Source organism: Opisthorchis viverrini (genome assembly GCF_000715545.1).
Source record: "Opisthorchis viverrini unplaced genomic scaffold opera_v5_1, whole genome shotgun sequence".
Classification (NCBI taxonomy): Eukaryota; Metazoa; Platyhelminthes; class Trematoda; order Opisthorchiida; family Opisthorchiidae; genus Opisthorchis; species Opisthorchis viverrini.
In genome coordinates, this window is record NW_008751657.1 from 1,870,122 (window position 1) to 1,932,819 (window position 62,698).

General features: G+C 43.3%; 3 protein-coding genes across 3 annotated transcripts; 1 reads left to right on the forward strand and 2 right to left on the reverse strand.

The window, feature by feature from the left end:
- Positions 1–19,186: 19,186 nt before the first annotated feature.
- On the reverse strand, positions 19,187–23,626 carry T265_00024 (hypothetical protein; the record flags this gene model as incomplete). The annotated part of the gene is made up of 2 exons (XM_009163681.1): positions 19,187–19,613; positions 23,331–23,626. The coding sequence occupies 2 exons, from the start codon at positions 23,624–23,626 to the stop codon at positions 19,187–19,189; spliced, it is 723 nt and encodes a 240-aa protein (XP_009161945.1).
- A 6,394-nt stretch (positions 23,627–30,020) lies between these two features.
- On the forward strand, positions 30,021–48,205 carry T265_00025 (hypothetical protein; the record flags this gene model as incomplete). The annotated part of the gene is made up of 3 exons (XM_009163682.1): positions 30,021–31,387; positions 46,693–46,821; positions 47,815–48,205. The coding sequence occupies 3 exons, from the start codon at positions 30,123–30,125 to the stop codon at positions 47,882–47,884; spliced, it is 1,464 nt and encodes a 487-aa protein (XP_009161946.1).
- A 2,552-nt stretch (positions 48,206–50,757) lies between these two features.
- On the reverse strand, positions 50,758–59,499 carry T265_00026 (hypothetical protein; the record flags this gene model as incomplete). Its single annotated transcript, XM_009163683.1, has 5 exons — positions 50,758–51,015; positions 51,065–51,112; positions 51,164–51,445; positions 51,481–51,767; positions 59,445–59,499. The coding sequence occupies 5 exons, from the start codon at positions 59,473–59,475 to the stop codon at positions 50,758–50,760; spliced, it is 906 nt and encodes a 301-aa protein (XP_009161947.1).
- Between the last annotated feature and the right edge of the window lie 3,199 nt (positions 59,500–62,698).

Genomic DNA, 62,698 nt, shown 5'->3' on the forward strand with positions numbered 1-62,698 from the left:
CAGCAGACACCATCTATCTCCAGAAATACTAATTTTATTACTTAAGGGGAGGAATAATGATGACGGTGCCCTTTATCATTGGCCCAATTTCAAATCCGACTTTCACAATAAACGGCAGATGTTCCTAGACATTACCCGTTCTGTCTTATCGGTGCTTAAACGCAGTAGCGTTGCTAGACGTGCAACATGTTCACAGCAAGTAGTGTACTTAGTAGGCTAGACAATAAGATAAAGAGGCACACGACGTTGCTTTTGGAGCTTCTGATAACCTCCGTTTGTCGCACTCTTAGACTACATCTTCATGGCACAATTACTGTGGCTTCTGGTTCCTATTTTAGTCTAACTAACCAGCATAAGCGTTACTTATTCGATATAGATGAAAGGCTCGGGTAACAATCATGCAGGCACACCTTACCAATGCACCAGTATGTCCCAATGCCGTATGTTCGAGGTTATTGGGTTTTTGAACATAGGCCGAGATTGAAATGACCAATTTCATCACAAAGACAACCGGAAATCTTTCGTAAAGGACTCCTTCAATCAAGACGATAGTAACAGAATTTAACAGTGCCTTATTATGTCAGAAGACGTTTGCCATTAGCCTCTTCGAGGAACTACTCATTTTGCATATATTCTTGTACCTGAGAACCTAAGGCAAAAGCTTGGCAGTAGTAACTTCCCAGACAATATTGAAAGGTGTCTACACTGTGCACTCTATATGGCCCTTTCTCTGTGGAAGGATTATCGAAAAAGCTACTTTTCGTGTGATACTTCTTCCCTGCAGTGAAGTACTGTACAACTGTTTCATCCTTGTTGGTAATCTTCAGAAGTAGGCGTCTCGCAACCCACAGAGGAGTTTCGAACCTGATACATCCCGGCCAGTGGTTGGACAAATAATTGTTCGGCCCTGATCGTTTGAACTGCTTTGTGATTAGCTCTCACCTAAACAGGATATGGCGCCACTCTAAGTGAGAGTTAAACACACTGCTGTAGAGCCGCTCGTGACAGAACGGTTGTGTTTTCAACTACCATCAGGGAGGTCACGTCTTCGGAACTCTCCAAATTTCGTGAGGTGCGCATTGCTGATGATTCTAAATAAGAATGAAACAGCTACACGATGCTTCTCGGCTTACTGTAAGCAATACGTTGACGTAGGTCACTGGCATGTCAATCACACTTTTTTCTTACTTAACCAGTGATGTAATGCTACACTGTTTAATCGCGTCATCATTCAGTGAACCTACGAGGTTGGGCTATAAATAAATCCGAATCGATACTAACTTGTTTATTTCAGCACAATTATTTACTGAATAGACGCTGACTTTGTCACCAGCGATGCTAGTTTCGTGACTGACACAACGATAAACCCAAGTATCATTAACAACGGGCAGGAATGAGGCAATGGAACCATTCAAACGGTGTGGCATTTTATACAAAACGATTCCTAAAAGTACAAAAGGCTGGAATAAGTGAGAATTCTGCCACATATGACTAATAAAGAGTGTCATTAGACGTCTTCTGTCCTTTTTGGGGTACAGAATGACAGAGTAGAGGGACTTCTTTCCATACACATGAAACAACATGCACTGAGAAGTGTAGTGATGACTGCTTGTGTTTTGCGTCAATCTATCACGAAATCACATGATATTGTCCTATAGTTATTTAGAAGTGTCCCCAGGACAACTTCAACCTGCATCAAAGCAATTTTCAGTGTGTGTGGATTGAAATTTTATCGTCCCCGAATGTGAAGTTGAGGCATCCTGAGGAATGAAGTCCTCCCACTTTCGCGCAACAGCGTGAGAACCCGTTTTCGGGAATCTGAGCCTCTCGTTCAGTTATCGGGTCGTCCAGTGGGTGTGTCGCATACATATACACAGACATGCGTGCATGTGCGTGTCACTGGATGAAAGACGGTGTCACTCGCCACGGTGAGTACATATAGCCGAACAGCTTTTAAGTTTGGAGGACACTTAAAATCTACAGTCAGATTTGTCGACCTTGTGGAATTAAAATTCGACGACTTAAGGATATCAAACAGGATCTGTGCGGGAGTTCAGATGACGCTAGTCCACTCTTCTATCAGTACTTCGCCTCAAATTAAGTTTGCTGGATGTTGCTTGACTCCTCACCAGGATGGTTCTTATATACCCATACTCGGATGAGTGAAGCAGTAAGACCACACAGGCAGACCCGTCCGAAAAGGAGTCAGTTACGAATTTAACTCGTTTTGACCACACTGGCTATCTGCATACACACCATATTGGATGAAGCACAATGAACTCGGTGAACATTGTTTTCTTGGTTTACAGTCATAGAATAATATCAGGTGACATCGAATGCCCGTGAAATACTCAAGTCACAACTGAAGCTCTGAAGGTGGGCATGCGCAGCATGCTCGGATCACTTGTTTGAGAATCGCCCAATGGGAGGAATGGTCTACTGTGTAGGCCAGTGTGGATTTGTGTATCGTGGAGGTCAGATATCTTAGTGCTTTTGATAAAACCAATTGTACACAAGAAAGTAATGTCACACGATAACTCTTCATTCGTCAGGTTTCTTTCATGGGACACAATATTTTTCTAGGCTGACTGGGAGGAATCACCCCAACAAAGCCCTATTGATTAAGAGTCATTTGAAGCAATCAGGTAGAGCTCAACAGTTCACGTTTCACCAGGCCGAAAAGAAAGAAGCTGGACAATTAGTGTTTTTACTGCTTTGAAGGTATCCTCACTGCATTAGGTTTTGTTTTACCTGCCAGCTGGCTATTTGTTCTGGTCAGTTTGGGTAGGGATTACACTAGAATGTAACATGCTATTCTACCACCGTTTTTTCGGTTCATGTAGAGAGTTTCGCACAAAAAGGGAGAATAGTCATGTATACACTTTTTTGTTACTCAGACAGACCACCTGGTTGCAGTCGTAGTACCACTGATGGATTTTATCTCCCAGCGTCACTTACCGGCCAAACTGCCAAATTGTAAGAAGGCTATTTCAGTGTAGCCACCATTTTTTGAAAACTATTTTCCACTAGTGATCCCATACATGCTATTGCCTACATCGTAACAACTTTGCCAGTCTTCCACATAACTGTCAAAATGCAGACGATACAACTTCTGGTGTCATATCCTATATAGGTGTAGGTTACACTGTCGATCAGCTACTGGTGACCGAACTGCGTAATACGGAAGCTGAGGCCTAACACACTCTCTACGGGCTCTTGGGATGCGTAATTCCTATGAGAAAATAGTTCTACCGCGGCTTTTGTTGTCTCAGCATACACTGATTTCACTTGCAACATAAGACTTCGATTGAACTACAGACGAGCGAACTTCCTGTGCAAACACTATAGGCACACTTAGATTTCCTGATATTCCACAACGAATTCAAAAAATTTGAAAAAAATGGGTGGGCTAACTGTTGATTCAGCAAGACAAAATTGAAACACAATAGGTGGCAGGGATAGGTAGACATAGGCTTAGCTCAATCTTACGGCCCACCTTCAGTATAATATACATCTATTTGCTGTTCGTATTCGTCATAAAAGGAAACACGGCACACAGCTTCACCGCTGGCCTGCGACTGCGGAACTTATAACCAATAGCCTGTGAGACGGATTTTTTGGTCACCTGTTTTTGAACCGCACAGAAGCTTCTGAAACACTCAATCACTAACCCCTGGGTTACTGTCAGCCGGTAGCTGGCTGAACTGACAGCTAGTATTTTTCTTCCTTTATCCGACGAAAACTGTATGACTGGCCGGATTTTTCAGTTGCCCTCTTCGCTGTGAGCCTGCAATCAAACGTTGTTACTGGCAGTTCGCACAAGGTATCCGACCACACTGGAGTTACACTGGCTACAATAAGCCACTCAGTCGGCCACTCAGTCATCGAATGTTAAGCGAGAGATGCGCACATGTCTGTGTGTATCTATGACGCGCATCCACTGGGCGTCCGGATAACTGAATGAGCGGCTCGGATTCCCAAAGACGGGTTCACGGTGTTTCGCGAAAGCGAGGAGTCCAAATTTCTCAGGGTGCCCCAATTTCACATTGTCATCGGGATACTCTGAAAATGGCTTTGATACAAGTTGAAATTGCTTTGGAGCTACCTTTAAATACTCCTGGGATGACTTATCGTAACTAAAGATGAAAAGCTTTGTAAATTTCTTCCAAAGCGGTCATTTTTCGGGGATGGCAGTTACATGAACAAGAGATTATCTTACAAACAGATTAATCGTCTCTATCTAGCTAGTGTGATCATGCGCTCCCAGAGCTTCACCGAATAAATGAAATGTCATTTCTTCCCGGTGTGCATAAACATCCCAATAAACTGACACGAAAAAATCCCTTGGAGAGCTATTGTCTGTCGACTGATAGATTTTCATGCATCCCAGTCCGATCGGAAGTACACCCTACAGTGAACCAATCCGGATTACCTAATTCAACTTGGAAAGGCCAAAAACAGCCGGCCACCTCATTAGCAGCTTCTACAGACATCCTACTTGGTTCTGATGAAAACTTTCATCTAAACAGCGCTTAGAACCTGCGTCATACTGATTCAAACCGTAGCCATTACTGATTAGTCGTTTTCATCCGTATCGGTGCTGTTCAATGTGCTTTCCAATGAAACGGGATTTTTTTCGTGTTAGTGGTCGGACAACTTTGGCTCTCAGTCACAATCGCATTGTGCTGAGATGTAGTAACGTGCTTGATGCTCGACAGATTATCGCTTCACTAGTATCTAGAAGGTATATGCTAGACTATAGATGAAAACCGTTGTGTTTGTTAACCTATTCCCCTCTGGAAAATCCTCTCCGTATTAAAGACTACTTGCTTAAAGTTTAGTGCGCAGGCAGAATGACTCTGAGTGTAGATCATCGCGGTTATTAAACGACAGATGTTCTTATGTAAAAGTAAATACCCCTTACAAAGTGAGATGGTGTTGAACTGCGATTGAAATGAAAGTTTTTATATACTTCGAACTATGTAACCTCATACTTCAGCCGAAACACTATTCAAGATATTGGAGTATGTTCCCTGATGCGACGAGACATGTCACTGCCGTTTTTACTCACTTTTGGTCGCACCAGGTAGACTTATTTCCTAAATTTTCAGTATCTTTGTTTCGTACTTGGACATCAAATCGGATCATAGTTGCAAAGCCTTCATTTGCACTTAGCCTCACCGTGTCTTCTGTGTCTTCCGGAAATTCAGCTTCATTGCAAAACGCATGCTTGACGCAACCAACCCAAACCAGCAGTGGGACGGGTAATAATATCACTGAAACTTGAGAATGTTAAATTTGCTATTTGATTAAAGCATACCCCACATTGGCAACCAAGGGGGAAAAGACCATCGTTTATCCTGGCAAATAGCAGGACATTTTAGTGCAGATGCGTTTGCCTGTAGGCCTCATGCGTATACAGGCAGGTTGGATATGTAAACGGGACAACCCAGCTGGTGAAGGTGTTATACAAGATTCATTTTGAAAACGGAGGGGACGGGTGTCTGAAAAATGGGACTTGTGGGGTGCTTCACTAGTATCATGGGATTTATTGTATGCGATTGGTGATATGATCCTAAGAGTCCCTGGTTGATGGATTCTTTTTTAGTGTTTTCAGGGCTATTTGAAATAGTCGTGTAGTCCAAAAGCGTGACCTGGCCACAAACTCAAAGAATGTCCAATTCAGAGCTCACCGTAAAATTTCTGCGTTTACAGGGACCCTAACATTTTCACGTCTGTTTCCAAAAGTAAAGCAGGGTAGTCGGCCCTTTCTATAAGCATGGATTGAAGAGATGGCACATGGCTGGACCTCCATGAGAAGGGTGTCCTCTTTTCACACAGATATAAAGCTAACAGATCCCTCCCATGAATGGTCTGTATCCATCCACCTTATCAAAATAAGGGGTGGTGGTGTAAAAGCTCTCTGCAAATAACGTCTCATTGAGTGATATTTTTAGGCAAAAATAAAGTGGTGGTAGCAGCGGGAAGAGATGTCTGGAACGAAATAGAAACATTCTCATCGAGCTCATTGACAAGGACACGTGATCAGAGTTACTTTGGAATATCCCACATTGCTCCCCTGTTAGAATTACAGCGTCTGCTCCTTTAGCCCTACAGGTTAGCAATCCTCCATTACTATTTGATTCAAATCGGCGAACTGTGAACTGCCCGGCATAAACAAAAACCGCGTTGACCGAAAAGTTTGTGTAATCCAAATGAACCCCAATAATATTCAGCAGATCGTGTTACCACATATTTTTGACCTAGCTCTGGTTGCAAAAACGGTGTGCACCCATTGATTAACAGTATTCTAAAACCGCACACTTTGAACAGCTGGGTGCAAAAAGCGGAATGAGTTCTCAGTGTTATTTACGGTACAAATGGACGGATGCGACTAATAAGTCGCAAACTATACGATAATGGCTTACGAGGTAGTAATACATGCGTTTCCATCTACAATTGATTCTGTTAACGCTTGATGAGAAAGAATCAGGAGCCAGTACAATTGAATACGTGGGACTCATTGTTTTTACGTGGACTTTTTGGAACAAGTCTCACTAGGAATCCAGTTGCGGCCATGTGAAGTCCCTTTATATAATGACTACCCCTTGAGGTACGTTTTCTTCAATTCTACAATTTGTTCCCCCCACACATGTGGTCCGAATTCAAACAAAGACAGACCACTTTTGCAATAGGCCGTCTTCTTCCAAGAAAGTAAAGTAAATGGAGTGCTTGTCGCCTTATTTCAGACCATTAACATTTGATTCGTTTGAACTAACCTTCTCTGGGACTTATCACAAATGCACACCCTGTGGGGCTATATGTTAAGGGTAAAATCAGCTCAACACATCGTCTCTGTTCGCTGTACATCAAAGTCTGTGACAAAAGTATGGCTTGACGAAATGAAGGATACTAGTACGACGTTGACTACCCCTACAGGACGCTGTTATCGGAGAACAGAATGTGTTGGTTTACCTAGAGCACGACGGCTTGTATGCGGACGTTCAAACCAGCTGTGGAAGTTAGGTACCTCATATCCTGCATGAAAAAACATCCACCAAAAAGCCTATTTATAGCATTCTTGTTGCACTTTGTTTTAACTGTGGTATAGTAAGACCTGTACGTGCAATCACACGAGTGCCGAATTGGACTGAATACTGTACGAATCAGGACGATCTTTAGCCTGTGGTATTGAGTGATGGGAAGAGGGTATAAAGTAAGGCACAGAACAGAAGACTCAGGTAGTCCATTTACAAACGCCACCGTGTAAATCACTATATCGAGAAAAGCGATATGATTAAGTGGGTTTTATCAAAGGCTATAAAACGCTGACTCATTTTTAGTCCAACAATCTAAACATTTCTGCTGATGCATGTAAATGTTCTGTGCGGAAAATGAATCCGCTATTTATATGTAAATATCAGCCATAGTCAGCCGTCAGTATACCGTCTATTCCCATCAAAATAAGTCCAACTATCGATGAAATAAGTCTAGTTAAGAATATTTGGTAGTCCGTCACCGGTTTTATTCTTTTTAGAACCCATAGGGTAGTCTGGCCCAAGAAATTTCATCGATCTCATCAAACTGGACGTACATACTCGTCCGTAGTTTGCAGTGGCTCAACTCAGGCGGTCGTTCATAAAATATTTTCCAACTGAATGTGCTGCATAACCCCCCGTTTTACTTGAAATGCTATTCAAGTTGTCAAGGTGTGCTCTAAGTCAGGATACAAATCTGGTCATTTCAGAAGCCAGTGATAAAGATGTTTTGGCCGTTTCCAAGCTTGGCAAAAGTTTTCCTTCATAGTTGAAGTTGAATAGTCGTCATCTATGAAAGGATTTTGCTTGTTTTATTCACTGTTAGTTGATCCGTGTTGTCTGCAACGGCAGACACAACACCATGTCCACGTAGCGTCCTGCTGCTTCAGTAGAAAGTATGGCCAGCTCCCCTAGTCGACTATACGGGTTTCACTGATTGATGTGAAGTCTATCGGATAACGTTTGTGTTCTTTCGCAGCATGATCTCGGGTTTCAAGTCCATCCTCTCTATTGTTGTTGGGTAGAATCCACAAGCTCTAGGTTACTGTAAGAACCGCCAAAACATTGGTCATCAGTTTTATCCACTTCATACGTATATCCTCATCGCTACGCACACGGTCAACCTGAATGTGCCACGTACAGACAGACAATCACGATACACTCATAGGGCATCCAGTCAGATTGGCCAAGTCGTACCATTCTAATCCATCATATCTTTCTGTTTCCAATGAAAATCTCGTTCTGTAATGGAAGCCAGTGTATGCCGAAAAGCCTTTCAAAATTCCAAACTAAATTCTCACTGCAAACACATCCGATCTCATTGAATCATGATCTGGCTTGTCGTCACGTCATCGAGTGGAATTCGTCATCTAATCGACCTGGCTTCTCAAACGAGTGGTGTGCGGATTCGGATTCAACCACCCGAATTCATCAGCCTTGATCTTCACCTGTTTCTAATCAAAACAATCTTGGGTCCCGTTCCAACCTGTCATTGCTCGGATCAAGACTACTTGAGATACAGATCCTGGCAACTCCTGTGCGAATGAGCTTATTTCGCAAAATGATCAAGCCCCTGTTGCAAAACACCCACACTGTGATACTGTAGTTACTTAAACCTGAGTCGAAAGCAGACCCTAGGAGGTCAATTATTTTTTGCGTCTATCCTTGGAGGATCCCACGGAGGGGTAAATTTTCAGTACTCATCAATATCGATTTCAGTTTACGACACCGCTTGTGCTAAGACGAAAAATAGCTTGTTGCATATTCAGTCTAACCCTTAGCTGTGTTTCATAAATAGCACCTTTCTTTTTTTTGTGTGTGCCACTATGAACATGGGGAAAAACACCGACATTCCTGTGTCATTAATCATGCGGTCTTGAAAAACATTGTTTCCTGGCGTACGTTTTCTAGGTCTAGATTTCTTCATGTTTACGAACAACTTTCTTCAAAGACTCCTGTCAAAAACCTCCGAACAAGCGTAAGGTGAAACCATTTCCGATCCAGATTAGAAACAGTGGAATCAGTACATCTGAATGTGAATCCTTTTGATTGGTCAAGATAACGTTTATCTGAGAAAGTCAGGTAAAGCACGAAAATATAAACGGACAGTAGTCAAGTTATCATTCTTACTGGTTCTGTACAAAGGCCACCCATCTAATTGCTACTCCCAATGGCGGTCCAGGGGAGTCTTATTATGTGTTCTGCAGATATTTAGTCAAGGCTGCTTACAAAGGTGACCGAATAGGCCCAAACGCAATCCACTCGTTTTCTACTCTACTTACTGGTCTAACGGAATACTGGTAGCTACTAGAAATAATCAACTCTCTCTCATCCCCGTGTACAAGGATCAGGAAAGACACGAGTTCGGCTGGTACGGTGCTTGCATACTAGTTCAACTGAGAATGAAGGAGGAATATTAATTTGTAGAGGCTCGGCTCTTAACTTAAGAGATCATCAGCAGACATTGAAATTGATCCACTTCATACATAACCAGGAGTTAAAGGAAGTGGGAACTTCACAGTTCAGAACTGCAAAAGAAACCATACGAACGGTCCTTAGGAGAAGCACCGAAATCCGATTGAAACGGGGAGATCAATCCGGTTGGAGTAAATTCCCAACCGATAATTTAAAGGAAAAAATTAAGGGGGTTGAATCAACCGGTAGATACAAGGATACCAACTATTACAATAAGGTAAAAGGGATGGTGGTACCAACCAATCCGTGTTTAGAAAGTTAGATCACGAGGAAATGCGAATTGGGAACAAGTCAATAGAAATAAGGTAAGAAGATCAATAAAAACAGAGGGAATCACGATAACCAACCAAATAAAAGTAATGCATATCACAAAGCACCACAAATCACAAGTGGGCTGATGGACACACTCCTGATTGGCCAGCCAAGGCAAGAAGTATTAGATACTTTTTCCCATGCCACGTAAACGCGTAAGGAGGGTGTAGCTACCTGGCGATGATGGTTCCTTGATTGGTGACGAAATGCTCTAACTGTTATCCAAATATGGTGCATTCTATCTAATCTGATCCTAAATACAGATGAGGCAATGACCCATTAAAATGTCGAGCGGATGCTCGTCACCCATTATAATGTAAAATGCGCTACTCCGGGCTTTATGCTAACATTATTTTCCTTCTCATTAGCAAAGTAATTTGGTATTCACCGGAAGCGAGGGGCCAAAGTAAACCCCGGCTGAATCTATCGTTTATGATGCTCCTCCATCTTCATTACCTTTTAAACGCAAGAAGGAACAACCGCTAGCTCACCGCTACGCACAACTACCCTCCTTAATAACGCACTGATGATGTCACCTTGATTGGTAATGAAACGTTTGCAATCAAGTTACCCAGCTCAGTGAAAAAGCCAACGACCAGGAAGACGCATCTAACGCAGCCGTTTCTGAAACAAGAACTTCTTTGTTCTAACCATGTTCCTCAAACTGTTTTTCTATGGTAAAGTCTGACCCCCAAAACAAGTAGCTGGTGGGCTATTATCTGTAAAAGTATGAAGCATCAGCTGACATGACAGAGACCAGCTTCTTTATGTATTCTGCTTCACTGAATCCGAATTCCGCTCTTTTTATTTGAATGCGAATCGGTATCGCTTATTCTCTGTCTGCTTAGACTGTTCAAAGCGTTTGTATGATGGTTCGCATTTTGCGGACTGTGCGTCCAATTGCATTTGCTACCAGACAGAAGCTCTTGGCCAGATGATTATCGCCCTTAATTCTTTTGGTCAGTTAACTCCGTACCGTCGGTGCGACGACGATGCAGGCGTGCGCGGGTCGTGCGGTCTGTTCAGACCAGAACACATCACGTGTTAGCGAAATACACTCATTTGCAAACTAATTTGGTTTCCAAGAGACTCATCTGGAACCCAGCTGAATCGCTCGTTTGTGATGTTTCCAGGCAACTGAATGTGCTGCACCATACTGCTCCATGTTTCAGTCGCTACGATATTCGAGATATCACGATACATGTATATCTTTGCAATGCACTACTCATAAGGTTACTAAAGTTCGTCGACAGCCCACGACCAGTTTCGTTCTTCTTGGTGCTCATCAGGTAGACGCAGTCTTCGAGTTTCCGTTCACGGAGAACATAAGGTTGACGGAAACTCGGAGACTGCACCCACCTGATGAGTCCAAGAAGGGTGAAACCGGTAGTGGGCTGTCGGCGAATTTTCAGCGACTTTATGAGTAATACATCATGTGTTACTTTTGGTGCACTCCAGCATTTGGTGTTGAGTGAAGTTGACAAGGTCCCTGCTTGTTCGAATACCTAGAAGACAGCCGATGAGCTGATAAATGGAGTGGTCTTATTGCTGTAACTTGTACTAGGAAAAAGGTTTGTGCGTTCTGATTACTTTGAGATGAGAGCTAATCCTACATACTACAGACATTTTGCTTACAGCCCAACTGATTGATATGGTTCAGCCTTCAAATAGGTCCAAGTAGACAAAAACGAATTGATGGACACGCATCACTTACAAGTAGTCAGATTTGTCATCTTGGTTACTTCCCAATTATAACCTTGCCAATGAGTAGATTTTCAACTTTTGGAATTATACTTAGGCTACGAGAGGGAATGATTTAATGTCAGTAGAGACACCGTATCTAAAAGTACACTTCCAAGGATGTAAAAGAATGTCACCGTGTGCCTGCTGTGGGTGAAGATGAGAGAATTGGAATCAGTTATATTCAGTCGTGAAGGGGGGACAAAATTACTAAACGTGCCATTTATTGGAACATGAACTTTCGTCATGGAAAACTACAATTAAATAGGAATGAAATTGGAGTCGAGGTGAGGAGTAATGCGTTCTTCCGTCTCGGATGATATTGACCCGAAACACTAACAAACGTGGTGGGTTTTGCAGTGAAACTTATGGTCATTAAAACTGCCTAATTTATAAGTACTTTATAAGTACTTTTACCTGCCATCGAGGGTATCGGGAAATTTCGAACCACGTTTCATGAAGACTTGACCCTCAGGAGAAGTCGAAATCCCACACTACTTGTAGTGGTCTCTAGACCAATGTGCTGAATTCTGGTCAGTCCTTAAACGTCTGTGCACCTTTTCAGTTTGCTTTTCAATTTACAACCTCGGAATGATTTCAGAGAGCACACAATGTTCGGTTCATCTAGCCGATTAACCGATAAGATCGAGGGGCGAAAGTCCACCTCGATTCTGGCACATTTTATACTAGTGTCTGTTCGTGTCAGCGCTAAACGTGTGGACTTGTCCACAGCCATGTGACGCGAACACCGACCGTGTCCGGTTGTGGCGGCAAGCAAAATATGAATTCTCCGATGAGTTTCCCACTCGAAGAATCCTAACATCCAAAAAGCCATCTGTGTAGGTAAAATTCCTGCAGAACCTCCTCCAGCGAAAGAGAGGCGGCTTCTGAGAAGACTCCATGAAAATTAGTCACAATCATCGTTATACCTAGGACATCTGGCAACTTCTCTGCATTTCCGGTTCTTACCACCGCAGCTTCCTTCTAACACACTCATGGTCGACGCCTCTTTCAGTGCAGTCTATCACTTCCTCAATCGCACGAGTGATTTTCAGCAGTCGGTGAATGTTTACAGCAGGGGAAGTCAGGGTCATGGACGATAGTTCGTCAGAAATTTTGAGTAAAGTTAATTAGGTAAAAATAGAAAAAAAATGAGTAGAAGTGCAGTTATTCCATAACTCACATTACATATTCTTGGATTGTATGGGTACTTTATCCTGACTCCCGAAATGTGTCAGATTTAACTCTAATTTGATGTGCTTCTTGTTTAGTGTAGAAATCGATCTCTGTGTATGTGTATGCTCAAACGGATCAAACTGTCTTGCTGACACTAGAGCTCCGAGTCGATTTTTCCCGAACCTCTAGTTTCAACCACAAGAGCCCTCCGAACTTTGAGGATTTATTGTCCTAATGTTGCTGAGTTCCCTCGAAGCAAAGCTTCCTAAATTCCATTAGAAACCGTTCACCAGCTGACGCGCCAGTACGCCGCCACTCTAAGATTTTATGGAATGTGTGGGTGACTAGGTGCTGTAGTGTAAATTTCTTGAACTAAATACCCACGGGGTTCCTTGGCCACACAATGTTCCTACCTGCAAAACGTTTGGGAATGGAATAAAACACTAAGATCTTGCATTTTGTTTCATATATGCTCGAACCAGAAACCATTCTAATCTACGTTGATATTTTTATAGATCACCAAATTTGAATTTCCCTCCAAGCAAACATATCTCTGGTGGAAAAATTCCGGTGGAATACTTTCCATGCATCACTGGGACCCCGGAATGCTTTAATGGGGCTCAAAAGCTTGGACTGGTACTCTGAGCTCAACTCAGGAACACGTAATAGCTTTCGAAATTTCAATTCCATTGTGTAGGTGCTGTAGTGTAAATTCCTTGAACTAAATACCCACGGGGTTCCTTGGCCACACAGTGTTCCTACCTGAAAAACGTTTGGGAATGGAATAAAACACTAAGATCTTGCATTTTGTTTCATATATGCTCGAACCAGAAACCATTCTAATCTACGTTGATATTTTTATAGATCACCAAATTTGAATTTCCCTCCAAGCAAACATATCTCTGGTGGAAAAATTCCGGTGGAATACTTTCCATGCATCACTGGGACCCCGGAATGCTTTAATGGGGCTCAAAAGCTTGGACTGGTACTCTGAGCTCAACTCAGGAAACACGTAATGCTTTCGAAATTTCAATTCCATTGTGCAACTATTGATCACAGATTCCCGCAAATGTGTGCAGCAAACTACTTTTTCCCGCCATTTTGTTGGTCGGGCTACGAGCCACCAAGCGAATATGGTCGACACTAGACCTTTGTCCCTTTGATCGGCACCTAACATGCAGGGTGCTGTCAACTTGGTTCTGAAAGGGACAACGTATCATCAATCCTATACCCGCCCAGTAAGCCCATAGCGAAGCTCGTTCGTGAGGCTGCAAGCCTCTTCAGGGTTGGGTTTAGCATGGAAACTCCTGTGTTGCACGTCTGTGGACTAGGCCTAAAGGCACGTTGGTGCAGTTGATCGTCCACACGACACCCAGGTTGAAGGCACAGCTAAGGTGACCGGATGATCACCTTGCTGTGATCATGTCACTACTCTGTGTTAGCACTGTAAGAACGGTAACACTGATGTGAGGAGCTACTCACAGCCAATACCACAGGACTTCAAGTATTCAGTGGTTCCAGAACAGACAAGGACAATATCAACAGTGTTGAATACCAGTGCAGAGCCTGGGATCGATATAATGTCATCGTATGATTTGGTTGAACTCTTTCGTGTCATCTACAGACCCTACATCCATGCCTTTCCCGAATGCAAACTATGAAATGCAAATAGAAATAAGGACGTCCAATGAGAACACTTCACTTGCTACATCTGCGTATTCCGGAAAATCCTATTCAAAATACGAAAAAGATACTTTAACGAATATGTTTTACGTAAGGTCTTCTCAGGGCATGCAGTCTTAAGAGCTAAGACAACAGTATCCAACACAATTTACTGGGTACAGTGGACAGCAGAGAAAAAGCGACAGACAGGCGGTAAAACGCCTCAATAAGGGGGAGACAGTACCTAGGGATATTCCGTTTATCCTTCATTTGTGCCCTTGACGGGAGTTTCTCGCGGTACTGTACTCACGTAAAATTTGTCCGCGGTTTAGTCTTAGTGACGTGGGCCGGACGTGTATGTCTGAACACTTCACGAACCCGCCCAGTTAGATGAAACCGATTTTCAAGGCCACAGTACCAGACAGCATCCAATGTGTCATTCACTGCTGCTGACAATGCAGCATGCAGGTGTCGCATTTGTTTGTCTAATCCGACCGCACTATATGGAGAAATTCACGCCGTTGAAAAGTTCAACTAGATAGCAGGACAAGAAGGCCTATAGTAAGGTGCGTTGAAATAAACAATTTGAGCATTTCAAGAGCCGGAAGACCGTAATTTAGGAGTGCATACTGTATGCTTTGACAAGAGTGCAGCAGCTCTTCAGTGGAGAGATGTGTAAGCAATCGTGATGTAGAAAACTTCTTTCGTCATGGTCAGCATTAAAACAGATCGATAGAAATCTTTGTGCCCAGCTAGTCGTAATGAGCAAGACAAAGAAGGCAGCGGTCGCATACCTGTTGTTGTTCATAGCCTAATTATGATCAGATTATAAAGTTTTTCTTCATACTTCTTTGTTTTTTATAAAAAATGTGCACAGATTATTATCGTCCATGTGGCGACCGAACCCGGGTAGTCCGTAGTCTTGTTCACTCGGTTCTCCGGATCGATGATTTGTTGGCTATTCCAGAATCAGGTTCGAGGGTAATCTCTGCCTCCTCATGCCTGTGTACTCCTTTACAATTCATTTTCCATCCCTATTTATTGCAAATCACCCCAGATTCAGGGAGGACATGAACTGAAAGATATGCGGCCGCAACTGAAAAAGATCATCGAGTGAAATAGACCTCATTGCCAGAGCGTTAGAACGTGCAAGGTGATCGAGAAGTTACGTTCAAAACTGCCTCAACTTCTGATAGTAATACAGCGATACACTAAACCTAGTGTAATATTGTCGATACCATCCTTTACAACACCCACAGAATAACGAAACCCTCTTATAAAAATTCCTTTATCACCCATGGACATTGTTAGCGTGTTAAATTGATGGACCTACGCCAAGAAGTCTTCACTTTACAAACTTTAATAGTAATGGCACCATAGTTGTACACAAACTCACTTTGTGTTTCTACCCCACCTTTGGGGTCAGTCCAGTGGGAGATGGTTCTAGTAGTGAGCTGTCCAATCCCCAATTTGGTAGGTGATGGAATCGATGTGCATCAGGCTTTGTTCTAGTTTGGGGTTCTGTGGTATAGTGGTCTTCAGAGGTTAAAGTCTCTATCGTGAGCTTTTATTTGTCCATTTTCATGGAATTCAGTGGCCGTGGATTTTCTTTCAGAACAGTCCAGCTCGCAGAGACCGCCTTCTGTTGGTCCATTTGAAGTGGTCTTTCAAAATAGGGCAGGTGCACGGTTGTACTTTTAAAAACCACCCGCAACGGCTCACAAAAAAGTGACCGCTTTCGATAATCAGTTCCTTCCAGGTGTAAACTAACCACTTGAACAATCCTCGAAGAAGTCCCCACAAGTGGTATCAAACGAAAGACGCTTCTTGCAGACGGATAAACTGCGGTAGCTGTGCGCCACGCGGATAAAATTCATGTCATGGGCACCCGATCATCTGGTGGAGGTACCCAATTTGGGACTAACACTTAAACGTCACTTCGTTAAACACGTATCCTGGTCTTTGTGGAGGCGGTAGTTTGCGTCACGGGTACAGTGTGTGTATTTTTTGTTGGGACAACTGCAGGTTATCGAGAAATGCCAAATTCAGGATTCATCTCACAGGTCTCGACTTAGGGGAGGTCGGCTCCCATGGATATGACCAGCTTACTTCATAAAATTCAGGTTCGAGCTACCATCATCACAGCTTCATGATGGGAGTTACTATATATACCCTCGCTTATTGTATTCTGTGAATTTCGAAGTATGTAAACAAACAGTGGATGGTTTGGATTCCCCTGTGCTGTTATCCAGACACAGCTACTTTCCAATGGGTATTTAGTTTACAGTGAGCTATTATTCAGGTAAGTCACCCGTAGAAACCAAGTTTGTGTGCAAATGAGCGTGAAATTTCTACTCAAATAGAACATAGAGTTGACGGAAACTTGCGGACTGCACTACCTAACGAGCCCCAGAGCAAAAGTTGCAACCGGTTTTGAAGAGCTCTTAGGGGCAGTATGAGTAGTCGACACGGATATCATGTTGTTCCCGACAAACTGACTTCACGTTCCCCTCACCAAAAAACATTCATGTCGCTGAATGCGAGAAGACAACACCGTCGTGGCACCCAGAGGTGATCCATGGTGCTGGATGTCAGGAAATTGAGAAACTCGCCATGCTCAATGGAATTTCAGGAGTTGAATGGCAGTTAGACTGGCAGAAGCAAATCTACGGGAATCAGTGGACGAAGAAGGAACTAAAAGGAAAAGGCAAATGCATGAAATTGAGCTGAAGATGAAATATTAAATCCGCCAAAAGCGGCTGGTTTGATAAAAATAACTCTAATCACAATGAATACCATACAGCAGGTAGTAACCTCACCGAAAGATTTCGTAAGTGGAAGAATGGACGTTAGATAAAACGCGTTGAAGAAATCCAGTCGTTCTCAGATCGCCGTCTCCATGAAGAGTTCATTAGAGCACTGAAATGTGTTTGTGGATTCCAAACTCATGGAATCCTCACTGGTCAGTAGCCCACAAACCTGAGAATATTTTAGCTGTTTGAAGGCTGATATTTGATCAGTGACTGTTGATCTGTTCGCCGAGCTTGGCGATTGGTCTGCAAGCGTTTCGTCACCATTCGAGGAGACATCTTCAGTGCACTGTTGGGTAGGTATCCATTTCTTGGTGCTTGCATTTATACAGTTAACAAAGAGCAGCTTTTGAGATGTAACCTGGTTGGTCATTGACAATCATTGCACTCGGATCCTGGTTGGTACGATAATTATCTGTGTTGCGTTGTGGTTTGTATTTTCTTCTTGCTGAGGCCACGCTGCTGTTGAAAATGCTGTCCATTATTACCTCTTCCGGTTGCTCCGTTCGTGATCTGTGTTACGTCGTGTTCGGCTTCCCTGTTCTTCCACTGGTTGGTGGCGTACCTTCCATTTTAATAGTTTTTAGTTCTATTGATTTCTTCTTTGAATCCCTGTTCGGCTCCGGGTTTTATGGTTCTGGATTTCCTTTGTCCTCAGAGGTTGATAAACAGGATCAATCTCAATGCTACATCAGTAGAGCACCAAGGCTCCATGAACTCGCGTTCTTTCTTTGCTCTTCCTTGGCCCAGGATGCTGACGTCATTCCAATCGAATTTGTGTCCTTCCCCATCTTCGTGTGCAGAGATGAGCGAGGGTTGGTCGTGTTTCCTAGTGATGAGCTTGTTTTCGTTGACTCTTGTTGATAGTCCCCTCCCTGTTTGTCCCATGTAGCGTTTTTCACAATACTTGCATTTAATTTTGTAGATTACATTTGTCTTCTCCAGTGCGTTAAGTATCTCCTTTGGTTTTGATAGTCCTCTTCGCAGCGCGTCAGTCAGTATGTGGGCAACTCTTACGGCATGCTGTCGAATTATCCTTGCAGTCATCTCCGAAATGTTTTTGTGTATGGTAGTGTGGTTGCTTTGCTTGCGCTTCCAGTTGCCAAGTTGGTTAAATGGCATTCTCTCAGAGAGCTTCAGATGAAATTCCTCGGGTAACCATTACTTTGAAAGATTTTGTATAAGAGTTTCTCTTCTTTTGCCTTGGATTTTACTGTGGTGCAGTGTGTTTCAATTTGTTTGAATTGGTTCCGAAGGCAGTTTTGTTTGTGGCAGTTTGGATGGTTGCTAGGGTAGTTCAGAATTTGATCCGTGTGCGTAGCCTTTCTGTAGACTTTCGTTTGCATTTGTCCATTTGGCAACCTTGTGACGAGGACATCTAAAACCGCCAGCTTGTTGTTGTTTTCTTCTTACATCGTGAACATGGTGTCATGTTTGTTATTTGGATTGTTCGTTGTAGTTCGCTCTTTTTGATGCTGACAAAGGTATCGTTTACGTAATGTATCCACTGTTTTGAGTTGCTATCTGGTAACACAATCCTCTCCAGTTTTTGCGCTGTACTCTCGGCGATAAACACTGAAATTGGGGATCTCATTGGTGTTCCTTTTAGTTGTTCGTGGTATTTACCGTTGAATTCGAAGCACGTGATCAAACAGAGGCTGAGCGGTTCGCAGGTTTCTTGTTTTCTTAGAGACCCGCTGGGAGGTCCATGACTGTCCAGTAGTTCAGCGACTGTTGTCCTTGTGGAATGGAGATCCACTGATGTGAACAGTGAGCTGACATCAAATGAGACCATTGTTTTGTCCTCCTCTATTGGCACGTTCTTTAGCTTATCCCAGAATTGTTGTGCGTTTTTAACCGAGTGTTGCTATCCACTGATGAGATACTTGACCCATAGTTCATTTGCAAGGTTGTGCCTGGAAGTGCCACAGTTGGCTCTAGTGGTGTGTTCTCCTTGTAACGTGGGGCATTGGATTATATGGCTCTCATTCGCCAATATTCTTCAGTTGTGAGCTTTTGGGGGTCCTTCAGTCGCTTCGGGTTTTCATTGATTTCGTTCGCAACTTTTTTGGTTTGGTCGTCCTCCAGACGGCAATACGTGGTGGTGTCGTTGAGCAGAGCAGTTGCTTTGTCTACATAGTCCAATTTGTCCATGATACCGGTCATGCGTCCTTTGTCCGCAGGTGTGATGATGATGGTCTCATTTTCCCTCAAATTCTTCAATACTTCCTTTTCCTTGTTTGAGAGAAGGCTGAGAGCTCTGTTTCGTGTGATGGCCGGTACAACAGTTTGATGGAGTTGTTGTTGAACATTCTCATCTAGTTCGGCGGATTTCACTGCTGCCTCCAGGCTGGCCAAGAACTCCAGATTGGTGGCGTCTTCAAGATTCAAGTTTAGTCCCCTAACAAGAACATCCTATTCTTGAACAGTCAGTTGTTTACCAGAGAGATTCTCGATTGTTTGAAAGCTTCGTTTCTGCGCATCACTCGACAGCCCGTCGGAAAGATAATGGGACCAGCTGAATCATATACCGAAACGTACAGATAGGGACGATACAGATGAGCCTTAAAAGATAGAAGGATCATAAACAACAATTTCTTGAATATAAAACGGATAGATCTGTGGAGGTGACTGATTGCCCGCTGAACTGTTCAAACTTAGTGGACAAGATCTGTGACGTATACTTTCTCATCTAATCCGTTCGGGTGATGATCATGCAAGGGACCACATGTGTGCCACGGAAGGAGATGCAAACTGATAGAAAGCAGAAAATTAACGTGTAATCAGCCTGGCTGGTATTCTGGCGAATCGGACGATAGCAGACATTTAAGATGAGGGATCAGTGCGGATTACTTAAGGAAAGGGTAACATTAGTTTATTCTTTCAAGCGAGACAAATACAAGAGGGATACTGCGAACACAACCAGCTGCTGTATTTCCTATTCATCTCAAATAGGTCTTTGGTTTGGTGATCAGAGAAGCATTGTGGATCATTTTTGAAGATGCGCAGCTTGGACAAATTAAGCAACCTTATGAAATATTTTCAATCCATGATAAAGCCTTATGGAACAACGTATGCAGATTTTAACACCAACAAGTTTGCCTTAGTGCTGCCAACATTAATCAGCTTGCATCTTGCTACAGTATGCGCGGAGGCTTACTGAGGAGTGGGGTTATTGACCATTGGCCGCATGGTCATCTATTCAATTGAAAACACTTCCTAGTCTGAAGAATGTTAAATCAATCTAAGGTCCGGCTTTTTCCGACGAATTTGATCTAGGCTAAGATGACTTCATATTAAAGTGAGAGTGACAGTCATATAGGGGAAGCGGGTGACCCTTGAAAAGCACCCCACTACGCATCAATTCCCAGTTTTGACTAACCAGATGAATGTGACAGGATTTGATCGTTTAAGTTTTTAACGTCAACACTAGACGGTCGTCTACCTTTCGTGTGCGTACGACGTCAGTGAATTCAAGTTCCTTTGCTTCATCTTGCAAGCTTTCAACTTGGTTGTTATCACGTCTTGCTTAGAAATAATTCGGAGTGGGAAACAATTCTACTGGCTTTTGAAAAATTAGACTGCTTTATTGATATTTCGTTCCATTTCCTGTTAGTTCCTCCAGCCTCCGTGAGCTATTTTGGGGAGAATTCACCAATCAGTCAAGTATATTTTTATAAGGAACTAAGGCTGTCACATGACTGTTGTGTTGACTAGTGACAGTCGGTTTGGAAAATGGCACGGCGAACCATGAAATCAGGGACAAAAGTCGCGGAAAAAAGAACCATCGGTAGAGGCAAGTCAAATTTTGCTTGTTGTGCTGTGTTGCCGCGTTTGTTAGTTCGAGAGGCTCATAGTATAGCCAAAATGTCTCATTTGATACTACAAATAAAAGTGGAATTGAACTTCACTTGAACTTCCGCTTGCTACGGTTGACTCCGATGTCCCTAACTCCTGGACTAAGGGAAATGTGTATCTGTTGAGAAAAACAGAACGAATAATCGAGTGTTTGAACGTAATCCTTTGTTTCATGATGTCGCTTCCCGTATGGTGGGTAATTTAATCTCCGCGGCGTAGCTTGATGCATACGAGCTTAACAGCCACTTCGTTTATCAGGGACTACTTTTGTTGGTTGGAGCGGATTGCTATTTGGTGAACCGAGGTAGTTGCAGTTACCTCCCAGGTAGCCAGGCCATCCCTGACTGACAACCATCGCGGTGAATTAATGAACTTCTATGCCTCATCATGTTTCGTTCGTACTCTGTCAGTAAAACTAGTGTCGTTATCTTGGCAAAATAGTGTTTAAAAATGGGCCAGGACTTTAAGGTTATCATGGAGAGTAGAGTAGTGATCCTGAGGCTCAGGGAATGCTCCTGGGCTAGTATATCAGAAGTCCAGCGGTGCGGTTTTCAGTTTAGAAACGCTTTGGACCGTGATTGATACATCATCGGCGCCCCATTGTCATTGTTCTCATCAGTCTCATTCCTATGATCATTCCTATTGATCATCCCGTTTGATGTATACGATGACTGTGCTTGTGGTATTGGCTTCAGAATGCATCTCCAGGTGTGACTGCCTGGCAAAACCACCGTAAGATGTGATAATACACACTAACTTCGCAGCTCTAAAATCAGTTGAAATAAGCGTTCATGGTGAAGTGTTAATGGTGGTAACTGACCACCTCCACAGTTCTTTCGTAAACCGCCATCTCTTGGCACCCGTCACCCAGCACCCGTGTTTCTCAAACAAATTCTTTGGATGCACATTTGAATGCTAAGTTTGAAATAGACTAATGTCACCCTAATTATATGATCGGACTAATTTATCCAGTATCAACTGGTGGATATTCAGGTTGACGAATTGGTAAGAGAGCCAATAAAATCCTGATCGAAGTGCATTCGTGGTAGACCCTCACAAATCGGTGTTTCCGAACCAACTCTTGGCTGTCTGTAAGATGAAACAAGATGCTCCCATTCGCATTTCTGGTTGACTTCTTGTGCTCTGCAACCAGACAATTGCATTTGGGCTTTTCATCAGGATTTATGAGGTTGTGACAAACAGCTCAAATGACCCTTCAGCACTTGCCATAGGCGTGGTGTTTTGGATACTCTTCAGCCTAAAACAAATTAAGGCTTACGTACCGCCAGAATGTACCTCTAGAGTTATGTTAGTTTTTGGAAAACTGATAAAGAACATGGGTGAGAGTGTCGGGTTGCGAAGAGACGTTACATCATACAGACCTCCATTTCCTTGCCAAATTTCGCGGGCGTCGGCCGAAACTGCAGGGAGTAGGCGCGTTTCACTTGAATACACCTCAACAAAATGATCTTCATATCAATGCATTCAGCATCAATTTCGTCACAATCTTCCTTCAATATGCCAGCAGGATCGCAAGTCTTATACTCATTTGGCCTCAATTTCGGCTTGACAGTAGGTAGACGGTCCTAAAAACCCCTTTCAATGAAGATCCCCAAAGTGAATCCACTACAATGGAGGAAACAGCATATTTTCTTACCAGAAGTCTACAGAATTTGTTTTCTATAGAAAAGTCACTTTAAGGAGCGCCATGATTTTCTAGGTGTAGGGGAAGGGAACACTTCGAAAAATACAGAAACAACAAAACAAAAACTGAAACGACAGAAGTAACAACAAAGTAACTTCATGAGGCATTAGGAAGCATCGACAACTTCCGAGCCGTTCAAAACTAGCTGAAAAAAGCCATATTTAAATTGCAATCCCAACTTTGCTAACCGAGTTTGAGCTCACCCTTACATTGTGAAGGACAAGCTCTTTCTTTCCAATGCTACTGTTGCGGATCCCCAATCCGAAAAGCAGAAAGCCCATTTTAGATATGGTTATATGCATCATCAGCCAGGCGGTGAGTTGTGTGTTAGTGGAGGCAGAACCCCAATCACTAGCAGTGCACCAAAGTTAGACGTTAGTGCTTAGCTATCGTACAACACCAAGGGAATAACGCTTCATTAAGAAGTTGAATGAAGAGAAGAGTGTAAAAAAGACAAACGTCATCAGGGTAAACCAGAGGAGACAGTATTCCCACACATTCGAGCACATTTGGGCATTATGTCGACTCTCGTAACTACACTACAGTAGGATCAACCTAGCAGCCTTTACGAATTCATGCCGACACAATCCCGGTGCTCGGTGAAACTCTCTAGGCATGCTGTCCTTTCCACCACCGAGATTGGTTAAGTTCCATGTGCTGAAGCGTTTCAAATCGTTCGCGAGCAGAGTCACTTGGATTCCAGGCAGAAAGGCCCAAATGTCGCACAACACGGCGTAGCCGGTTTCATTTCGCTGTGCCGTGTTTGGGTCTGTTTCGGTGACATGTTCCACCGCGACCAGTTTCGAACAGAAGGCAACGCTCACTGCAGTAGAGGTCGGAATGGCATGCATGCTGCATAAGGAGTTTTACCTGCTTTCGGAGCTACTCTTACTCGTTGTCAACCACACAACTTCATTGCAAAATGTCTGCGGAAAACTACAGATTGCTGTGTCCTGCAGACACTGATGAATAAACGTTATAAGTCAGACCACAGTAAGTGGTCTTCGTTTTCAAAACAGATGTCAGTTGTATCCCATCTCGGCTACTGCACGGTCAAATTCCACTTAAAAAAAAGACATGGAGAATATAGTATTGGTTTCGTTGCAAGCTATCTACAGAATATCCCAGTAACTAAAGAAGCCAATGTCGAAAGTGGGTTTTCGAGTGGCGGATAATTTTGGAATGACTTTAGGTTTTTTGTCATCTGTCGATATCAATTTGGAATTATGATGTCACCTGTACTGGGAGTTATTTGGATATGAACGGCGATGATGACATGCGTGCGTAGAGGACAAAAACACGCAAGAAACCAAAGATGAAGTTCATATCATGAGTTCTGGCGTATTCCGTGTCTAAATGCCTGTAAATCCACTCCATTTTCTCTGAGTACTTCTGCTTTCGTTCATCAAAGTAATAAACCAGGCCGCAGCTAGTTAGTTTCATGTAGGGCTTAATGAACACAAGCTACGGTGCACAAGTTTCCCCAGGATGTACCGAATACCAGTAGAGCAACAGTAAAAACACTTTTTATTAAACGATAACATTTGCGTATGGTTTGGATAATGTTTCACTTTTGTGCGCTTTATAAAACATATTGTTCAAACGGTTGAAGTGTCTGCTCCACAGGATGAACTATCTTATTCTTCATGTTCGAAAGAATATGCCGCGGTATTGGCTTCACCTCGGATACGGTCATTTAATGTTTGCCAGGAGTTTTGTTTGTCATCTTACACCGCGATCGGACCTTGATCGTACAAGCTACCACAAAACGGACATTACAGTTCGTTGAATTTCCACTGATCAACTACCTGGTGTTGCTTTGAAAATGTCACAATCGGATCGACTACACTGGGTTTTTTCAGGTCTCCTAACTGTGACACCAGTTAATGTAATAATTCCTTCTTTTTGTCTTGCTTTACATTTTGTTTGTTTTTTTTATCAACGAGTTTTACTCGCTCTTCATATCTCGTGAACTAGGAAGATTTGAGCAACTGTCATAAATTCCATACTCATAATTCTGGTGTCAACCATACGAACATGTGCAAACTTTGGCAGCCTTCCTCTACTTCACTCAGACACTTTCCTATTGACACGATGACCCCCACATAAATGAGAAAAAGCAGTGGTAGCCAGGTTGGCCTGTTTGGTATCCAAGACAACTTTCGGCTCAACCCACTAATCCACCCGTCTGACTATTCCAAAGTTTTGTTTGTGTTGCGGACTTCACTAATTGCATTTGTGGAGTTATTGGTTTTCTGTCACAAAAAGCAACCCGTAATAAGTAGTATAAACGATTTTTTTGATAAAGCCCCGCAGAGGAGAATTACCATGACAAAGTGGTTTGCTGCAAGACAAGGAAGCTGTAAAAGCGCCAATGAACCCATACAAAAGCACAAGAAAATTTTGTCTAACTGTGAACCAGTTAATGTAATAATTCCTTCTTTTTGTCTTGCTTTACATTTTGTTTGTTTTTTTTATCAACGAGTTTTACTCGCTCTTCATATCTCGTGAACTAGGAAGATTTGAGCAACTGTCATAAATTCCATACTCATAATTCTGGTGTCAACCATACGAACATGTGCAAACTTTGGCAGCCTTCCTCTACTTCACTCAGACACTTTCCTATTGACACGATGACCCCCACATAAATGAGAAAAAGCAGTGGTAGCCAGGTTGGCCTGTTTGGTATCCAAGACAACTTTCGGCTCAACCCACTAATCCACCCGTCTGACTATTCCAAAGTTTTGTTTGTGTTGCGGACTTCACTAATTGCATTTGTGGAGTTATTGGTTTTCTGTCACAAAAAGCAACCCGTAATAAGTAGTATAAACGATTTTTTTGATAAAGCCCCGCAGAGGAGAATTACCATGACAAAGTGGTTTGCTGCAAGACAAGGAAGCTGTAAAAGCGCCAATGAACCCATACAAAAGCACAAGAAAATTTTGTTTAGATCAGATGCATGTGGTCAGCAAAGTTGACTTTGCTAATCCGCCAGTAAAGCAACTTTTACATGGCCGTTGTAACCAGGTCTTACTTAAAACATCTACACACCAGTGACAATGCTCACACAAGCAACTGCTGGCACCAACCCACTACGGCTACTGGAGCGTGCCAGTGCGTCTGGATTACCGGTAGAAAAGCGGGCGGGCCAGCGCAGGCACTGTAGTCAGTTATTTGCAAACAGAATTGTCCAGCATCGAAACACTGCCAATATGGAGGTCACACCGGTGTTCTGCAACAAATTCACTCAACCGAGCTATTGAAATTGGCCCAATCCAAGTGTGACTGCAAGATAGGGATCAACAATTGAGTCAGAATGGTTAGCTGGTAAAAAACATCAGATCGACCGACTAAGAGACAGGACTTATTGTAGGGACAGACAAAGGTCAGTCAGCATACCAGTGAGTGTGCATCCCCCGGGCCATCAGTTGTGAGAGAAACCATCAACCAGTGAGTAGACGTAGTATTCGTGCGTACGCACACCGTCGACGATTTGCCCAATGGTGGAATGTTTGCAACCTTAAACAGTAGCGCAGTGAAAGCGAATACAAACGAACTGACAACTTCAACGGGACTTCCAGAACCACCTTCCAACCAATGTTTTCAAAATTCACACTATCGTTTTCCTTCCAAACACTTGTACGCTGTCCATTATTGTGAGGCTGATAAAAGATTTCAGCGACCAGGAAGCACCGTGCGCACATGTTTAGCAATTTACTATATCCAGAAGGCACATTGAAAAGATCTGCGGTAGAAGTACCGCGGATAAACAAACGCAGCGTCGTAAACAACCCAATGTTCTGCGTTTGATCAACACACCCAACAGCACAGTAAATATTTAGACGATCACTAGGTTTGAGGTCAAGTTGCCGGCAAAGTTGAATGAACTGGGCGTCACATGCGAAAAGCATTAGCTGATCTACAGGGTTGCCGGCGTGTGCGTTCGGAGTTGCTTTGTTGAGGGTCAGGTGGTTTGCATGTTCAAGGAGAATGTTTCAGAGCGTGCAACGCAAAGGTCGCCTCGGAAAACTGCCAGTAACTAACCTGTTTTGTTAAATCGGAGCAGAATGGGTTATTCGACAACTCTATGTTACAAGCACCTGATGATCGAAAAGTGGAAGAATATTGTGGCTATCGGAACTTATTCGACTGACCATCGATAGTTGCATCCAGCCTTTTTCACCAGCTTTCTGTGCGTGTTCAGCGGGTTTTATTTTCTGGCCCTACCAGTTGCCAGTTTTTCACAATTCCCCCTTTAGAATCGATAACATTTTGCGGGAAATCAAAAGGGTAAAATAAGTTGAGGATAAGGTATTTCAGAAATCACCATGATATCTGTAGTCAAAGTTTTCGTTCGTTTGCAACTGAGGGCCGAGGAGACGAGGAACTTGAAGGAATTGTGCGGCTTGCTTATGTTCACCTAAGTCATTGGGACAGTTCATTGTCAGTAGGAGAGTTTTAATAAATTGATAGATGGTTAGAAGGGTTTCCACACCCAATCGAAAGGCGGCTTTTAATGGACAGGGACGCTAAGTAATGTGGTCTGTCAGGAATAGCTCCTTCGTTATGCACTGCGCCAATAGCTTAATGTGCTTGGCTCCCGAATAAGAACCGAGGACACAGCTGACTTGGTACGTGCATGGTCGTACGTCCATATCTGTGATTCTTTTGCCAAATTTTATTTTACATCCCCCATCCAAAGTAACGTGACGGCAATGTCAGAGAGGGACTATAATTGAACTTCTCGTTTATAACACTCCCCAACCGAAAGTGTTGCACAAGTGCCGCTTCACGTTTCAGTTGACATGACATTCGTGATATAGAAGTTTGATTTCTTGACACAATGCACTACTTACATGTTTGCTGAAAAAGCTTCGACAGCTTACAAATGGTGTTTAAGTAAAGCATAAGATCGAGGGAAGCTCGGAGTTTATACCTACTTGATGAGCCCCCAGAGAAATTTTATGAGTAGTGCATAAATTATTTTATCGAGATCGTACTTAATAGGAACAGTGGAAATGAGTTTTGCAACTGAATTCAGGCATATTCAACCACGTAGACTGGATGTCTCTAAGATTGTTCAGTAAAGTGAATGTCCCGGTGTAATGGTGTATGACACTGATGAAACTTACGAGTGGCATCTGGTCCGGTATCCAAGCTTCACCCCCGCATTCGATAGAAGGTGGACGCTACTACGGAAATTGTGTACCGCTCTGCAGTGTTCGTTTATTGGTGTTTAATATTCAAAGAAAGTCCGGAGAAGTTCTGTAGGACGCTTCAGAGTCTTTGCTTTCCAAAAACCCTGTGCAGATGAGGTATCGTGTCTAATGGATTGTAATCACATAGTTCGTGCTTACCAACGAACCAAGCGTTCCTCCTTGCACTGGTGGTAGCGTTGTTGAGCGCTAAAAGTAACTCAGCTATTTTGGGACGAAGCTGCATTTGGTCTTTTTTACTTCCTGATTCAGAATAACTAATTCCTCATCCTTACCGTTTGAAACAGCTGATTCGCAAACATAATTCTGGTGTCCTCACAAAAAATAATATGAGACCAACGTAAGTGAAGAATCTTGAGTAAAAGAGCCTGAATGTTGAACAGTGTTGTTAAACTGTGTATCTGTATTCATATGAGATTCCTCGTGGTTTTGCTCTGTATCTAGCTTTGATATTCTAACATACCGTTTCGCGAATGATAAAAATGATAACAATTTAAAGGACGCGCTTGCAGGCTGTTATTGTTATGGCTTTATGTATGGATATGTATGGATAAACCCTCCAGTCAAACGACTTGTTTTCGTGCGTCAGTAAAGGTGGGTTCAACCTGTTCAAATTAGGTAACTATAAACCAGTGTGGGCAAAAAGAAAATTTGACTGAAGCAGCCCGAAAACTTACTTGAGTTGACTAGCTAGCAAAAAAGTCGTCACAGTGCGGCTTCACTAGCGATAGCCCGCCGAATAGATACTTTGGTCTTCTTAGAATATTCTCCAGTTCGGCTAATGAGTAGCACAATGGTACTAATATCATTCGTTTTAACACGTGTGGTTATCTTGGAAGCCTTTCAGCGAAAAATCTTTGAGAACTACCTGGCAGTTCTCCACCAGGTTATCCTCCACTCTTTGTTATTAGAAAGATATCTCGTGCAACCTCATGAATACCGGTTACAGTATTTCACCGGCTGGTAGGACACACGGCTCCACAAGTAGGTAGCATTTTTGAATCCTTATCATTAAAGTTAAAAATGCACCTTCCGATTACTTTTTTTGGAAGGAGAGAGTGCATAATCTTTTTCCATTTGCCAAATAGTTTCGGCTGTTACGCACCGTGAAGTGGCTGCAAACCGAGGGTCACTCAGACATTTGTTTTTAAGGCGTATGCGCCGCCCTTTCGCACACATACACACGTGCATTCGAACGGAAGCACATACACACATTGTCTGTGGAGTCACAGTTCGCGCAATTCAGAAGAAGAATGTGGACTGAGGGTTAAAAAGATGAAAGTCACACGTCAAACGGAACCGCATACAATGTGGGTTCTACGGGTTTATTGTCTTGTTTTGTTGGTTACCAGTGAATCTACTTGGTGTGTAGCTGCTTAATACTTTCTGATGCATGTGTGTCCGTGTACAAGTAATGTCTCCGTGCACCTTAAGATTTCACGTTCTTGATCGTGTTTACGCTTCACACTGTCCATAGGCAGCAGTTTTGTACTGTGTGGCCGTTTGCTACGCAGTGGCTGAATTTCGTGCTTGCTCAGCGCACATTTATCTTATACTTTGAACACCCATGGTGGCATGGCACCCAGATTACGCTACACACAGACGAAGAACGAGGTAATGAATGGCCATGTGTGTACTACATCATTCTGGGAATTTTATTGACCAGGTCGAGGTAGCGAGAGTGCTTGGTATTAATGGTACAGGACCAACAAGATAAGCCACCCATTGGTTCACGCGCTAAACACATTTGTGTGTCCAAAATCCCAAACAAACCTTTGTTGTAAACAACACATTTGTTCACTTGTTTATTTGTTCTTTTTGACCTCAATTTTTCCGCCTACGACTCGTACGCAAAGTCCAGTTCACGTGAACCGTGGACGGCCGCGAAACTGTGGACCTATTGGTCGATTCTTTGTGGCTGGGATGTGCGGCTGATTGGTCAGCCGGTCATCAGGCTCACCTTGAACAGATTTATGCGGTGTAAAATTGAGATAAACAATGAAACTGATCACACATAGCATGTATGTCAGTCAGTTTTGTGACAGTCGGAAAATACAGTACGAAGTGGTAATGTAATCTGGGTGGATTTTCGGGTTATTCTTCATTCACTCGTTTTGTCATTTTACGAACAATGTTTCGGGTTGAATGTGCATTCTTACTTCTTGTAATGACTACGTATACCGCACACAGTTCACCCAGCGAAGACTCTCCAAACGTAACAGGTCAGGCTTCTAACAAGCGACTATTTCCCCGTTCAGTTGTTAGCTTTGACCAGTCAGTGGACGAATCTTTCGACGAGGCTCAACCGATGGAAAAGACTGAGAACAAACCAATCACATACGCATTTATTGAAAACATCGTAAAACGAACATTTGCCGAGTACATGCGCGTAATACAAACCCAGTCTGATTGGTTACAGCATCTGCTACAACTCGTCCGCGAAGAACGTAATATTCGGTCGCGATACAATTGCTCGACCGATGCTTGCATTTATAAAATCCAACTCTTCACACATCATCTACACCCACATATATTTCCCCATATCCGACCTTCCCACAAGAAGCGTGCTCGGCGCTCTGTTCAGGACTCTGAGCCAATTCTTGATTCAGGCAGGATGGATGGGGAAACGGAATCATCGAATCCACTCAGCGATGGGACCGGGGCGTCACCAGAAGAATTTACTCACACTGAGAGTAAGGGTGTGCCCACACGTGATTTATCAGTGCAGGATGATGCACTACGCCTCTCAGACGCTCTGTTAGTAAACACTGCTGACGCTGATGTTACCAACCTAGATCATGCAAGCTCTAAAAAAGACGAAGAAGGTAGTCATCCACAGTTCTCTAACTTTGGTGACACCAATAAATTCAACATGGAACGCGTCAGTCAAAAAGTGCTTTCAGAAGCTTTGTCCAGAAAAAACAAACCTCCACTGTCTTCGCGTGAAGGTAGTATGGTGGTGGAATCTGAAACGCGAGATGCGCCACATTCTCCGCAGCTAACTGACTCAAAACAACAGACAACTTCTGGTGTCCAAAGCGAAACTCATCCCCTTGAACTGTCCCCATCAGACCCAGTAGCCTCGATCGACAACTCCATGGCGACCACAATTCTTAGCACCTACGATTCTGTGACAGAAAGGACTAATGTGGAAACGGTCAGACTACAGGCCACAGCTCCAGTAAATGAGCAACATGCAGCACCTTCAGTATCTCCTCAAAAAGCCCCACACCTATCGCAGTTCCTGTCGATCGATCTGACCGTACCGGCAATACCATTTGGGATGAATAAATTCGGTGGAAACCCCTACGAAGACTGCAGTGGGCGTTTTGAAAACTACTGTTACAATGCGGACAAATGCGTTTACATCAGTGTACTGGAGACGGCTGCTTGCTAGTGAGTCAAAAACTCCACAGCTTATAGTAACCATTTTCCAAGCCTGATTTTAACCAGAATTTTTTTGGCCTTGTCCAAGGGAGAAGTAGAAATGTAGATATTTCTGTCCTCATCCTCTTACACTACAGACCTATAAAGGCACCAGGCTTCCTTGCGCAGAATTTCAGGTTCTTTTGGCATCACTTTTCATGCATATTGCAGGCCCTTTGAGGGAAGTATGAGGTGATGGATTGTGTACACTAGGCTGGTACATTTTCTTACGGTTAGCTGAGCGCCATTCAAATAGGGATGTGCAGAAACCTAATCCGCATCACTGGAAATAACTACAGGCGACATAAACCCAAACAATCTGGTGGGAAAAACTCGCATTCCTCGACTAACGCGCCAGGACTGATCGAAGTTGGCAGATGTGGACGACGGTTAACTTATACTTGTACAGTTTCGAGAGCACTGTCCGTATTTTCGCCGAATATTTTTTCTGAGAGTGACGTTATTTTCTCACTTGGGGTGTAATTGGTCGCAATTTCTATTTCGTTCAATTACGGAACATGAAAATTTGCTTTTGTCAACAAACAAACATCTAACACCACACGATGGTAAATTACTTGCGGTTGACAGTTCGTGTTGTGGAAACGGGCATCATTCAGCTGAGTGCTTTCAGGCTGAAATTTGCGTAACTCTCCTCTCCTGCTCCCAGGATTCAGGAGACTGGTAAACTTTCCGACTGGCAAGCATTCTGTCATTTTCTAGTTGTTTTTTGTGTTTTGGGTTTTGGTTATTGCTTGGAGACGGAGATCGTACAAGGCGCTACGTAGACTGTTTTCGTCGTCCTGGCTTCTTGCTGTAGTGTTAAACGGGGTGTAGTGGTGGTTGGGGGAATCGAATTTCGTCCTTCCTGCCAATCGCAACATGAAATTATGTGAATCTCACTTCGGCGCACCTTACTACCTGGCCACTAGCGAGTAGATGTTGTACGGTTAGATTACCCATTGACCAACAAACCTAGTCACAAAGATTCGGATAACTTGCCTAACTGCCTCGGCACGGATTGACTCAACTGAAAAACTTTCAGGATCCTGTAGCGCTGTTGAACTCACAGCGATTCGTCGTTCCATTGCTGGTGCTTCACTAGTTGCCGTCACAAATATAGGTGTTCTGTGGGATGTAAAATACCCTAGTTTATCAACAGGGGGAAGCCTGGACGATTTAGGTACTTTTTACCAAAATTCAAATGAATCTGTCTGCTTTTTAACAAAACTGACTGAACACATGTTCCCACAAACTCGAAGTCCGTAGGACATTTGTCTCCCAGTTAGTCACGGCTTTGGATCTCGTATAAACCTCGATGGCAGGAGTTCTCCTTATAGCTTTTCCGTCGGTCTTTTGAATCCAAGTGGGTCCAACAGATGACAGGTGTCACAAATCAACCTGAAGCTTTGTTTCAGCCTCGTAAACTTAATGGTACTCGTTGTCAAATTCTTACAAATTAACATGGTGTTGACAGGAATCTCAACTGAATCCCAGCTGTGGTCCTCGTTTGTGACATTTCTCTACTGAATTTACTGAACAAGGGTCAACTTTTGTTCCTCTTGGTACAATATTCCAAATATCACAATTCATCTCATTAGTAGAACACTAGTCATTGGGTTGCTTAAAGTACTTTGACAACCAACGACCAGCTTCGCTCTTCTTGGGGCTCTTCAGTTAGACATCGTTAAACTTGTGTTACACCTTAACACCAAATTGCACGAAAGTGTCAGATTACACACTGATTTGCTAATTAACTTGGTGTTGAAGAGTTCTCAGCAATCGTACGAGTGGTATTCTTTCAAGGAATCTATGGTATTTTTGTAAGGCGTTCTCTTCTCCACCGACTGTCTTCACTTTACAGCCCACAGGGGGATTATTTTGGGACATGATTATTGTGGAGTCTCTCGATATCTTGTTGCTGGCTTTTCTGTATGCATATTGATTACGTGTATCTTTAATAAAAAAAGAAATCGGTGATGAAAACTTCAGTGTTTCTCTCAATTCTCATCATCCATGAAACACGCTCAGTCTTTAGAACCATTAAATATATCTTCGTAAGAAACTGCTTCTCTTGGGGCTCAACAAGACTCTGAAGAATGCCGCATATGAATGACAGAGTTGTCTAAACGGGGTTTGAACCTGGGTGCTTAGTTTTGGTAGCCGTTGATGCTGAACTAATCCAGGTTGGCAGAGATTCCGACTCATTTTTCCACAATGGTTTCACGGAATGCAACATGCTAAACTCTTCCTTCCAATTTCATACCGTCTACCGGCCGTTGGGATTATTTGATCGCTATACTTCTAAAATGGTGTAAACAGTTTCAGTTCTTTTGAACTTTATTTGAACCGAACTTTCCCACCATTCGTATAGTTCACCAGAACGAATCAGAGGTTCCTCAGCTTAACGAGATTTTGTTGAAAACATACAAAAGCATCTTGAATTTATTACGTGTCATCTACTTGCGAATTAGGTCTACATCAACGCATCTCTCCAACGAGAAGTCAGTCGAATAAACCCCTGTTTGCTCGGATCCAAGAGTGGAATCGGAAAATCTATTATAACACTTCCTGTTTTCGATTCTGATGGAGTGTCGCTAAGATTTTTTGCATGGCGTTTGATCTGGCGTCAGCTTAAGTTTAGCTGTCAATGTTTCGACAGCTAACAGCGCATAAACATGTGACCCTAATATGCCAAGGTGATACACAGTTAACTATCAAGTAAACTGCGATTGTCACCTAGCACTGTCCAACTGTCCTGATGCGTGCACAACTCACATACAACGCTAGACTTCAACAATGTGCCCACAAACAGAGTGCTTCCAAAAAGTGAACGAGACTCATCTCATCATAAAGGAAACTACACACAAGGTTGCTGAAAACTCTTCGACAGCCCACGACCGGGTTTCCCCTTTCTTGGGGCTCATCAGGTAGGCGCAGTCCCCGAGTTTCCGTCAACCTTATGATCTACTTGAACCCGAATTGCACTGTTTTCGAGAAATACACTCATTTGTAAATCAATTTGGTCGTGGGCTGTCGAAGAGTTTTCAGGAACCTTGTGAGTAGTTTTCTTTATGAAAATATACTGCGATATCTCGAGTACCGTGCCAACTGAAACATGAGGCGGCCTGTGTGCAGCACTTTCAGTTGTAGAATATCCATAAACGAGGATTCAGTTGAGTCCCTCGTGAAAACCAAATTGATTTGAGTGTGTTTCTCGAAGACTCATCTCTAATATTATTTCCAAAACAAGGCACCGAAAAGTTCCCAAAAAAGCGCTTTCGTAAAGGGTAAAAAATCGTTTTTGTTTATGCTGAGCCATGTTGGTGATCCCTGGAAAGCCCATTCAGGTAAATGAACTGATTTCATGAAGGCGTGTATGAATGGTGCTATTTCTAAAGTCCATCTAAAAAAGATAGAAATTTACTCGTTGGAGGCACTTGCGAATACTTCGGCATATACATTTGAGTGGACGAAAGCTATTCAATGTAGTCTATGTACTGTTTTTCGCAATCATCATGGGGAGTGCGTTCAACTAACATAGCAGATGATTCCTTTGAAGAGCAAAGCAAAACGATGCATTATTCCACTGAAAGAAGACGATCACAACAACTTTTCCTTCATGGAATGGTGGTTCTTATACATACACCTCGTTCTGGTTATAATCCGGAAGGTGGCGTGGATCGTCTAGGCACACTTCTTTGAAAGTTAGGTTTAGAAGTTATAATCAAACTCGTTTTAGCTTAGGTTGAAGGTGTTCTACAATTTTTCACCATAGCACCGCCTTTCTGATATGTAAGCACCGCAGTCGTTGGNTTGCTGGGAGGCCTGTGGCAATTCGTTCCTCGTGCCACCCAGTATTCGGTCTGGGTTCATCGAGCGTTATGCAATTGCACGGCATGGAGTTTATGCCTCCTAAAAGATAACGTCCCCAGCCTGGACAGTTACTAGGTCGTCCATCTGCGTTCTGAGCGGATACCTTGGTCATGTACAGACATTTTCTGGCCGTGATAATACAGGTGAATTGAGTATTGCTTGTGGGGTGGCAGTAACGTCCTTACCTCACATATGGGACACCTGAAGTCCAGATTCTGGTACGATCAGCGGTATGCGCCAGCGATACGCTCTCCAACCACAGTGCTTTTCCCTGAGTGTAGACTGATTAGCATAGTTGAAGGATAGTGAACGATATGGATAATGGCTTCGTCATACGTGAAATTAGGTTGTGGGCGTAACACCATCTGACTTTGACTAAAACTGCTGAGTAACTAAGCTCAAAAACATCCAGTAGTATTTTCTTCCACCGACAATGGTCACGACAGTAGATCATGCCCACGATTTGTGTTTCTTGCACAATCGTGGACCGGTCAGTTGAGAGGAGGGATTTCTCCTGTTATTCTGGAGAAAGTGGTGTTCTTGGGTTAATACAACTGTTCCACGTGCTCGAGTGAAATGTCATCTCCATCTTAAGCAGTCCAGCTTACTCTAAGGCAGGAAGTTCTTGAAGTCTAAAGTTCCTGATGTAGTCGGGCAGTACTTATCCCGAAGTATTTCATGTCTGGGACCGTTTCTTAACCGGTTTCCTATTTATTATTTCAACACACTTGTTCGGACCAATGGGCTAAATTCTACTCAACAGTATCTTCAGTACGAATTTCATGGTTTGACTTTTTTTTCTGGCAAATAAGGCAGGTAGGTGAGCTCAGGTTTTCTGCGGACAGATGAGCTTCCTCTGCATTACTGTGAGTGAAGGGATGAGAATGAATTTAGCGAAATATTAAATCTATACTAGAAGACGCTGAGGAGTGTAAATGAAGCCGTTTTAAAGCAGTAAAAGGCACTTAATTTTGCAGGATAGGAGCCGATAAATTCTTGTGAATAGTCTTTTTTCAAGGAAGGGTTCCTAACAAGGGCTGTTTCTCTTTATATATTTAGGCTACCACGCTCATCACCGTAACACACTCATAACGGTAATAGCAGCTTTCATACGATAAGCGTTTGATAAGATGTTTATTTTCGGTTTTGGACTAAAAAATTTGAGTACTTGAACCAAATCTGACACATCATTTTAGGTCAATGTCTCTCTACTTTATGCCCTTTGCTTTCAGCAACAAAATGTTGAATACTATTGAGTATCTGGCCGATCTGAGTTGTTTCATTCGTACAGGATATCTAGACTGAGTGATCTTCATATCCAATAATTCCTCTTTCCTAAGAAACTTGACCCCATCCATCCCGAACCGTATTCCAATCGTTGTAAGTTTCCAGGCCTTACCGGCAATACAGAATACAAACTAATCAGTCAGGTGCCCAGCACAAGTCGAAGAATTGTCTTAAAACCTGTCTTGACACCAGGACCACGGAGAGAAGAGACAGGGTAAAGTTAGTCCATACAAATACAAATTCCCTCATCGACCAGCATTTTGACCGCATTTAATTAGCCTATTAAGTATACTTGTTTTCACTGAAAATATAGAGTTCAACCAGTGTAAATGTTTCCGGTAAGCTTTTGAGGGTCGGAAGTTCAGAGTCGGAAATTATGTACCTGGAAGAGTGAATACTGGTCGTATGGTAAGCATGGCACTGGTCCTTGGCTGGGTTGATCGATGACCAGTTCAGTCAAGTTGACTGTGTTCATCGCTTCGGCGCACATAAACCTGAACTTGATGGCGATCGATTCGGTAGTGTTCAGCGTCAATTGTAGACTTATTTTGGACAGCTCGCTTGGAATCCGACAAGTGATTATGATGCGGTTAACTTGGTGACCACTATTCAATAGAGGACCCAGGATTGTGCTGTAGCCTAACTTCCTGATCACTATTCCGAGGTACTTGAGACAGGCACCGGGCCTCACAACCGGCATAGTTTGAGGAGCGTGAGGGAAAAGTTGATAGGCTGAGTGAGTCGAGGATGCGACACCCATCAAGGCTGTCATTATGGTAAGATTCAAGGAACGCGTGTTTGAGTACATCATAAACGAGAGACTCACCTGGGTTCCAGGTGAGTCCTGTCAAAACCAAATTGATACGCAAATGAGTGTTTATTATCGCTTTTATTTTACGGCCTCTCAAGCAGAGGTACTAATGATTCATCAGATAAGATTTAAACTGACATAGCCAGTCTTCTGAAAAAGACTCACCTGGGTCCAGGTGAGTCCTGTCAAAACCAAATTGATACGCAAATGAGTGTTTATTATCGCTTTTATTTTACGGCCTCTCAAGCAGAGGTACTAATGATTCATCAGATAAGATTTAAACTGACATAGCCAGTCTTCTGAAAAAGACAACCCTAGTAGTTGAACTAATTACTCTTACGGCTGACAATCTGTGATTATGCATTCCAACGGAGACTTCGTCTTGTACATAAAGTTAAGCTATGCTGGAAAGGTGGGAAGTACTATACAGCTCTTCTAACGTAATCTGGAATCGCCATCAGTGCGTATCAGATGAATCTCCAGGAAGGTGAGGCGTACCATATCATTTCTACGTGCTGATCAGCCATTTATAGCCGGGAGGTCACGAGTTCGAATCCTCCTGAAGTTTCCCCATATCCACACCAATAATCATCTTCAATAGGGATGAAACAGCTCTATACCAGTTCCCGGCGTTTCAGCACAGATCGGCTTTAATTACAGGACGAAATCTCCATTGAAACATCCTAGGTCTCCTCACACTGGCAGTGGACCAATTTCCACCCTGCATTGACAAACCATGGTAAAATTGTTTTTTTGGCGACCGAGTGATCTTTTCGAATCTGACAAGCTTGTGTTTTCACTTACGCACATGGTGGGCGCCAGACGCCTTGAAAAAAACAAGTACACAGGCGTTTGTGGTATGCGGTTTTCACACATTCATTGTGGTTACGTTAATCTATCTCCAAGAGTGCTGGGTTATTTTCGGCCACTGGAATGTGCGTCGCCCGTCAGCGAATATTTGCCAAGCCCACAGGTGCGGAAGCCATGGTTAGCAATACGGAATGTCTTACAACCACCGCTTGTAAACGCTAGTCATGAGACAAAGTTGTCTGACTGGAATTTTCGGCCTTGTGCCAGTTCTCTTTGAAAATGTCACAGCTGTGAAAATTTTCACCCAGAGTTGTGTGAATTCCGTAAATCAAACTGAAACAGAACGCTTTGTTGGCGGTCTCATTGTTTAGCTGACAAGCTTCTCGGAAAATTCGGCTTCGTATTACTACAACAGTGTCAGTTTTCCACTTCAATTTAAGAAGGGGAATGAAAAATGAATGAATTTTGAGAAAATGTGAAGCAGGTTTCTTCAAGACAATCACATCTCTGTTTTTTAGCCGTTGGTAGATGTGCGAAGCTACAACAGGTGAGCACCTCACTAGTCCGAATTCAGCTCCCAAACCTGTATCCACCCGGTGCTGAAGAACTAAGAATCACCACTTGGGTAGTTTATCGCCACAGAGAGTACGTGAGGGCATGTATAATTTCAGCCTCACATCGGTTTTGAACCTTAAGAACTCCATTGAAGATGGCGAACTGTCTCTGTACAATACAATGTTGCAGTTAACAAGTGACTGCAAGTTCAAAATGCAACAAAATAGAAAGCGATGTGGCTGCTTGAGAAAAATGAGGCACAAAAATCGCATGTAAATTTGTGATTTGATACCGTGCGGTCGGTGGTCAAACTGCAGCGTATCTGGTGGGATAGCCGTAGGCAGGATCATTCTGTTCGAATTTCGTCTTTTCTCCTCATTTATTGGCGCTCTTCGACATTGTGTCAGTTTACATCAACGCATCTTGAGTACCTGAAAATACTTTCGATGTGTTTAGGAAATCGCTTACCAGTGGTAACGACAGTCTCAGCTGGAAAGGCAAGTGTGCGTGGACGTGCCATAGGGCGTAGTTTTCATTAGGACACAACTGTTTGCGAGTTTATTGAGCTCACTATTTCGGGTAATTCAGACAGAAAATCGACGGAGCCTCAAGGCACCTCACAAAACAACTCTGGCATTGATTTCGATGGCAAATGTCCAACTGACCAATTGATGTCTGTGCCACTGATGTTTAAGCCTCGCGGTATTTCAAGAAAAACCCACGGAAACGACAAAACTCAGGCTTATTGTAGCTTGAAGAGGCTGCGTAATTTTCAATCGAGATTTCATTCTGTAAGTAAAGCCAGCCTATGTTGAAAGGCTGAGAAGCACTGCAAGGCTGTTTCTTTCTTATTGGGGATCATCCACAGTGTGCGTCTAATGAAAATCAATACAGAATCGAACAGTCCCTCTTGCGTTTTCAGCACAGACTGGCTTCAATTACGCGATGACAGCTCAATTCAACTACTATTCAACAGGTTTTCTCTTTAGAAAGGATCGATGCTAAGGAAAATCCGGATCCACGCGAGTGGGTAAACAACATTCACTGAGACAAAACGAGTTTACAGCCAAAGCTGTTTCGAATCATACTGACATTCAAGTGATGCGAAATTACGGTGTAACAGAACACTGTTTTTTTTAATTTGTCAAGATAGAATGGAGGGTACTAATATAAAGGCAGCTCAGTTTTCGAGAAATACACTCATTTGCAAATCAATTTGGTTTTCACGGGAGACTCAATTGAATCTCTCGTTTATGATGTCCTCCAGCTGAATGTGCTGCACACAGACCGCCTCATGTTTCAGTTGGCACGATATTCGAGATATCGCAGTATATTTTCACAAAGAAAACTACTCACAAGGTTGCTGAAATCTCTTCGACAGCCCACGACCGGTTTCGACCTTCCAATGCGGGCTCATCAGGTAGGCGCAGTCCCCGGGTTTCCATCAACCTTATGATCTACTTGAACCCAAATTGCACTGTTCTGATAACTGTTTTGAGCACAATTTTCATCAACTCTCTCTCTCTCTGGGGCGAGATGGGCGCTAATTTACTGATCGGTTGGTTCGTGGTTCGAACCCAACTTCTGCCTCTCGACTTCCCCTGTCTAAGCTTGGGCAACCTGGCAGTATCCCAGCCTTCGTGCTTCCTCCGGTAGCATGTCAGCTAGGCACCGAAAGGGTGTTACAGCTGAACGCTTACCTTACCTTGCATCAGCTCCCTGATCTATGTATGTCCCTTACCTTGCATCAGCTCCCTGATCTATGTCCACACAAGGTCAGGCGGAAATGGTGTTGGCTGCTAGATGAAACCTGAGTCTGAAGTGGCTGCTCCTCATTCAATTGAAAATCAAGATATACATAACCCGTATCACCCACTTCCGGGCAACTTAGGTGAAGAAGGACCAATCAATACTGTGGGGTTTTTTTGTCAGGTGATTTTCAGTCAAACGTTCTTTCATGCGAGATGTGCTATGTTCAAATGGTTTCCAATGAATAACTGACGAGTGTTTTCTGGTGCTAGCAGTCCTCTTGAAAAAGAAAGGAAAAATTACTGCTTCATCAAATTGCGGCATGGAGAATTCGCATTTAAAGACGGATTTTTAAGTTTTTTTCAGTCACGTGGGCAAACGTTCAAGCTTGATTTGTTTCTTGAACTGTTATTTTATGATTACGGGTGGATAGTTACAGTATCTGGAGACACAGAACTTCAAAATCGAGGCCCAAAAACGTCGCAGTTCCAGTCGTGGAACGTCATGAACAGGAACTTGTGTCCGAACAGTAAGACAGACCTCAGAAGAGGAAGTAAACCTCAATCAACTATCTCTGATGAACAGTCGAAATACAGAATTCACAAGTTGTCCTAAACAGCCATTAGACCGAAGTACCCTTATCAAGAGGACTCTGAAGACATGGGTCACCAAAGTGACAGCATAGCTAGAATTAGCGACTGCATACTACAGAGAAGCCTGCACCCGAGTGGTGTAGGTAACACTGGACATAGTTGCTGTACCAATGGCACAGCCTCACTTGCATTCTAGAGTTATCTTTTGTGTGATTTGGTGGGGCATTGAGAACATGCATATACAGGTTGCGGTTGAGGTAACACCAAATTTCAGGTTCTGAATATTCCATCTAGATGAAGTTCTGAGGAAACAGATTCGGCAAGAGTATATGACAAAACGTGGTCTTTCCTGCTGGTTATTCTTGAATTGATGATCCCAGTTTATCCAAAGTTTTGCGGTAGATTCATCTTTACTCCTGTTTATTGGCCTAATTTAATGACTCCCAAAAATGTCGGTAAACACAAAAACCTTTGGGCTTAGCTTGTTTCAATGTGAGATATGGCTGACTTGACTAAATCACTGATCTATAGACCCGAAGCAAAATATTACCGAGGTGTCATTATGTCGGTGCCCTAGTAGTCGTACAAACCACTGGTTTCACGTGACCGGAAAACATGCGGTTTATGGTCAATTTTAAGCGTAACGTTACATGCCGGTGCGCGTAAGTCAACAACTGGCCTGTTGTGCATACCTGATAAAATGAACATGGCCATTGGTATGCTTGTCATCCTGTTTTGGGGTTTTGTTGAGGTTCTAATTGGAATCCAAGAGCCACGCTTTCACTTTCCAAACAGATACCACCTGTACCGGCTTTAAAAAAAAAACAAAGAAAGAGCTCTTCGAGTGTTCCTTCAATTACCACCAGGTGAGCAGTGCAACTCTAACAACAAATGACCTTCTGACTTCCTCTTGGACGAGGTTGCCATTTAACTTATTGTGTCAACAGCAAACAGGTCGATTAGTATTGATTTTCGAAGGTATGCGGGGTGTTTCTATTCCACAAGGGCGTGAGCGGCTTCAGACAAGCCTGATAATTACAAGGTCCCTTGTGAGGATGAACAGTCTGATTATTCACGAGTATCCAAATTACTCTAGTCAGCAGACGGTCAGAACAAAGTACGTTTTTCGGATAGGTGCAGGATGTTTACGAATGTTTATGTTTACGAATGACAGGATATGAACAGTTTTCCTTCAATTTAGTTATGAACCGTGGATATTCAGTTGTGGTTTCAAGAAACCGGTGATCAAACTGATGTGTCGCTTTCCCACCTAACTCCAGAAGAGTGGCTGTTCCTTTGCCCTCTTCGGCGATAAGGTTTTTGTCCCGGTTTGTCTTCCTGTTTGTGTGACAAATTTCGATAGATATCTAGTTGAGTTGCTAGTGCGAATCTTTCTCTCGTGGAACAGTTTTAGTTTGCGTTCTGGTCCTCTGACTTTAAGTGACAGTTTTCCACGTTAATCTACTCATGTCGGCTTACAAGATGCTTCGTGCGATCTGGGCGGTGAACCGCTACACCGTCAATCAAGTGGTGACGAAGCGAAGCATTCTTAAAAGTGTTACATCCACTACTGCCATAAACTGACTTCAGATAAGTCATACTGTTTGAAAATGACAGTGTTTTATTGATAAAAATCAGGCCTAATATCTTCCCCTATAACTTACGAGCTACAACGGCTTGTGAAGTCAGTCAGATGGTGGTTAATCGCGCTTGCTAAATGTCACACATGTTGTGTCCGACGACGGACACGAGCAAAACCACAGTACAGAGCGAACTACTGAAAAATTGTGGTATCCCATGCATTTGAGCATTTTAAATAAGTTTTTGGGATCAGAGTGTCTTCTGGTTGGTTAACACTTAGACAGGACGTCAGGACAGGATGGTGAACTAGACAGATTGGTGAGCTTGGTGACTGTCTTGCAAACTTCCAAGAATCTAACACAAACATCGGTATATCGCGAGACAAGTTTGTTGCTACTTACTGCCACCAGCACTCATGAGCTGACGTTTAACAAGGCGATGCACCTCTATTAGTTTCACTGTAGATAACCAGGTGGTGTGTAAACTGTTTGGAGACCTGTGTCATATACTGGCATCCCAAGCATATAAGTGTGGAACGGTCAATTTCTCTCCATACCCGGTAGCTGTTCTGGAAAGGAATTAGGGCAACAACAATCAAGAGGTCATTCAGGCGCGCATTCTAACTATGTCAACATGCTCCGGGCGAAATGGCTGCAATAACTCTAGCTTAGCGGAATACACTCATTTTCAAACCAATTTAGTTTTTCTGAGACTCACCTGGAACCCAACTGAACCTCCAGTTTGTGTTTTTTAAGGAGAATTTTCAGCAACCTTATGAGTAGTGTATTAACTCCAGCTTACTTGTCTCCACTGGAGAGATGAAACAATCATTATTACACCGTTTTCATGCGTTTTGTTGTTTATATGCCGTTTAGTGCGACATCATTCGTTCTGTACTTTTTGCTTGGTTTTTGAAACCTGGAGAACAAATTTTTGCCGGATTTTATTCACTTTGACTGGACATCTTGTGGAACATTGAGTGATCCAATGACGATTTTTGGATTTTTGTTGTTTGTTAAGATTAACTGTGAAACCTTCCCCCTATTTTTTCCGTAGAGGTGACATTTATGGTCTCCAGACTGCCGTTAGTTTCCCGAATTCACCACTTACCACAGAACAGAAAAGTCAAACAGAGTCAGCATAGGTAGCACAACTAGCGAACTTGGTGGGAGAATCTCGGGCTTTACCGCTCACACCTCAACGAAATCAGCACACCACTCGGGGTGAAAACAAAAAAACGAGGTCATTGCTGTGAAGTGTTGCTTCTTAGAACATGTGCCCGAAGCTTATCGGCAAGAGCCGCTGTTTTCTGCGCATCGCGAAATTTGGTGGACTTTGTCGAAAGAAACACGGATTTTCAGAAAAAAACTCACGGAAACTGCAGCTATATGGCTGGATTTTCGGGGAGTTGTCGGCTACCTTGTATTTCATCATCCAGGCATGGAAATGCGAAACGAAATACGAAGCACACGAAGCATATCGGTCTCCCTCGCAAACGTCCCTCTCAATGATAACTTGTCCAAACCTAAAAGGACCTTGTTTACCTGAACGTTGGAGACCTTTGGAAAAAAAACCGTCGACTCTCAACAACACCCCTCTAAAATTTCCCTCCCGACCGAAACCAGGATGCACAATTCACGCACTGGATGTATTAACAGAATGATTCTTACTTGACTAGGAGGGTGTATCAAACGATCGTCTGTGCACTCCTTTGGTACGAATAATGCTTTACTGAAAATAACCTAGATGGTACGCTGGAATCAGACATTTTTGCTCTTTCGCAATAAACTTTAAAGGCACGGAAGTAGGAACAGTTGCGACAAGGTGTTAAGTGGTTTTAGAGGAGTAATCAATGATTTTTGGAGATCTCCAAAGTTAAAAAGATACAAATTGGTTATGGTGAAACCGAAAGCGGAACAGAGAATTGATAGGAAGGCTTTAATGGGCCACTCGATAGACGTTAATGTTCTCATGCAATTTGTCATGACCAGTTATATAATGGGTTTAGATTAACAAAGTTATCAGACTGAGCATATGTCACTGCGGGAACAATAGAGGTACATGAAATCTGATGGCACAAAAAACAAACATTTTTAGAGTGGGAGGGGGGGGGGAATCCAACAGGACGATTTTGTTCGTTCCTATAAACCTTCACACACGTTCACTCAACTTATTGTTTAACCAGTTTTGTCTTTCCGTGTATAAGAAAGTGGTATTTTTAAATTATTCGCTATATGTGATGGATATATCTGAGGCGACGATTGCACGTCGATGCGGGGTATAGGTGACTCTCCGTCTCAAGTACGACCATCTTAGTGGTGCGTCTCTTTTCTGAAATACTTTCGGCGTCATAGGAGAGACTCACCAACACACCGGATAGTTTTATCGATGAACGACATATTCTTAATGACCCCGTCTCTGTGGCGAGATACCGGCGTGCGCGTATGTTATGTTAGTGTTGGAACGTAGAGTATCATAATCAAGAAAATCCGGCTAAGGTTGGAAACATTTGAGAGTGAGCTCAACTGTTTTTTTCGAAGTCGTGTGTATAGCCCAATCAGATGAGCTCTGAGAGCTGGCACACTACAGGGTTATTAGTGAATCGGACGAAACTGAATCATCAGACCGACGATCGCGCCTTACTGGTGTTCAATCTGAGTTCTGAGATGCCGCAGTACGCGAAATTTCTATAAGACAATTCTTTACTTTGTGGGTGGATGCGCCTAATGTAGTGTTCACATTCGCTTCACTCCCGCATGTCAGATATCCGGAGTTCAAACACAAGTACAGCCATAGGATATACATCCCTAACGAGCTCTAATAAGAGCAATACTCGAAACCAGTGCTTCCCCCTTTGGTGTGGACTTACCACAATAATTAGGCCAGCAAAGGAGGACGTCTGTTCAAACGAGAGTGATATGAATGTGAGCTCTATTTCTCGGATTTTTCTTCTCTTTGTTCTTAAAGGGAACATACAAACCATAATGATGAACGATGGCCTGTGCCTCCTGCCAGTACGACCTATTAGGGAATTTCCAAGAGAATATATAATGACGGTGACAATCATAGTAAACTAACTTTCGAGGCGAACATATCCCATGTTTATGCAAGTATTTCTTTGCCACTTTACATCTTATCAGTAGAATGAACCAAGGCAACTCAGATTTATCGCCCGCCTGAACCAAAGGAAACCAACCGAACTAAAGGCAAGCATTATCCACCACTCGCAGGTGCACCGTCGAGACGTTTTTCGTTTGACCATCTGCCACTTGTTATCAGATCAACTCCCACGTCCTATCAAAATGACCCGTTCGCTCCAGACATCCACCTCCAGTATTGTCCGATTCGGAGCCCCGTTGTTTAAACTTGTAGCCTTCCGATTGTCCTACCAAAACTTACAGCAGTCACGCTTTTATCGGTTGATTAGATGCAACATAAATGACTTACTCAGAGTTACGACCCAGAGCTTCAAATTCCGTGTGCCCAAAAGGTGACGTTTAACACGAGTTTGGCTCTTCGTGACCTGTCAGGACAAACTTATTTTGTACGATCATATTTGCGCTCGAATTTGGTCACTTTCCGCTATCTGATGACGCAGATTCAAATTTCCTGCAGAGTTTTGCTGTCAGTAGAAAGATTCGATTGTGAACGAATACTGAGTTTAGGTCAGACAAGCCTGAACTCAGCAGGTAGAGACAAAAACAGTGCGAGCAAAAAACAGAAAAAGCAAGTTGGTGAGTCTAAAAACGGATAGGGAGCCACGAAATCACACTGCGCCACTACCCGACCTATCGATCAGCGTTCGAACTACCGTATTCGGCGATCATGAAGATGACAAGACTGAGTAATACCTGTTACGGTGATGCGGAAAGCCACAAAATTCCTAAAACCTTTTGAGTTCGTTTAACGTTGCCAGAATTTATCGTTTTATTTGTTTTTCTCAGGTCCGCTCTGGCCGAAACCCCACATTTTTTAGTTTAATGTGATTTCTATCTTTTCTCATTCCTACCCCTCAGTTGCCGAACTGGCTACACGGGAGTCCGGTGTGATATGTACAACTTACCACAGTCATTGGATATCCTTAAGTCATTTACGGACGGAGTGATTGACACGGATATGCTGAGCAATGTGGTGGAAGCAACAGCGTAAGTCCTTACGAAATAGTCTCGTTGGTCACTACCCTATCAGCCAGAAGACCTCCACTGAGCTTGGGTTGTTCACCGCCCGAGGTAGCTGACTTCGAATTGCTTACATTTTGACTACTGATTGCTGTCAGTAGCTCATAGCAAGGGCAAAAAGTACAAGGCGGAATGGAGAGCGGTACTGCCTAGAGGATGGTGGCTCAGCAATGACACTTGATTCATACTTCCCAGAAGTCCGTAGTAGTCCAGTTATATCTCATCTTTAGGAGTATTGGGTATACACTTACACTACGTTTTCCGTTACCGCATGGCTGAACACTTCGATCGGGCAACTCATAAGAGTCGGGTTATATTGCCTCATGTTTTATGAGCTTACCAAGTGAGAGATAGGCAGCATGTCATTACAAAGGTTCCGTGAACCACGGAACAGTGTCTTCATAGTTGGCAGTCTATACAAGAAAGAAATTATGGACCTACTTAGCTTGCCGTCAAGTCCACTGAGCACACTACTGTCCTAAAAGGTGGTGGCTTCGTAAGAGGAAGTGTTCACTAGGTGATCTTTAGATCAGCCGTATAAATATGACTGTGAATAGCCAGTATGCCGAGGTTAGCGACACTGTCACCTGTGGTACGGGAAAATGGGGGAAGAATACCTTAGTGGGTTCGCTGCCATGTCCACTGAAGTGTCTAATCTATTTTCCAAAAGATTGTGGAGCTAAGGACGTATATTTCACGATAGGTAAACCATTTTGGCTGGCTCTGCGTTTTTACCATGTGATTTCGTTATGCTCCTCTTTGGATAACGATAAGTAAAATGAGGGAACAGTGCGCAATATCGGATTCAAACGTTTAGTTTGCAAGCAATGTATCCAGTGACTTCCCGTAGGGGTCTTTTGTATTGCAAATTTCCTTGTTCCTATCCTAAACTAATGAGCGTCGGTCGTCAGGAAGAAACTTTATTCTTCATTCACATATTATCGCTTTTTTCGCCCACAGACGTTACACAGTGAACGCCGCGCTGGAAGAAGATGTGCTGGCGCATTGGCCTATGGAAGACGTGCCGTGAATGAGCCTCGCTCGTCACAACGTAACCGACGGATCTCCTGACCGTGTCGAACTTATAACGAATAAACTTTTGTAGATACGCCTAGTAGATAGGTTTTCCTCATTTTTACTCTCCACCCACTTGTCTATCGGGGTTCTTCCTTCACCAGTCTCCGCTTTTTAACCTCTGTCGTTGGTCCGCACACATTACCAAGTCTATCTACCCTAAATAGCTATTTGGAGAAGTCCGGTATCACGTGTTACTGCATTTCGCCGGAATTTCTATTTTATTCTCGTCTTCATTTTCTCTCCCCGTCTCCCAAAAGGGGGGAACTACGAGTATTTTATCAGAATCACATTGTAAAATTGCGACATACGATAAACATACGGGTACCAGCGGTTAGTTTTAGCAAAGCAAGCAGACGGCTAAACGGGAGTTATGGTCAACAGAGACACTTGGTAAACAGGGCGGTTTTGTTGACAGATCAAAGTTATGGTCTTCAAACTATTCAGTGAAATTGTTTGAAATAACTTCGTTAGGCTGGATCTAGTTTGTACCAAGTGGAGACCACGTTGCTCAATGTGAAAACAAGAACAGCGAGTGATTGTAGAATCCTGTAAATGAGGGAGATTGGTTGTTGGGGACAAAACAGCGTGGCCTTCAAACCACTAAGTGACCGTGTCGAGCTCACAACAGACAACTCTATGAATGAGTTTAAGTACTACTAAACACTAAGCTAGCTAAAGTATTCGCGCATCTTCTGTGCCAGCCGCCAGTCAGCACATGGAACTGGCGCGAGCAGGGACACAGGGACCAAAGGGTATAGACCAATGAAACAAGGCTGAGCAAGAATGTTGCGTTCAGCTACCACGATCTTATCGTTATCTGTTTATACGGAACCAGACGTCTCCGATGGGGTCAGTTATCATAGTAATCTTGCTTCACCCACACAGAATCTAACGAGATGTTTGCCCGTGGAGGCCGCATCAAAGCAAAGGACTCAAATTAATGATGATAGTAGCTTGGCGTGGTACTAAAAAGCCCATATTGTATGTATAGGCTTTTACACATGTGTTAGACCTTCACGGACTGCTTGTCGAGGTAATCTGTGTTGAAAATTGCAAACAAGCCTTGAAACTGTGATCGCATTTATCGTACAGCGAAACAAAGAAAGGTTGTTTGAAATTGGTTTGGGAATCAGATAGAAACACAGCTGTCTTTTCAGGGAGAGTGGACCTCTTCAATACAGACCATTCATGTTTGATCTCCATTAACTTGTAGACTCTTGTTCTTTAGTTCTTCTAGATTGTTGTCTAGCCATAAAAGATGCCAGCTCTATTTGAGGAGCAGAATGACTATTTGGAACCAGACGTATCATGAATCACAAGTTTAAACAGTTGTGCACTTGAATCTGTAATCGGGATTTCATTTTGCAACTGAGGTCAGTCTATGCCGAGAAAATGAGAGGCTTTGTACAGCTGTTTCAGTCTTGTTGGGAATCGTCCGCAGTTCCCACATCCCGAACCTATATGGAGATATGAACTCGTGACCTGAAGACTAGTGCCGTCTGGCCACGAGTGGCTGATTAGCAGTGCAATTCAGTTGCACTTAGGATCACAGTAGAGATCTGAGAGCTGCGCATTGCTGTGCAACGTTTCTCAACTTTCCAGCAGAGATCGACTCAACCTGAAAGGCAAAACCCAGACTGAGATTTCAAAATCGTCGCTTACTGCTATCACATTAAACCGTCTGTTCAGAAAAAACACCTCATGCGTTGCAAGGGCCTTCCATCTGAGAAGCCGCTACTCAATAAACCCGTTAGCAAGCGACCAATAACGGAGATCGCTTGTGAGAATCGCGAAAAGAGCTGATCAGTCAATTGTGGCCGAATGGTGTGGTCTTCAAAGACCAGCTGGGAGGTCGCAATCTACGGTAAATTGGAAGGGCGTTTTTTTCAGAGTCCCTCTGGCATTTCAACGTAACGAAGAGACTGAACGCTACCATGGTATGCCTTTCTGTGTGCCTCCGTGACCCATGGAGGTATATTGTGGGGTGCCCGTACGACACTTCCACTGGTTGGCCAGTGGTTAGAGGTCTGACCAACAATCTTCTAACACCCCAGGTTGGGGATCAGAACACTTGCAGCGGTTCGCTCTTCAAAAACGTAATTCACTGGCATTTACCGCCAAGCGCCGCCGTCTCGCGTGGAGGCTATTGGATCAGAGCGTTTGGTCGGAGCCCCCAATCGCCTTCCTGTATAAATATGGGCAACCTGTCCATGAAGCAGTCTCACACACGGGAAATTAATTGTCTGCTTGGTTTATCCGCTTGCGCTGTTGTAGGATTACGGCTTCGCGCGATACAGTGCATCTTGCTGTTTCAGAATTGGTTTTAATCAGTTTCCAAAACGATTGGAATGTAAAATCGATTGTGCCCGAATGTACACTCTTGGAGTTAAAAGCCAGATTTGGGCTTAACGTGAAAGACACATTTGCTGTGAATTATGCAGCCTGTTTTACTAACGAACAAAAGATTAGATAGCTGGTGTGATCCAATCGATAAAAGTAGCAAAATTATAGTCAAATCAAAAAGTCTAATCATTCCGGTTTAGCGAAGTCAAAGTCCATCGCTGGGTGCAACAGATATTTGAACCAATATAAGACAGTACTGAGGATGGTTGGAGGAACGAAAGGGTAGACGAAGCAAGGACCATACACGTGATGTGAAGTGAGAGATGAGGAAATCAAGCAAAGCAAGAACAGTGGAAGTCTACGTAGGAACGAACAGGTGAAGTGCGAGTAGGAAGCACTCAGGGAAAGAGCGAGGCAAACACGGATTAAATGCATATTGTTTTCGAGTAGAAGTAGACTTCCCTAGCATGGCGAGGCGATGGACTACAAACGATTATGTGCGTTCAAAGCAAATGACTGTATGACAGCGCGCCTGGCTTCTAAAAACTGTAACTCCCTCCGGTCCAATTCGGCCTGGTGTTGAAGTTCCAAAGTGGCCCCAAGCGGTTTGTTCAAGTGTTTCGGCGGAGGTGTTTCAACAAGTGGACATATAAACTGAGAGCCAAATTGTACAACACGTTCGGGAAAGAGCCATCTGGATTGTATGGAAAGCAGATTCCTCTCGTACAGTAGGCCCGTAAACTAATAGGTGAAAGGAGTAATATAAATTGTTGATGCGGAGAGGACTTACCAGTCCACAAACACAAAGAAACAAGGATTCAGGAGAAGTGGTAGCCATCTAAAGGAAGACACCAACGGTTAGGAAAAACTGGAGAAGTTCAAGACCCACCTGTAGTCCAAATAGATAGGGGAAGGATTTTCCAGTGATCGGAATGCCTATGACATGGGCAATAGGGAACCAAGGGATATCGAGAAAATAAGGTATAAAAAAGGGGAAAATCACATTGTATCTATGGGAAAAGAACAGATTATGGCGCCAAGGATGAAGCGACGTACGGGCCTGACGGGAGAATGTGAAATTCAAAGTGCCATCTCCGAAGCGCCGCTGCCAGCGACAGTTCACAGACCGTGGTTGTCGTTGCACAATAAAACAGGTAGGACTATGACGAAACTGGTTAGAAAGCAACCATGAACAACAGAATCTACCAGGAATTTTCGTGGACCATAGCGACGCTCAAAGATGCGAAAGTAATAGAGTAGCAGTCCGCCACAGATGAGATCTTTGGTATTCAAAAAAGCCAGTTTGCAAAGGAACAACCGCCAAAGCTGAAAGGTAGTTGACTGAGTGGAAAACTTTAGGCTTACGGAGCCATTTTCAAATATATCATCCAGATTGTAGACAAACCAATCCCGATACTTTGCGAACGGCATACGCAGGACGAGGGAAGCGAGTACACTGAAGGCTAGAAAGCATTTGGTGATGGTCGTTTTATCTGGAAGAAGAGCGTGTGAAGTAAATTAAAAACACCTGCGATTTCGTGACGATAAGACTACCGATATCACACTCAAACTAGGGCCGAGTCACGAAATGAGGGTGATTAATTCTGTGTAAGAATATCTAGACATACTGAACGACGTCAGTCTCAACAGAATGAGCCGACAACAACGGATATGTGATCAGCTACGTGATTAACAGATGTACTTCTATTGCAAAGCTCTTGTGGAGCCGTCACACAAGTTCCTTACATTGCGTCGATACAGGAATCCTTTAGAGACCAGCTCACGTGGTTAGCTGACATGAAGTTAAACTCTTAGTTACAGAGAGAATGTACAGGATTTTCCCAAAGATATCGTTTATAGCTGCAACCAAAAACAATTTTTACGCACATATTGCTACCAAACAATTAAAGTTTACAGTAAATCTTGGTTTTCATAGATTCGAAAGTCATGGACTTCATTCTTATCAGGAGTCAACCGTGCCGTGCACTTTGTAAATCTAAGGATAATTTCAAACCCGAAGCCATCCGGAGAGGAGTTGAACACTTAATGGAAATAAGACCAATTTGCACTGACTTGAGTTGCTGAATTGATAATAGTTTATTTCAGCCTACCGAAAAAATACTTCTTTTGAACTCTGGGGTTTACTGACTATATCAAATAAACTGCCTGTTTTGGAAATGAAAATTAGAGGCTGGCTGCTGACCGGATAAACGGAAAACCCACCAGCAAAGCTCAAACACCAGAAGACTACAGTCAAATACTCCAAATTCAGAGTCCAAAGACTTCATTAATTCTAGTGGCAATCCCATTAGTTGACGTGCAACAAAACGACTTACTGTGCAAAAACTGCATAGAAAAAACGATGAGATGCACACTTTGCAAAACAATTTTGTTCAGAAGTACACACCAGCAGTCTTCCGTATTGTAAACTAAGCTACTCGTAAACTGGTGATTTGCAGCAAATTGGCCAAAAAACCATAGACCTTAATCTGTATTGGACTAGCCGGTCACCACTATCTAGGTTCCAACGTAACACTGAGGTCATCGGCCATACATAATCTCTGCTATTCTTATGGCTTGGTTTTGACGTTTATTCGTGTCACTGCTGAGCTCTTCAGATCCAGGACTAGTGATATGGGCAAAGCAACCCGAGTGCATTCGGTGAGCAGTATGGTGGCCGATGGCGTGAGGACGGCAGGCGATTGAGTAAATGACACTTAAGTGGGAAGGGCAACCAACGCGCCACTCACCACTGACCTGACCAACCTGAAATGGTGAACTGCATCCGTACTTTGGACGTAATCGCATCGATTCGGTAACGTATTCACTCCATGTAGAGCATCCATGCACCGATACTGGTGCTAGTAGACCTCAGCCAATCAAAACAAATAGGATACATGAACAGCAGAGCTCTAAGTCACAAAATATGGGGTACACCTATCGAAGCTCCTCTATAAGCTTTCACCATCATCATCATTAACAACATGAGGTAAGCGTTCAACCCTGATGCTTCCCTGCGGTACACCCATGATTTATTTGAAAGCCTTAGTGTGAAGAAAATAATGAAGATGGAGAGGGAAGGGACTTAGTGTTATCTTAATGCAATCATTCCGAGGTGCCTACACTTCCAGACACTCAGGCAATCTGGATAGAAACTGACAACAAGAACGCCATTGGCATCGATTAGCAGATATATCTTGCAGCGTCTCCAACCAGGCGCAATGGAGATCACGCGTCCCCCATCCTGGAAGGCAAGTCGCGCCGACAGCACCCAAACGTTTCGTAATCTATTTTACATCCCTCTGCCAGGTTAAGGGTTGGCCATCTCTATGAAGTTCGGAGGCTCTGTAAATATTTCGCACCCATAACGAAAATGTATCAAATGATCAAAAATGGTCTACCAGGGGCAAAGTGCAAACAGAGGAGTTAGGATAAACCGACGACTGGGAGAACCAAGGACAGTGCCCAGTTATACTACGTACTTCAATTCGGCTGTCACTGGCGTTTTGTTGTCAACCGTGGTCGTAGTCGTCAGCACCAACTAAAGAGGTGGCCTCACTGGGATGTAGTACATTAGGTTGGCATTCTAACAAGTTCTATTTTAAGCTCTAGAAAATGAACGTGGGAAACCACAATGGCAGTAGTTTTTAAGAGAAAATACATTTCTTGGAACATTCCATTGCTGGAGTTGACTTTACTAGTGGCGCAAAAATGTTATAAGATAAAATCTCACGACAAAGTGGTAAAGATGCTGTTCTAGTGATCGGTGGGAAATTAATATTGACAATAACATTAGTAATAATAATAATCGTTCAGCAGTAACACCCTTTATGTGCCTAGCTGCAATGCCACCCAAAAGAAACACGAGGGTTGAGATACTACCGAGGTGCCTAAGGCTAGACAGCAGCAGTCGAGAAGCTGAGGTTGGGTTCGAATCACGGACCATCCGGCCAGTAAATTCGGACCTAGACTACTGAGCTACTTAGAAGAGTCTGTTTGGGAGTAGGTCCACTACATTATGCTCCTATACGCAACGCTGCCACCCACCCGAACAACATGAAGGGCTTGGCTTTCCGGAAGAGCCTTTAACAAAGCAAACGGGACATTCCAGAACCATCGGTGCCGTTGGCTAAAGAGCCTAATTGGTAGGGTGATGGAGTAGCGCGAAAAATCAAAGATCGGTCGTGTGTTACTGGGCACCGGTAGCCGAGACTACAGTCAATGAGCCTTTGGTCATATTAAGCATATCGGGTGACCTTGTTTCCTCCGGTCACCTGTGAATATCAAATCGTTTGGGTTGGAAACGCCTTCATACACGCTTCCTCGTTTGTCCATGATCCCTTACATCCCTAATTTTCAGCCGTTTTGGACCACATTTAAATCCTCCCGATTCAGCAACTATTTTCAGTTTTTATCGATTGCACACCCCTTCTTTTTTATTCAGCCGGTCAATTGTGAACATATACTTCAGTGCAATCACCGTGCGGACGTTTACATTCTCGCCAACTTCACATTCTACCATGTTTTTTTCTTCGCGAGCATCCTGCAGACCGTTGAACGGAGTTCCTTTCTCTCGACAACTCCTAAACTTAGCTTGTCCAACCGGAGTCCCTGGCCCATGAGGTGATATTCCAGACACTCGATCCATTTCTGACACGTCGTCAGTCATGTCTGTCCCTTTAGGCTCCTCAGATCGTCTTACTAATTCTTGTCACCCACTTTTGACTCGGAAGACCTCTAGCTACACATCGTGACAATACTCTGACGCTGACTGAGGTGATGTGTGCTAATTTTCTAACAAACACTCATGTGTATCGCCTTTCGGAAAACACTTGTATTTGCTGGGAAATTCGCGAGTGTTTCCTCTGAGCCAATCCGCCAGGGGAGCGGGCAAGCCCAAAAAGGCTAATAAGATATGCCCGCTGGTGATAACGAAAGACATTTTGCAACGTCAGCGGATACCCCACACGCGCTGGCCATACTGTCGCACATTATAACTGTCAGTCTGTGACATATTAAAGCAGGGAAAAATTCGCTACAAAAAGACACTCCAACTAGTTGACCTTTGTAAGTTTGACAAGCGAAGCCAGTCACAACTCGTTACTCCTAATTCCATCCATTCGTGTGTCCGGAATCCCAGCTTTTTGAGAAGGAAGGGAATCAAGCTCGAGTTTTTATCTTTTTCCTCAATCCGCACCCGTTTGTGGAGCGGAACCAACTCATTTGCCCTTATTGAATTTGCGTCAACCTTTATCACGAATTACCATTCACGAAACACCTGTTTCACACCCGGTAAGTGAGTGAGACCGCTCAAATCGGCGTTTTTCCTCAGGCTACGCCGGCCGTTTTCCAATTCCTAAACAAGGCACACCACCTGATTTCAAAAGCCACTGGCCCATCCCCATCACCCATTTTACTTGATGTTCTTGGACCAATTTCGACAGTGAATGAACACCAGCAGGGATCGAGCACCACAATGGCTGATGTGGTGCCTTACGTGTGTAATTAAGCTTCTTGAACTCTTCTGGTGAAACGTGTTGTTGCCATAGGCACATCGAAAATTGTCTGACGACACCTCGTACGCCAATCTTTTTGGAATTCCGTTGTTCGGGCTGCAACCTGTCTTAAGCAGTTGGATTGGAGTAATTGTGCACGGCTGCTCTTTGCAAGTAAAGATGCATGACACCTATTACCTTACAGATTCGTGCTGCCACCCCATGCCATTACCTGAAGGATCCATTCTTTAACAGACAGCACCACTGCACTATTCCCAGTACCACTACTTCCTGAGATATGGTCTAATGGATGACGACTAGGCACAAGCAATCACTGACTACCATCACGTTCAGGGTGAGACACCGGGTAGGTTGCATTGCTTTAAAATCTTTGCTCTAGGCGACGACATCTTGAGCATTGTTAAGCTTTCTAACCAATATGATAGGTTTTATTTCACTCATTAACTTCCTAAGCCTAGTGATTTTTCAGGTACGTAAAGCTAAAATGTCATTCAGGAAGGAGGAACCCTCTGACCTTTAGATGATGTCCAAAACCAAGCCTATCGATTGACTCGTCAGCTTAGTGCATGCATGCATGTCATGTTGTCGATGATGATGGTGATGATTAGTGCACGGAAAGGTCACCAAGGCGACAAGATCACTGAGGGGCACCCATAAGTTTAGTGACTAATTTCGCATATTTTTTAGTAGCTATCAACACAGTTGGCGTCCGAATAGCTGATTCAACTGTGTTCCGCACTGCGGTCCGAACTAAGCAAACTAGCAAAGGACTCGTACATTCATCAACATCTGCTTGAAAGTGTGTGTTGCTGCATGACTGCTTATCGAATTTTGATTATTTTTCACCAAAAACTGCACTGTCATGCCATTTTTTCCCCTCCATTATAAGGCTTTAGTCAGATAAATGTACACTGTTGTGGGTCGCCGAAGTATCATTGCTTCTGTCAATGATGACAGTGACATTGATGAAATTCTTCACTGAGATTTCATCTATTTTTTGGATCTTAAATTTTCATTTTATTCTCCAAACGGCGGTATTTTTTCAGATTAGATTTCAGGCAGTTGTTGTAAGGCCTAGTAAAAGGCCTAATGAAACAGCTTATCATATCCCGTCAGCGTCGAACACTGGAATTTATTAGTAGCATTAGAAGTTTTAATGAACGTGCGGTGCACCGACATCCGCAGTATAAGCGCGACATAATAAATGGCTATGGATAAATGTCGCTGGTAGCTCCGTTCATGTGGAGTTGAACACACACAAAACAGGATTTTACATTGAACAATTTACAAGAGGACATTCGTTACTAAGATACAAATTAAACTGAAGTGAAGCAAGTGATTACCCTGGAAGAACTTACCCTGTATTTTAAACCAAACCTCCATTAATCCATCAAGGCGTTCATTTCACTTTGTTATTCCACCACCGATCTAAGCCTATTTATGGGTTAGGCAAACATTTCTCATTCTTCATCAGTAAACTTTCCAGGCCTGTCCTTTGGATATCTTTGTCTTGACACGACGCACTTCACAGTGTATACGCCCAGGAAGAATGGTTTGCTTTTTGAGGAAGCCAACATATCGATTCATTCCGTATTTCCAGACCCACCCTAAACCACTGCTGTTATGCTTAGGGTGAGAATAGGTCTTCTTACCAAACCATCCTTAATTCCAATTAAAGCAAAACTGTACTTTCCACTGACAAGAACACCCCGCAATATTAACTGACAACCTGAGGACACTATCATATAATAAGAACGTAGCGTTTTTCACAATACTGCTACTACTACGGTCAGTATTCATCGGAGCTTCCTTCCATCCATTTGTATTAGCCAGCGAAAACATCCACATCTGTCCATCTAGTGGAAACCTCCTTACCTGTCCTGGATATTTGACAATATACAGATAGCTCTCTAGAAGCTTCCATACATAAAGGGGTGTCCAGTCTCTCCATTTCTATTCAATTTCGTGACCAATGAGATAACGAGCCGAAAGGTCTTCAAAACACCGGCGTTGAAATAGCTTGTGACGTAAACTTTGTGGATTTGGAATATGCTAACGACATCTTTCACGTTTTCGAAGAGAAACTGCAGGCATTTTTGGATGAACTGACCAAAGTCACCCTGTCCTTCGGTAGCCACAAAGTCTAAGGTCATGCTCGTGGACATGCAGTCGCTGCACACTGGAAGTACTGGAAGTTGCGGAGCATTTTACCTCTCTTGGAAGCCGTATTAGTTCAAAATGTAGTGTGGTAGATGAAGCAAATGAAAGAATCTGCAACTCTCGCGTCGCGTTTGCTAATTTGAGATACATACGGCGTTAAAGCGGTATATCCCTGAATCTCAAGGGATGTGTGTATCAGGCTACAAAGTGGGGGCTGTTTCGTATGGCTGAGACATGGCCTGTCTGAGCAGCGGAAGTGAGACGTCTTCAGGCGTTCCACAATCATTGTCTCAAGACCATAGTTCGTGGGGGATGGGTGTGGTTAGAGCGCGAATTTGCTGGCGGGAAGGTCCGTGGTTCGAACCCGACCTTTATCCCATGACTTACCCTGTCTTGGCTTGAGTGACCTGACAGCATCCCAGCCCTCGTGCTTCCTTCTGGTGGCACGACAGTTAGGCACCGGAAGGGTGCTAAAGCTGAAAGATTTGTTCTTTATAGTTCGTGTGGGTTGATGTTGGAGAATTCGTAACGGGCCAGTGGCAGTGAGTTTTTTGTTGTACAACGGAGAATTCCACTGGAGAATGTGTTCAAAACCAGAAACTGCGTCGGTTAGGCCACTTATTAAGCATGCCGAAGCATCCCTTGCCGAAGACAATGAGAAGTGAAGCACTGGTGTTGAACACTTATGTCATGCTGTCGATGAGGATGCTGACAGTGAGGAGTGGTGGAAGCAGAGAGGTGGCCAACGTTCGTCTGGCAGATAGAGATAGGGAAACGTTTGTTTGTGATGTTGCCGCGATTCGCCTTCCAGGGTGGGAGAGGGGTGACCTCCACTGCGCCTGGTTGGAGACGCTGCAAGATATATCTGCTAATCGATGCAAACGGCGTTCTTTGTGTCAGCTTCTATCAAGATTGTTTGAGTGCGTGTCTGAGGGTGTAAGCACCTCAGAATGGTTGTAGCAAACTAGTACTAGGTCTCATCCCTGTCTACTGTTATTCATTTCTTCACAGTTCTTCACAAATAAATTATGGTCCTACGGCAGGGAGGCATCAGTGTTGAACACTAACATCATACTATCAATGATAACGACAATGTCCTGAACCATCACTTGCTTAGGATCTGAATTAACCGTGGTTAACTCTGTGTACCTCCAAGACTTCTTTAGAATACTATCGGGCAGGGTCATCAGTCTACACGTCAGGTTCACCTTACAGTTAAAATGTCTTCACGATAATAGCCAGCACGATGTATCTCTCGATTCCACAGGTTAACCAAGTTGAAAATGGCACCAAACAGCGATAAAACAAGAAATTATTATCACTAGTGACGTGAAACAGAGTCAGTTTAATAAGTAAAATCAATGCATTCATGCAGCCCTGATATCCATCAATTGGACGCCGCTTGTTGGGTATGCACCAGATCGATTTTTACTGGATTCAAATACCTAAAACTAATCAGGAACAGTGGCCCCAGACGATTCACAATTCACTTACAAAATCCTGAATGACTTTGAGGGGCAAGCATGCGTCATGTGACCTTGAGACGCGATTCAACTCAGAAAGTCCGCCGAAAGATCAGGTCACCAAAAAGTCTTCTCGAATATCCACAGATTGATGTACGGGATAGCGGTGGTTTCCAATGCAACCAGGTCGAGCTTGCTTCGGTTCTTCGAAGAAGAGGCCGCAAAATGTTGAGATACCTCTTTTTATGGCCTCAAAGTGGCAGCAAACTTGCCAGTACGCAGACTGAAATAAATAACAAATGAAAGCGATTTGCTGGCCTATGGCGAAATAGTTGTCGGCCGACCCCTGCGCAAACAAACCGTGAGTTGGTACCAGATACCATGAGAGGTTACAATAGTCCGTAAGGAATTTGCGCAAAATTTTTCGACGTAAGGAGCGACGTACTCAAATACAACTAGGCAAATGAGGCATTATTGGCATACCGCTTCGTAACGCTTTCCGCTCCATCCTCACCGTGTGGGACAAAGGCGGCTTCCGAGTGCCTTCAGGGTGACATATGGAAAGACCACTTTTGGCTCATCTATTCTAATCCAGTGCCCACTGCCCTGTGCTCTCTATTCGGTGAATGGGCTCGATTTCGCGAACACAACGGTGTTCTCGGGATTCATAGTTAAGAATATCTGTCCGATGATTTTTCGCAAATTCTCTTCACAGATGGTTTGGCTAGGTGAATTAAAGTTCAAAGTGATTAGTTACTTTAAATAGGCAACAATATACATACCTCTCATAAGATATCGCGGCTTGCGGTTAAATTCATATCCCTCACTGCGAGTTAAAGTTGCAGATAGTTCTGCAGTTTTAATAATTTACGGGATCCGCTAGAGCCCATACTGCACTCATGGACGTAAAATATGACGAAGCGTCACTTATGTAACTAAGCTTGGCCTTGTTTCTAACGCTTGATCAGATGGAGGCCGAATCATGCATCTTCGAGCCCCGATAATAGTTTTCGCCTTTGATAGCCATTATTGACATTCCCACTATATTTAGAAGACTCCTGTAAGCATGTCCAATATTCTGGTTAGTTGCTTGATGTTAGAGTGTGCGTATTAAGGTTGTGCTCACTGGCAGCATAGCTCTACATTGTGAAATGCGAAACATAAGATTCTCCACTGACATCCTTTGTATCGTTTCTCCATTACCAGAAGTGGGACCACCGATCAACCGCGACTATCGAAAGTTTACTCACATTACCTCAATATAACTGCCAAATTCCGGGCCTAACACACATTACACCCTATGGGACACTGCCAATCTCGCCATATTTACCACTGCCATTGCTCAGCAACTGATATTTCTCTTCTACTGGCCACACGCCAGGAACTGTAGTTAATATCAAATGCATTCGGATCCTAGTCGAGGGGCCGCCAGACTTCTGCTTTTGTTTAACCGTCTGAACACATCGTACTTTATCATCCCATTAGCTTTTGTCGTTTGCTCTGCATCCTAGGATAGCTCGAGCAGGCGTAAAAATATTAATAATTCAATAAACAATTTATTGGAATGCTGCTATTTTTGGTGCATTCACTAGTTGCAATTATGCTCATCAGTCCGCAAAGCTTGGTAGTTTCCTTGCAGACGACACGGTATCAATCTAACGGAAGGTATTACGCGGCTGGATTGCTCTCACGAACGACCCAAGAGAACAGGTCACGAAGTGAACAACTAGACCTGGCAAGGTACTCAGTGTCCGCTTGTACTTTAACCAATAAAAGGGGAGGAAAACTTTTTTCTCCGGCCCTATTTATCATTAATTTTCATCTTGGTATATTCCCACTTATATCATACACCAAATACAACCCCCTAATACCAGCTTCATAGCCCGAGCGAGATAGCCACCACCGTTACTATTGACAGGCCATACAGTTACTGGACGGTTACGATCAACAGCTGCACGTGGGTTGAGAACGTGCGCACAAATCCCCATCTGTGACATAAGCCCAATTAATCACATTGCAAAGAAAAGGCCGGAAATTTGGAGGAGAGAACCTATTGCCTCAACTAAAGGCAAAATTTTGCGGGATCATCGTCAAACATATCCATTTTGAGAGAACGACGAATTCGTTAGAACAGACAAAGTGCAAATGACCAATGCGACAGGGGCACCGAATTTTTGATAGAATGTACGACACGCCGGAAAGGGAGCGAAAATTCAAAATTCAGAATGATAGCGTCGACCCTTAGATGCGCAACCCAAACTTGAATACAGGAACCTGTGGCACGATGTTTGAGCACTTGGGGATATTTATTCAAACTAAAAATCTCTTAATGTAACAGTAGTTTTGTCAGGAGTTATTTAAACGCTCCAGATATCCGTTGTGAGCTTGGAATTCGCATTCCAACGACCGTCAATATCTTTGCACGATGTCTCCGTTACGATGGTAGAAAATTTTTGTGAGAAAGCTGGTTTGGAAGCTGGATTTGGAAGTTACCTTAGAACTACACGAACAATAATTACACCCTGTATGTCAGTACATATTCCAAATGACACAGCCATTGGCGATCTGCGTGGTGAAAAGCTTTTTATCGTTTCGGTAGGTGTCACCGAAACACAGTCAAGGAATTTGCCACAGCAAGTAAGTTTTTTGCTTACTTTATGCTCGTTCGCACACGCTGTGTTGGGTGAACAGTAATGTTTTAGCTTCATCGGTATACTGATCAATTTATAGTGCGGTTAAAAGATTTAGTAGGACTATGGACAGAACAAGTAGACAGTAATAATGATAGTAATTATAATAATATTATTTCGTCCCAACCGGTGGGTGGCATACCATCATGGATGATCATAATACAAAGGTCGGAATAAAAGTATAACTGTCGGGTTTTGTGCCTACAGGGGATTGCGCGGAAAATAAACAGTATCGTAAACAGTGGGCATTAGCGCCAGCGGCTAGAAGCACAATGCATTTTATGATCATAAAGGTCGGAATAAAAGTATAACTGTCGGGTTTTGTGCCTACAGGGGATTGCGCGGAAAATAAACAGTATCGTAAACAGTGGAGTGGGGCGCCAGCGGCTAGAAGCACAATGCATTTTTCTGCAAAACCCCTGCGGGCGAAATAAAAACTTTAACGCCAAAATGTTGCACTTCTTTGCATGTATGCGTGGACTGAAAACCAACCTCGTCTGCCGTCATTATTTCCGATTTGTTTTAATCGATCTCTTTTGAAAATTATTGGCGCACATTCGGCTTTGAACTTCGTCTGCCATGGCTTCGGAAGTGG